The sequence below is a fragment of the Silene latifolia genome, chromosome Y (assembly GCF_048544455.1).
Source record: "Silene latifolia isolate original U9 population chromosome Y, ASM4854445v1, whole genome shotgun sequence".
In the NCBI taxonomy this organism is placed as follows: Eukaryota; Viridiplantae; Streptophyta; class Magnoliopsida; order Caryophyllales; family Caryophyllaceae; genus Silene; species Silene latifolia.
Window position 1 is genome coordinate 466,412,747 of NC_133538.1, and position 72,089 is coordinate 466,484,835.

General features: G+C 39.2%; 2 non-coding genes across 2 annotated transcripts; both read right to left on the bottom strand.

Moving 5' to 3' along the window:
* Window positions 1-43,743: 43,743 nt before the first annotated feature.
* On the bottom strand, window positions 43,744-43,850 carry LOC141636287 (small nucleolar RNA R71). Its single transcript, XR_012540908.1, has one exon. It is a non-coding gene; the product is annotated as a small nucleolar RNA R71 (small nucleolar RNA).
* A 5,335-nt stretch (window positions 43,851-49,185) lies between these two features.
* On the bottom strand, window positions 49,186-49,292 carry LOC141634734 (small nucleolar RNA R71). The gene has a single exon (XR_012539459.1). It is a non-coding gene; the product is annotated as a small nucleolar RNA R71 (small nucleolar RNA).
* Between the last annotated feature and the right edge of the window lie 22,797 nt (window positions 49,293-72,089).

A 72,089-nucleotide genomic window follows, 5' to 3' on the forward strand; every position in this document is an offset into this window, starting at 1 on the left:
ATCTGCAAAGTCAAGGAGATCATGAAAATTGGCTACTCAGATGGAAAATGGACCCCTGATTCTAGGGGCTATTCAATTAGTAGGGGATACGATTAGATGAGATCACACCAAGCCAAAGCTTCTATGTATGGGATTGTGTCATGCAGTTGTAATGTCCACAAACATTCGTTAATCTCGTGGCTAATAATGAATACGGGAGTGAAGACGAGAGATAAACTTGTCATACTTGGGTGCTGCAGTTTCTTATAACTGCTGCCTCTGTGAATCTGAATTAGAAACTCTAGAGCATTTGTTTTTTGAGTGTACCTACATCAAGAGTTCTATATCTCAGATAGAGGACTTGTGTGAGCTACAAATAACAACTGCATGGAATACAACTAATGCAGGGTCAATGTAAAGAAGAATGTAAGGGCTCTTGTGTTGAATGCGTGTTACTATTATGTTTGGATGCAAAGAAATAGTGCTAGAATGAATGTACTCCAACCAAGGCTACTCATTTGATCAAGAAAGATGTGAAGTCTAGAATAAGACACAAAAAAGATGATAATCTGTCGAGTGAAGAGGGAAATTGGCACGAAAGTTTAGAAAATAGCTTGTAAGGGTTGGCTCTCGATGAGATTCGAACACAAAATATGGTCCTTGTTAGGTTTGTAATTATGATTTTTTTGAGTTATAATATATATACATCCCACATTTTACCAAAAAATAAAAAAATAAAAGAGAACACGCCAAACCCTCCTACAAGAAGGCCACCACCCAATAGAGGCAAAGGCAAGGGTATAGGCGTAATTGGAGCAGGAAGAGGCTAACCACTTCATGAAGAGGAGGCCAAGTACTCTGAGTTAGATGAGTCAATGGAGGAAGGCTTCAACATGGAAAGAGACAAATATATAAAGGTAAAAATTTCTGATTTTTATGGTAACTTAAACCCTGAGGACTTATTAGATTGGCTTAGATCTGTTGAGAGAGTATTTGTATTTAAAGGATACACTAATAGAAAGGCTTTCAAGGTGTCTATCATGAAATTTAAAGGTTTTTCTTCTCTTTGGTATGAAAACATGAAAAATCAGAGGATTAGGGATGGTAAGGAACCAATTAAATCTTTGCTTAAGTTAAAAAAGGAACTAAAGTAGAAGTTTATAGCCAAAGGTTACACCCACGATATGTTCATTAAGCTAACCCAGCTGAAAGAGCCATAACAAACTATAAAAGCCTACCTTAGAGAGTTTGAGAATCTTACTTTACAATGTGAAATTACTGAGAAACCTGAGCAAAATATTGCTAGGTTCATTGAGGGTTTAACTGAAAAATTTTCTGGTAAGGTTAGAATGCAGCAAATGCGGTCCTTTGATGAAGCTGTCAACCTAGCCATAAGAGTTGAAAAGCTGGGTAAGGGGAAAGCTATTTTGACCAAGACCCCTAGCAGGATTTCATTCTATAGACCACCAACAAGAATTAAAATTGGGGAACCAGTCACAACAACCAAACCACTCGTTGTTGACAAAGGGAAGGCCACAGATTTTGGTCAAAGAAAAATCATTCCCATGAAGAAATGTTTCCAATGCCAGGGATATGGTCAGTTTGCCAATGAGTGTCCCACTAAAAGAAGCATGAGTACTCTTGAAGTGGTACAATGGGGTGATGATGAAATATTGGTCTGTGACAATGAAGAGGAGCCTGAAACTGAGGCAGTTGATGAGGTTGAAGAGACTGAGATGGTAGTGATGCCTGACTTAGGCTTAAATCTGGTTACTTGGAAATTTATGAATGCACAACCACAACCACTTTAGTTGGATCAAATGCAGCAGATTTTCAGAACCAGGTGAATCTCAACGAAAGGGTTTGGAATTTGATAATTGATGGGGGAATTTGCATAAATGTCACCTCAAAAACATTGATTGAGAAGCTAAGCTTGCCTACATCGGACCACCCTCAACCTTATAAACTGAGGTGGTTAAACAAGGGAGCTGAAGTTAGGGTTGATAAGCAATACTTGGTTCCTTTCTCCATTGGAAAAGAGTATTCAGATGAGGTTATGTGTGATGTGCTGCCAATGGATACATGTCATCTCTTGCTGGGAAGACAATGGGAATTTGATAGGGATTATTTTCACTGGGGAAGGGAGAATACTTATTCATTTAAGCTGGGGAAGAAGAAAATTCCCTGACACCACTTCCGTCAGCTTTGAAGTATACTTGACCACCTAGCCTTGTTGAATAATCCAAGGAAGTGCTAATGATTGGGGAATCAGAAATAATTCAGGAACTCAACAACAAGGAGATAATTTTGATTCTCCTTGCTAAGGGAATTTCAGAAGAAGCAGGGCTTCCTTTGCCTGCTGAGATTGAACAACTACTGAAGAGTTATAAAGATGTGCTCCCTGATGAGCTGCCTAGTGGGTTGCCACCACTGAGGGGGATAGAGAATCACATTGATCACATCCTTGGAGTCGTGCTACCAAACAAGGCAGCCTATGGAAACGATCCAAGGGTAACACAAGAATTACAGACGCAAGTTGGGGAGCTGATGAACAATGGATTTGGTAGGGAATTATTGTGTCCATTTGTTGTCCCTGAACTTCTTGTTTCTAAAAATGATGGGACATGGAGGATGTATACAGATAGTAGAGCAATCAACAAAATCATTGTCAAGTATAGATTCCCTATTCCAAGGCTTGATGACATCTTGGATGAGCTTAGTGAAGCCAAGGTCTTTTTTGAAATAGGTCTGAGGCCGGGTATCCACCAGGTGAGAATCAGAGAAGGAGATGAGTGGAAGACAACATTCAAGACCAAGCCTGACATGTGTGAGTGGTTAGTCATGCCATTTGGTCTGTCAAATGCTCCCAGTACCTTAATAAGGATGATGATAGAAGTTCTGAGAGCCCACTTGGGCAAATTTATTGTGGTCTACTTTGATGACATCTTGGTTTACAGTTCAACCAAGGATGAACATCTGTAACACCTGAAACAGCTTCCTGAAACACACAGGGCAACCAAGCTCTATGAAAAATTGGAGAAATGCACATTCTTGCAATATGAGTTTCGATTCTTAGGCTTTGTGATATCTGATGACGGGATATCTGTTGATCCCTAAAAAAATGAAGTCATAAAAACTTAGCTAACTCCAAAGAATACCACATAAGTCAGAAGTTTTCATGGCTTGGCCTCTTTTTATAGGTGGTTCATTCAAGGGTTAAGCTTAATCATGGCACCAGTCATTGAGTGCATGAAGAAAGGTGAATTTAAGTGGAATGAAAGGGCTGAAAACTCCTTTGAAGAAATTAACTAGTCCTTATTTGACCAGATTTTAATAAATTGTTTGAGGTGAACTGTGATGCAAGTGTAGTGGGAATTGGTGCTATACTGATGCAAGGGCACAAGCCTATAGCATTTTTCTGTGACAAATTAAATGGACCAAAGCTGAATTTTTGAACTTATGATAAAGAATCTTATGCAATTGTACGGGTTTTGAATCATTGGAGTCACTATCTGAAACCAAGGCCATTTGTATTGCATTCTGATTATGGGACTTTGAAGTACATTAATGGCCAGCATAATTTGAATTCAAGGCATGCTAAATGGGTGGAATTTCTGCAATCATTTTCTTTTTCCAGCAAATTTATTCAAGGAAAAGAAAATGTAGCGGTTGAGGATTTGTCCAGAAGATATACGAGCATGAGTGCATGAATCCTAGACTCAACTAAGTCTCGGTCGGTCTTCTAAATTGGGTCAATGCCACTGATCCCCACTTTATCAAAGAAGCTAAGCCCCCCATAAACTCGTAGCAATATGGTAGAACAAGTACTTGAAGACTCAGTAAAGACCACCTTGGTACTTAAACCAGGCATAGTGGACGTCATCTCTTTACCTTGAAATCGACCCCAGGGGGGAGATGGTCCGATCCTAAAGTCTTAATTGTATTTATGCATGAAAATGTAGACAAATACTAATTTAATCGACTGGCCATTATTTAATTTTCAAGTTTCACTAGTCCCCAGCGAAGTCGCCAAAATGTGGATGTGGGAATTTGATAATCCACAGGGGTTTTTCAAACACATGGAGTCGCCACCGAATTTAAGGAAATTTGGAAACCATTTTAGAGAAAATGGATTCGCGTGGAAGTACGTGTTAGGAGGATCATTCAAACACCCAACCCCGTATGTCGTAAACAACGGCCTCTACTAAGTCAAACAATGGCCAATTTAACTGAATTAGTATTTGTCGAATGCATCCAATCATAGTAAACCCTAGCATGTGAAAGCAATTGTAGATGGTTTAAATGCGCATAACTTCGTCAAGTTATTTAAACATACGAGTTCATTAAGCTATTCTAGCATAAATAAACAAACAACGAGGAGAGAAGGAAAATTCTTACTCAAGCGGTGCTGCAAATAACATGGGTTAGATTACAACAACAAATGCAATAAAAACCAATAACAAACAAGGCATTAACAAACACCAATCAACGAAACAAGGGCCATCAAGGCCGAACACCATACACGGCCAAAGGTGGCCACCATGGGTGCATACAAGGCCTATGCTAGGTCAAGTCGGGTTTCAAACAAGTGACATACAACGATGTAATCATATGCAAATGAAAAGAAGCGAACATGCATCCAAATCAAACAATTGTTTCACAAACAAAGACATACAATCAAAGCAAATAAAAGGACTAAAATTAGACCTTAAAACCACTAGGGAAACGTGCCATAAGACACCAAACACGACTCAAATCAACCAAACAGACAAACATGACGTTAATTGAATAAACATGCTAAGGCCCTGTTCTTTCTGGCTTTTTAGAGCTGAACTGAATCGAAGCCGAATGAATGGAGTGAATCGAATGAATCGAGCTGAATCGAACTGAATGGAGTGAATGAATCGAATCGAATCGAATGGAGCCGAGCTGGATCGAATCGAATCAATAGAGTCGAGTGAATCGAATCGAATCAATAAAGTCAATTGATTCAATCGAATGAAATAATCATATTAATATTATTAATAATAATAATATTTAATATTATTGTTATTGTTATTATCAACTATAATAATAATAATATTCATAGTATAATACTATTTATACTAAAATTAATATTTTTAAAAAAAAAATTATAATATTATACTCCCTCTGTCCCGGTAATTTGCTGTCCTATTCCATTTTGTGGTGTCTCATTCAATTATTGTCCTTTCTATTTTAAGAATGAACTTGATGAACAATTTGATCATTCACACTCAATTTGGTCCGCTTGTCATTTTATAATTGGCCCCTCCTCTTTTCCCGGTCTTCGTGCCAAAACCAAAGGACAACAATTGACCGGGATAGAGGGAGGAGTATATGAATAATCATAAATTATAATAATGAAAAAATAGTAATTTTTTATTACAATTTTTTACTAATAATATTCTTAATAACAATAATAAATAATAATGTCAATATTAATAATGATATTAGTAAAAATAATTGTTTCGAATAAAAACACTCAAGTAAGCGTTGCTCGAATCCGGGTCGGGTCAACGCGCTCCTCTCAGACGATGACACCTCGAACCTATGCTTGCTCTCTCCGGATAGATCTTTCACGCGTAACAAATAAGGCCTCAGAGGGTTCGCAATAGGTCCTTCTCTGATGCCTTACGGTACTGGTGGATAGTTGGGACCTTGCTTGAAGCTAAGGTTTCCGTGCCATCTCATAGTAGCTCGAGTAGTCTTACTTCTAGAGAGAGGAAGTTGTTGGTGAGAAGTATTTTACCATTGATGGGTGAATAATGAGGTATTTATAGATTTCTATGTGTACCTCAAATGATGGCTGGCAAGCATAGTTACCATATTCGCTATGAATACGCTTTATCGATTCGCGATTCGCTTATAGAAAATGTGTTATATGTATTTTCAGTAATCAGTTGATAGAATTCGCTTTTAACAATTCGTGATTCGTAGAGTATCAAGCGAATCCGTAACCATGTTGGCAAGCGTGTTGACTTGTATGACCCCATATTGGCTACTGGGTCAAGTCGGTTGGGCGTGCCCCATCAAAAATATTAATAATAAATGTTATTAATTTTAATAATAATAATACCAATAATTATAACAACAACAACAATACTAATAATAATAATAATAATAATAATAATAACAATAATAATTAATAATAAATAATATTATTATTAACATTAATAACATTATTATTCATTTTAACAACAACAACAACAACAATATTATTCATTTTAATAATAATATTCATAATAATAATAATAATAATAAATAAATTATTAATAACATTATTATTAACACTATTATTAAATATAATAATAATAATAATAATAATAATAAAGAATAATATTAAAAAAATAGTATTATTGATAACAAAATTAATAATAACTATTAAATTTAAGATGAGTAAAATTTGAAATGAGTGAACTTAATGGAGTGAATTGAATCGAATCGAATCAATGGAGTGAAATGAGTGAATGAATCGAATCGAATGGAGCTGAACTGAATCGAATCGAATGAATGGAGCTGAATGAATCGAATCGAGCTGAATCGAATCGAATCGAGCTGAATCGAATCAAGTAGGTGAAAATAAGCCAGAAAGAACAGGGCCTAAGTCTTTCAATTAAAACATAAATAAAACAATTAAATCCAAACATGCTTATCTAATCATGTGAATCAATCCAATCAGACATAAATTTTACTAATTCTTAGCCTAGAAAACCGAGTCATATGAGACAAACACACCACATACATGTGAGACAAACAAATTGACACAAACGATTATAATTCATGCGATTTCATACAATTCTAATAAATTAAACTTAATTAATTAAACTAACATGTGAATAATAACCAAATTAAATCATTAAAACATGCATAATATAATTTAAGCAAACAAATCTCATGTTCATGCATACATCTCATAAATCATGTTAAAATACGAATTAAAATTAAACAATTTCATTATTTAATCCAATTAATCATAAATTAACGATAACAGTATCAAAGATGCAAATTTTAATTATAAACATACTAATTAAACATAAAAAAGCATGTTATAATTTCAGATTTAAAATATTGACATCAAATTAAACATAGATCTAAACGTACGAGAATAAATCTAGCATGCTTAACGATAAACATGAAAACAACTCATATGACAATACAAATCATCTAATTCCTAACAGAAATTAATCCACACAAGCAATAAGCCATCCGTCGGCATTCAACAATAATAACAATTTTGTTCTCCTTCATAATTACCAACAATAACATTATTATCGCATAAATAGCATAATTAATACGATAAAACGATAAAAGCGATAATTAATTAAATAAATCGCATTAAGGGAAAAAAGGAGTGATTTTTGGCACCCTCAACTTACATGTATCTCGGATGCAAGCTTCATGGTACATCTACGTCGGTTTTTAAATCAATCAAATGAAATTGAATTCAAATAAGAAGCACGTTCCACGTGTTCAACCCAACTTTGCGCATCGAATTTCAAACAATCACCACGACTTCAATACTCAACGATTTGTCAAATCGAAAGATGTTTTGGAATCCTTAAACTCCATGGTTTTGATATTTAACAAAACACCAGTCTTTAAACGCTAAAAAAATGATTAAAAATGAAGCACATCAGTGATAGCCAGAAACTTCTGAAAATCGCGCAAGGTAAAGTATTGAGCAATTTAACGCCCAAAACGCTACCAAGTGCATTTATTTAAGGCACAAATCAATCAAGGGCACTAACTATATTCTGTATGGCAAATTTGGTGAATTGTGGTGGTGTTTTGTGGGGGTTTCGTGGCTGTTTTTAGAGGAGGGAACAAGTACTCTGTTTTCTGGGTTTCGGGTTGTGTCGATAGGTTGAAGATGAATATGGATAATGTGTGTGTAAGATGAAGGTGAGCACTATTTATCCATGTTATGAGGTAATGGAGGCTTATATAGCTAGAAGAAGCTAGGATTTCGATGGTTTAGAGAATATGAAAGTTCTACATTCGGTTTTTGGAAACTCTGATTTCTCTATCTTTTTTGGACGATTTCTCTATATTGTCTTGCAGGCTATGGAATGATAGAATATAGGTAAGAAAAATTAATTCATGGGAAATGTGAGGGAATGTGTTGGAGGAGCTTGGAGTTCAAGAAACGAGCTCCAAAAAGCTTGCAAAAATAGGGTATGGGGAAGGGCTACGGGGTTGCTTAGTTTGGGTTCGTTGGGGCTTTGTTTGTGGTTAGATAGGTTGGGTTATGGACGTTGCTTAAGGCTAGACATGTGTTCTAGTCTAGGTGAGTGATCTACATGATAATGGAGACGTTAATGGAGGTGCTTGGTGCGGGTTTGGGTGCTGCCAAAACAGGGGACGCGGGTGGTGTTGTGGGCTGCATTAGACGTGGTAAAGGGAAGGAATTAGGCTACTCATGGTGGGGTTCGAACATGGGATCATGGGGTAAGGTATTGGGATTTTACTTTCCTTGAGACTCGTGCCAAAACTCGGCCCAAATCATGCTCAAAATCGCTCCTCAACGCGCATAAAAACGGGTTTCAAACATGGCTTAAAATACTCGAAACTTCGAAATAAATAAAACGATAAATAAAAACCGTCAAGAAAACTCATCTTTTGATTTTTTAAACCAAAAATCAAAATCCCAAAAATACCTTGATTTTTTAAACAAAAAATCAAAAACCAAATTAAAACTTTAAAAAAAAAATTATAATGTTAAATCGTAAATAAAAGATCACAACTCGAATTAAATTCAAATGGAATGAAATAAATTACATTTATTTCAAAAATCAAAAAAATATTAAAGAAATAAAATAAAAAGTTTCATTTCATAAATTTTAAAACCAAAATGTAAAGAAACAAATAACTATTAATTTCAAAATATTCAAAATGTCATTTTAAATAATCTTTTAAATTAACAGAAACCGGCGACGTAAACTTGCTCGACATCCATATGACGTATCCGTGTCATGTTCACATCACTTGAGGATACATGTGTCCTATCATCATCGGGTGGCTGGCGGAATTTCTGTAAATTCCAATATCGAGAGACAAGGGTATCTACAGAGCCCCCACTTTGAATGAGGCTTGGACAGGGCGAACGTCAAAGAATATCCCAAGTGTATTGACCTGAGGATTCCATGGGTTAGTCATAGTCCATTAGACTTGCATACATAAGCTCACCGGCCATAAGAAGAGATCATACCTAAAACCCGGTTCTGGACGCCTCAGCATTTACAAAACTCTTTTCATTTCCAATCAAAGTTGGGTTGAGCTTTATCTGTAGGCGTCTACGTATTCGTTTGTGACGGAATCAAACCCGCATCATAGTTCGACAAACATGGCCTCGGCGTTCCGCAACTCTCCGCCCAAAACGGAGCTTTCTAAGTGGAGGTTGTCGTTATACATTGGAGATACATATTTTACACTGTCACTTAATGGAGTCACTGTTAAAATGTCTATGCCAAAACTTGAGCAACTTTACCTTTTCCAAATCGAATATCAATATCAACTGTATCACTGTCGGGGTACATTTCCATTTGTGCTCCGCTGTGGAGCGATTCATCTTTATCTTTTGTAATCCGCTATGGATCACCTTTCTTGGTAGAGGACTAACCTGTTCAAAATGGTCTCTAAAGCAACGACTTCAGAGCTCGCAGTTGCAATTGGTTCTAAAGTCTCCCACTGTAGAGCCCCTAGTGGGAGCATACATGCATACATAATAACAAATCAATAACATGTAAATTCCCGTGACATTTGAAAACTTTGACATTATGGACGGGCATTCGGCCCGAACATAAACATTTGAAAAAAAAAGGGATTAACCACCCGATCTTTGCGTATCCTTTAAAATGGGTTAAATAACCCACAAACACGGAGCTTCTTCGAAGTTCAACATTTCGAAAACAATTTTGAAAAAAGTTTTGAATTTTTGAACTTCGACATTTTCACATTTTTGGATTGGACGGGTAGACACGACTCGAGTTTCTGACCCGTAGACAAACCAAGGGTAGGGCATAGCCCGCTACCTACAAACAAAAAAGGATTAAAATCCGTAATGTGTACGGGTTTTAATTCAGGCGTCGACTCGCTGGGGGTAGAAATGTAAACTAACCACCCGTTCCGAAAAACATAGCCAACTGCGGAAACATTCGGATTCAAAAGCGGGAAGCAAAGCTGCCAAAAATCGCCCAACACGGCCGCCCTTGAGACGTGTAAAGCTTTTCTTTCACTGATCCATGAGCTTTCCTAACTCTGATATGGAAAACTTTCATAATTTCAATTGGACCACGTCCCATGTTTTTCTATATAAGGGAATTAATGTTAAGAGAAAATCATATCTCTCAATTCTCTTTCTTTCTTAAAGCTTATCCTCAGAATTCCCTCAAGTCATTAGTCCTCTATACGGAGCCATGAAGGCATGGGCCGAGCAATTCAAAAAGCTAGAATCGCAAGCCCTAATTGATGCTGGCATCCAACAAATTCTTCCACTTAAGCAAGTCGTGCCCGAAATTTCGTTTCCAGATGAGTACCTTAAAATGTGGGATCCTACCCACCATCTCTTCGCATTTCTGAAAGGAGAAATCTATCCACTTCCCGAAGAGTTTACCATCCTAGGAGGATGGAGAATCACACAAGAGCCCGCAGTTCCTGACTTTCAGCAGAATTGGGCTATAAAATACCGTGAATACTTGGACTTATCACGTGACGAGGCCCATAACATCGTTGGTGGAAAACGAGTAAACTTACTTATACTAGCGCATACATTTGGAAAAGCCTATGACCCGGCTATCCGAACCGTGTATCGCCGGCGTGCCTTCAGGCTCATTTTGCCTCATCTGTACTGTATCGAAGTTAGAATGGAGGTCCCGCCCTGTTGGGGTGATGCAAGAATTCTTCAAATCGTAGAACAAATGGAGGCCCATTCAAATCCCGCATGGATTATCTTGGCCGAGACTATCAGAGGATTAGATACTTGGAGACCTGACCCTATTGCTGCTTATACTTGCTCGACTCGTCTTCTGCAGGCATTCATTTCTTTTCTTTTTCGATTTTTCTTCTTTTTCTTTATTTCTTTTTTTCGTTTTTTTCATTTTTTTCATTTTTTTTCCTTTTTTTTCCACCGCCTTCTTTCTTTTCAGTGGACTCTCATTCATTTTACTGCACTAACCTATCTTTCGTTGCTAGATTTGGCTTTTCGAAGGACTCAGAATAATTAGACGACCAACAAATCTCGAGAAATATCATGTACGGGGGTTCACATCTCGTCCACTACAATGCACATTGGGCCTAAGCGCGGATCAATTACGTGAAGAGATGACTACAGGCGTCGAAGCTCGTTTTCGTTGGGCTATTCCTTGGCTCCAGCTATCTCCACTTACGGGCCTACCCAATATTGATAGGTTGCAGCATATCAATGTACTGGGCCTAGAGAGTTCTGCCTACATTTACCCAGGTCGTGTACTTCGACAATTTGGCCGTCAGCAGATAGTACCCACCATCGAGTCCACCCGAGGCCAAAACTTCTCTGTTTCTCGCGCCATATGTTAGTCTTGGCTACATGATTGGCGTCGTTAGACCAGTTGCCACATTCTCGAACCATTTCCTACAAATTAGATTTTCCGTTCTTACTTGAAGTGGACTACTGAGCCCTTAATCGCAGCTAGAGTGAAACTACCCAAAGGTTCTAAGACACGCATTCTTCGTAGGCTCGACCCCGATTTCATCTAAGCCTGAGTCTCCGAGCGATAAGGGTTCTAAGACTTAACCTATGTTTTCAAATGTTTGGAAATGGCTAGGTCCAAAGGTAGACACTGGTTTGACACTGGCAGACACGCTTGGTCCTCGACCGAGCGTGAAAGACAGACTCGGCCCATGGGAAGAATCACCCGTTCCTCCCAAGAAAAGGTCCAAAGTGACGATGGATGTGGCTTCATCTCTTCGAGATGCGATGTGCCAACGTGGTGACAAGAGCATAGGCAGACTTTTTTTTTTAACTCGTATTACTTGCCATTACTATTATCATTATGCATGCTTTCCTATCTTAGGATATGTGTAATGGGCTTCACCCAGAATTAGAATAAATGAATAAAGCTTTATTATTTGTTAAAATCCCCAGTTTCTGCATTCAACAATTTCATTTTTGTGTTACAATGGTCCGGTTGCATTCTTAACAAAGAGTTACCTACGTATCTGCTTTCATAGAATCAAACCGGGTTCGTAGTTCTCCCCTTTTTTAAAACGATTTTGCAGCGTCGGCAACGGCTCAAAAATTATTCTAAATACATATGCAGTTCAAACAATAGTTCCTAACATTTGAGAATAAGGCCTCAAGGATAGTATTTCTCCATTTGGTCCAAGTTCGTCAGATTTGTAAGGTAATTTCCGTCCAATATTTCAACCTAGCAGCACCTCCTTTCAATATCTTATTTACCAAATATGGGCTTGCCCAATTTGGCTTGAACTTACCCCTTGGGTCAATTGGTAACAAAGTTATGACTTACTTGAGAACTAAGTCTCCTTCGTTGATCCCTGTGGCAAACTGATTTTCTTTTCTCAGGAGGTGAACATATTGAATATCCTCAAAGTATTTCTCCAATTCTTCGATTTTGGTTTGATATAGGGCCAAACTTTGACTCTTAATTTTCCATGATCCACCCACTTGATTGATCACCAGGGACTAGTCTCCGTACACTAACAACTTCTTCAAACCTAAGTCAAGAGCACTATGTAAACCTAACAAACATGCTTCATATTCAGCGGCATTGTTCGTGACGTTGAAATCCAGCTTGATAGACACGGGCACGTGTTCAACTCTTTGTGCGATAAGAAGAATTCCTACTCCATATCCCATGTAGTTCGATGCTCCATCGAAATACAAATCCCATACATCATTCTCGACATAGACAATGTCTTCGTCGGGAAATGACCAAGTGTCAACAACTTCTATTTCTTTGATTTGATTGTCAGCGAGAAAATCGGCAAATGCCGTTCCTTTGATCACTTTCAAAAACACATAATTAAGATTGAAATCCGATAACATGAGAGTCCACCTCGACATTATTCCATTTAGAACTAGTTTTTCAAACAAGTACTTGATCAGATCCATTTTGGACTAGATACTCACACTGTAAATAAGCATGTAATGTCTTAATTTCTTCATTGCCCAGACTAGGGCTCAACACGTATTTTCAATAGGTGTATGCTTCACTTCATATTCTAGGAACTTTAGACTGATGTAGGAAATAACTATTTTTTCTTTGTCAAATGTTCGGGCAAATATATCCCCCATCACAGTATCTGTAACAGTTAGATATAGTGATAATGGTAACCCGGTAACAGGTGGCCTTAAAACTGGTGGAGAAGACAACACTTCCTTTATCTTATCGAACGCGGCTTGACACTGGTAATCCCACATAACATACTCTCCGACCTTGAGTTTCTTAAAGATCGGGTCATAGATCATTGTTAACTTCACAACGAAACGGCTTATGTATTAAACTCTACCCAAGAAACCTCGAATTTCTTTCTCGGTCTCGGGATGCGGCATTTCCATAATGTCTTTTATCATTGATGGGTTGACTTTGATGCCACGGTGGCTAATGGTGTGGCCCAAAAGCTTGTGAGAGGTGACCCCGAAGGCACATTTCTGCGGATTCAATCTCATATTATACTTTCGCCACCTTTCGAAGAATTTTCGTAGCGCCCCTAGATGGACACTACGTTCCTCTGACTTGACTATCATTTCATCGCCATAAACATAAACTTCCTTGTACATCATATAATGTAGCAACATCGTTGCTGTTCTTTGGTATGTTGCCCCGACATTTATTAAACCGAAAGACATTACTCTGTAGTAATAGGTTCCCCATTGCGATGTAAACGCTATCTTCTGCATATCTTCCTCAGCCATTTTTATCTGATTGTAACCGGCATATCCATCCATGAAGGACATTATTGCATGATTCGCGGTATTGTCAACCAAGATATAACTGTGAGGTAACGGAAAGTCGTCCTTCAGACTAGCTTTATTCAAATAGTGAAAGTCCACGCACACGTTAACCTTACCATCCTTCATCGGCGCTGATACTACATTGGCAACCTAATCTGGATACTCCGACACTTTGATGAAACTGACTAAGTACTGTTTATTAATCTCTTCCTTGACCATCAAGGACCATTCCGTACGCCTTCTGCGTAGCTTCTGTTTTACTGTCTTAAACCCTAGCTTGATCATGATTCTGTGCTCTGAGATTTCCCTCTCAATTCCTGGCATGTCTCTCTAAGACCATCCAAACACATCTTTAATTTCACCCAGAAGATCGACAAACCCCTACTTTTCTGCGGGATCTAAGGTAGTTCATATCTTAAGTTCCCGTGGTTCTTCTAAGGTTCCAACATTAATGGTTTCAGTATCTTTGATTACCAAGCTTTTGTGGTCATATTCCTCTAACCCTTTAACCAACTGCGGAGGTGGTTCCACCTTCTCCTCTTCTTTAACTTGTTCTTTTTCGGCCTCATTCTCAATGTTATTACTAAAATAATAATTTTCAAAAATTGAATTGCAATGTAAATAAAACAAGTCGTAAGCAAACTGGTTCATCTTATTATTGATTTGAACTGCGCAAAATGCGCCAATATTTGGGCCAACTGAGAAGAGGTTAGTGGCAGAACAATAGAAGTACCCGAGACAACCTCGAGATACCAGAACTAAGAGAGGGTACAACGAAGGAAAGACTGGGGAGGGGTTGACACGTGACTAATTAGAATCAATCCTAGGAATCTCATTAGACTTGGACTCAGACTCAGACTCGGAATCATCATCTGGAAAGAACATTTCTCCTTCTCCAGTTGTCAACTTGAAGAGCAACCCTCGGTTGTCGGTCCATTGGTCGATTTTCTTCCACCCTGAGGCAGTCCTCTGAGGATCTACATCGGTGATGAGGGTAGATGGATTGAATCGGTCATTTCTCGTCTTCAGGATTTCATCCTGAACGTGTGGGATATCTACCCCTCTAACCAGATATACATCGTCTTCATTATCATCCCAAATGCCATTAATCTCTATGGCACTCCAAAGGATATGGCGGGTACGGTCGGTAGCAAAGTCCCCGACTCGAATCTCATTACTTAAACTTGTAAGGTACTTCGAACAATCGATGAATTCCTCCCCCACAAAGAACCCATTAAGACGGCATACTTGCCGAATCAAGTAGGTCAAATCAACACTGTCTTCGACAAATATCCCATTTGCGTGATCACCAAATCGGTTCCTTAAATTGTTAGGCTTAACGGTGGGAATCGGGAGAGCTCCACTCTTGATCAAATCTTGAATTTTATGTTTGAGACGGTGACAATTTTCCGTATCATGACCCTTGCCTCAGTGGAAGGCACAGTAAGCTTCAAAATTATAGGACCTTTTCTATTGTTCCAACGGTAGTTATGGAGTAGGACCAATAGTACTCAGTTTCCTTCGGGCCGTAAGTCATTCTAGGGAATATGTATAAGAACACCCTATATCAGTGAATGCTCTTGGGCGAAAGCCCTGCGGTTTCCTAGGAGTTCCTTCCAAGAAACTAAATGCTTGGATATGATTGGTGGAAGTCGAAGTCCTTGCCTTAGATGATGAGGCACCTTGGTACCCTTTAGGATTTTCTGTCTCAATTTTCGGAAATCATCCTTAATTCTTATCCCGACTCGAATAAGTTCCATAAACGAGCCATAGTTTTGATACTTAATTTTATTTCGATAGGCGGGTTGAAGATTCTTCAAGAACTTATCAACCATTCAAGAACTTATCAACCATTTTAGTTTCATCTGGCTTCTTAGCCAGTTTCATGCTTTTAGCGCGCCACCTTGCGAGGAAAATAGTGAATCCCTTCTTTTCTTTATGCACCATAACTTCTAGCATTCTTAGGTTAGTTTCAATTTCAAAATTATCAGCATAGTTCTTACAGAACTCCTTTGTGATATCTTCGAATGTAGGGAAGTTCTAAGGTTCAAGATTATAGAACCACGCCTTCGGGTGTTCTTCTAGAGATTGGGCAAAATTTGAGTGAGCATATTGGCTGGTACCCCCTTCCGTGCCAAGTACTCCTTGTAGGACTTAACACGATGAACTGGGTCTTATGTTCCTTCGAACTTAGGAATGTCCAAGAGCAGAAAACTAGTAGGTAGCTTGTCCAGGACTGGAGCATAGGTCCTTCTATTCTCAAAGTGGATGCTCTCACCTTGAGAAAGCTTCATCTGGTCTTCAACTAGCTTAAGCCTCTTCTCGAATTCAATAGGTGGAGGAGACACTGGTTCTTCCACGACGAGTTTAGTTTCAATAATAGTCAAACAAGCCATCACTTGTTCAAAAGTATCATTCATCTTAGCCACTAGAGCTTCCATTGCTTTCTTTTAGGTTTGAGGTGGCCTTTCTACAAGAAAACCACGAACTAATCAATACATGAACCAAAACCACCTGCAAAGTTAAGGACTCGACTCAGACACTTAACCACTGACTCAAACTTGACTCAACGACAGACTTAGACCCAGGAAATAAGCTAAGTGGCTCATCTGTGAAGGGTCTCACGTGAAAAGGGTATCTTAGACCTAACAAGGACTATGACTTAACTCAAACCAACTCATAGACTTAAACCTGACACCTATCCGGTGTGTCAACCCATTAATGAACCAACATGGTCAATAGGTTCGTGAAAAATGCATAGTGCAACCTAGCTAGACGTTTTCGTGCTCTGACCCTGACCAACTAGTGGACATGCATAACTCAAACCCCAGAGTGAGCGTGGGTGACACAACTGGGCCGTGTTCTAGACAAGACATGGTTCACATGAACTTTAGATAAGGCTAGACATGATTAACATAGACAACCACAAGCCTAACTAGGCTAGACCTCACCTGACTGAATCAAACTCTATTCATGTTTGGTTTAGGTTCGGGAATGGTTCATTTTAATTTTAATATTTAAGAGGATTGATTTAAAAATGAGCTTTTAACTGGGCAACATGCCGGCTATAAAATGGTTATTTTGGTTAAAATTCAAATCCAAATTCGGCAACATTCCGACTTGAAAACATAGTTTTTCCAAAAGAGGTAATGTAACACCCGTTATTTAAATATTATAATTTGGAAATATAATTTTCATTAAAATATATAGTTTTAGTTTTATAATTATAATAATGATAATAATTTCTGACTCAAGTTATAGTCGACTTGAGACAAGTTTTCTAGCGAAAATCGACTCAATTTAGGTGTTTTGTGCCTAAATTGACTAATGTATGTCCCTCTTATCTCTATCTTTCCACAAATAATTGGAGATGAACCCTTTACTCTCACTTTTGCACAAAATTTCAGCAACACTCATCAATGGTGCCACCTCCATTGAAACAATTTTCCTTCCTTCACAAAAATCACATAACTCACTCATTTCTTAACCAAATCGACTCATTTTGGCGCCAAATTCTTCCTTATTCCGTCCACACCTTTCTATGTATGAAAAACTCCGTCTTGATAAAAGCTACGTTCCACCCGTCCCATTTTTGTACTCGAAAATGGTTACTAATGGTTGGTTCTCGATGTCTAGGTATAAACTTGGACAACCCGCAGGAAGATAGCTTTGTTGTTGAAGATTCTCTTGAAGAGTGAAGAACTAAGAAGGTAACAGTGATCGGTTACTCGACATTATGCTAGAATTATGTGTGTTTATGTGGTAGCTTACTCCTTTATTAATTAAAGTTTACATTTATACATGTTTTGAGCCATTGTTGAGTAAGACGATTTTTCTACAAGATTTACATGGTTAATTTGAGTAAAGTTTTTGTCTTTAGCTATCTTAGCCATGTTTGGGTATTTTATACAAGATTTACCATGAAAATCGAGGCTATTTTAGCCGAGTTTTTGGCTACTGTTTTGGGATTGTTTTCTAGTCGATTTGAACCAAATTTTTAGTTTCTGTCTCAAATGTATATCCATGTATGTATTGGTTCATTGGTATGGTAGAATTATCGTCCTTTTCATGTTTAAAAAGTTGTGTTAAGACGGTCTCACAATAGCTTGAAACCGTGTGTTGAGTCATGTTTATGGGCTGTTTTGAGTCGTCTTTTGTTGTTAAATTGGACCAAATTGTTGGCCTCCATCTCATGTGTATATACATGTATGAATTGACTTGCTTGTATGGGAAAAATATTGTCTTACTCATGCTTTAAAATCCGTCTTAAAGTCACCATACCATGGCCTGTTTTCGAGCTGCTTTCAGCATAATATATGGTTGTCCCGTCTCTGTTTTGGCACGAATTACAGGGCAAATTCGCGGGTTGGTTGGCACGGGTCCTTAGGCCGGGCGATAGGCTGCCATGACACGGATTTTGGGTGGTTGAAAGGGTTATTTTGGTGGTCATGTGGATGCCGAGTGATTTTTGTTTCTGATACTTCTACTAGTCTAGTATTGTACTCGAATGATGTGAGAATGTAGTCGACTTGCAGCATGGCTTTGTTGCGAATTTAGAACTTATGTTTGAATCTTGTTACATATATACCACCAAAAATAATACGATTCCATAAAAGACTACTAATTGACTCGGTCTGCAGCCCTTTGGATAGTTGCAAATGCAACCTAATGAGACATAGAAAATTTACTTAAGAAGAACCATTAAAGAGATCAAGGATAAAATAAGTGCGTTAATGATTGGAGACTTGTGGGCTCTAGCCGTGAAACGAGTTTCAATGTTCCTATTGTTATTCTTTATTATCTGTTTTGGTTGAAAACCATGCACACTTGTTAAGAAATTGCTTAAGCCATAGGCTGAGGTTGTGGCCTTCGCCACGGGTGAGGCCGTGGGTCTTAGTCGTGTATGGTTTTGTCCGTATTTAATTTTACTAAATTCTGTCTCATGTTTTATATATAACGTAATTCATTAATTTTTTCCAAGTGTAATTTTATTAAATTCCAGCTTGTGCTTTATATTACGTAATTCATTAATTATCGCTCATTTACCTTTTTCTCACATGAATCTTAAATATGGAATCTATATTTTATTTACATCTTAATTATATGAAATATCAAATCCTACTTATAATACGAGCTTTGTTTCATACTTTCTCACTTATTTATCGTATTTCAAATACATGTGGTCTACTCTACATGTTTATTTGGAATGTGTCATATAAATGTGAATTTGCCACTTTGCTACACTTTTTGCTTGCCTTACATTTACGCCATACTTGTGATGTTCTGTGTAACACCCCCATTTATTCAGGAGTATTTAGCTAGACATTCCCAAATAAATAAGACTTTTACCATCTCGGTTTCCGGAGGTGGTGAATAACACAGTAAAACAATACCAAAGTACTTTAATTTATAACTTAGCGATTACATGTTTACTACAAATTTAACTAACTAAAACTTAATATAAAATAATTACAACTTGCAGCGGAAATAGATAATGTGATATAATTGTTCTATGTGATCTAGACTTCAACTATGGTCCAAGTCGAGCTCTCATCCCGATGCTCTCGAGTCAGCTACTCTTTAGTACCTGTCAAATCTGCTCCCCATAAAACGGTTCACCACAGGTGTTCACGAATATACTGTCAACCACGAGGTTGAGTAGGATAATCACACAACATTAAAATACAAACTTAACAGATGTAACACGTGGAATAAATACCACCACCAATTCCAATCATAACCACACTAGTCGTCCCGGTCCGTGACAGAGGCTCCACCACACCGTCGTCCCGCCAACTCCTGGCCCGGGGATAAGCACAAATGTCGTCCCAGTCTGAGACTGAGGATAATCTCATAACTCATTGTCGTCCCAGTCTGAGATAGAGGATAATCTCATAACAATCTCATGGCCCGCAATATAAACACAAATGTCGTCTCAGTCCGCGACTGAGGATAACCGATAAAATAGTATGCCAATACGAATAATCCAATCCAATAATAAACAACCACAATAATCCAACAATAATAATTTACGCATCCAGTCAATCCCACAAAAGAAAACGAGTTGAGTAGTTATCCTACCTCGAAAGCAAGAACTCAAATTACGCAATCTAATTAGTATAAATCCAATATAAGCTTCTCAACAATACCATCACCTAATCATAAATAATTATAATTCAATTCAATTATTTATTTATTTAATTATTCAAACTAATTATTTATTATAATTATTAAAGGCTTACGATAATTAAAAACCCGCTTACAAAACAAACCCGAGTCACCCGAATAACCAATTAAAACCGTCACCAAAACACTCAACAACACTCAATACACGGTTTAGAAACCGTGACCAACACCCATGTATTTAACCCACGAACCACCCATAAAAACCCGTCCTAAACTCCCATTCCCGACAACCACCAAGCTTACTACCAGACCCCACTGTGACTACCCACTGCCCCCAACCCAGAAAAACCCCAAACACCAGCCCCAGCTACCACACACGGCCACACGATCTCGCCCTAACCATCCACTCACTAAATATAAAGACACAACAACACCCTACACCACCTCGCAACTCGCCTTACCATGGCCGCTACGCTGCCCCATACCACCCACGACCACCACCACTATCACCTATGACACACGATGGTCCTATAGGTGCCATCCACTTATCCTAATCGCAACCACAGAAGTCACAGCAGCAGCCTTAAAACTGTCACGACAATTCTGCCTGTTTTCCCCAGTTTCGCGTTTTCCCGGCCACCACAAGCAAAAACCACCACCTGACGCCACGCCAACACCACCAACATGGTCGACTAACTACCCTCGTCACAATCCCACCTTACCCAGGTCAAGTCTCGGCCATTAGAGGGTTCAATTACTCCTTTATACCACCCACGACCTAAACCGCAACCCCTATGACCAGCCACTTTCAGCCGCCTGTCACCGCCACCCTAGGCCTTCCCTGACACCACCACCACACCCATTCGAACCCTTGCAATCCCACGTACCACTTCCCAAAGTTTGGTCTGATTCCGTCAAGGTTTGTGTCAGTTTCTAAGCGTCTTAAGATCGTCTCACATTCAGCTTTATAAGAAAATAAAACGAGATTAGAACTTGTTACCTATTAATTACCGCTTGCTAATTCCGTCTCCAAAAGCTCATCCTCTTAATTTGTGATTTATTTCACAGATTTAATAGGGTATTTATAGTGTAGGATTATAGAGAATGCGATGACAATTAGGGAACTATATAAATTACCTTATTCTAATTAGTATAGGAATTGCCATTATTATATTCTTACAATTATATTATTATTATTATTATTATTATTATTATTATTATTATTATTATTATTATTATTATTATTATTATTATTATTATTATTATTATTATTGTTATTATTATTATTATTATTATTATTATTATTATTATTATTTATTATTATTATTATTATTATTATTATTATTATTATTATTATTATTATTATTATTATTATTATTATTATTAGTAATCTTACCATAAATAGGATTTACGCATACAATATTTACTAATTTATTATTGCCATAACTTTTTTTTTATTATTGATATAATTATTACTACCTTTATATATTATTATTCCCATACTAATTCCCGATACAAATCCCGATTATACTCATACCAACTTAATAAGTTTCGGTCCAATAAACAATAGCACACGGCTTATATTATATTAGCTAAACCCAATTGTCGACTTGTACACTTAATTTATTATTTAATTAACGTCTTACTTGTATTTATTATCAGAAATGTCTTTTAATCAATTATTAAATTACATAGATTATTCTTATAAATTATTATTAAAATACGGAGTCTCTTAAAATAAAATAAAACTTTTACAAAGCTTTAAATAAAATCTTCACTTGAATCTTACAAAATGTACAAAATTTTTCTTACAAAATGTCTCTTAAAATAAAATATACAAGACGAACTAAAACTTTTACAAAGCTTTAAATAAAATCTTCACTTGAATTAAAATCCTTTTGAACTGCAGCGGAAGTGACCTGAAAATAAACCAGAAGACAAAAAAGAACTACCCCCATGACAAGTAGCCCCGAAGGGATAAAACACGTCAGCCGGAAAGCTGAGTAACATATAATACCTCAATAAAAGCAGCTTAGTTTTTGGTCATGGCGTGGAAACACTTCTTTGGAATGATGCTTCTGAGAGGCTACTTCTTTGGAGTAGTCTCAATCAAATTTGCACAGTAAAGCCTTGGATTGTCTTGGGTGATTTCAATGTTATTAGAAGTCCTGAGGAGAAATTGAGTTCTAATCCTCCTATTTTGCAAGATATGTTGGCTTTCAACTCCTGTTTGGCATCCTGCTCTCTTGATGATATTTCTAGTTCAGTGCGATCGACTGGACTAACAAACAGGATCAGCAGACAAGAGTCTGGTCTAAATTGGACAGGGTCCTTATTAATTCTAGCTGGGCAACTTCTTTTTCTTCTTCAAGTGCTCATTTTCATGAATCGGGCTCTCTCGATCACTCCCGGTGGTGGTTCTTGTGTTTTTGAAAGGAAAGCTCCTAAGAGATTTAGTTTTCTTAATAGTTGGATTGAACACCCTGACTATGAGGCCACTGTCAAGAGTGCTTGGTAGACTTCTAAAGCAGGTAGCCCCATATTTTGTTTTTTTGAGAAGCTTAAGAATGTTAAAGCTGCTCTTAAGAAATTGCACCAGTCTCATTTCGGTGGTATCTCATAAAAAGTTAAAACTGCTAGACAAAAGCTCAAGGAAGTTCAGGCAAACTTGCTTACTGATCCTTTCTCTTCTTCTCTCATTCTTGAGGAGAAACTTGCTGTCAAAGAATTTACTCGTCTCAAATCAATTGAGCTCTCTATCCTTCAACAAAGAGCAAAGATTGCTCACTTACAACAGACTGATACTAATTCCAAGTATTTCTTTGCAAAAATTGCTGAAAGAAGACATCAACAAATTATTGGGTCCATCAAGGACAAAAATGGGGTTATCTATTCTGGTCAGGAAGGAGTCACTCATGCTTTTCAAGACTATTACTCTGATCTCCTTGGTTCTAACCAACCACTCTCTGTTCTAGATGCAGAATTGTTAAGACAAGATGGATGTGTTATGCCCACTGACCACATCAATCTTCTCAGGGACATTACTGTGGGGTAATATCCGTATAAAACCCTTAAATTATAGGACTATAACGCAAATTTAATACGTGATTTATTGTCATAAACGAAAAACAATGAAAAACGATAAAGCACAAGAATTAACCTTCGGTCCTAGTGCAATTCGGCAATGAGAGATCAAAGTAGATCTCCTCCTAATTGTTGCACCCAAGATCGTCTGAGAATATGCCCTTGTGCTAGAAATGTGTTCTCTAATTGCCTTGCAATATTGAGAGAACTTGATGTGAGTTTTCTTTAGATGTGAGATCTGAATTTTGAGAGGAAAAATGTCTCTCAAAACCCTAATTCTTTTTGCAAATGACAATTAGGTTAACAAAGAGGAGAGGCTCTCCTTTTTGTTCTTCTAATTCGGCCAAACCGAAACCACATGGGGAAGTGGGCTTCCACTTCCTCTTAATTTTAACTTGTGGTCCGGTTCGTAAATTGCTAAAATGTATATGACGCGGTTTTGTTATAAATCGTCATCGGTTATCGGTTATTAAAGCATCAACTAATAACACGGATTAGTTGAATTATTAATACATGTCCGACAAAGACAATATCGTATAATTCATTTATCCAATATACATTAATCAAATATAAATCGCTTATATTTAATTTACGAATTAACCGCTTAATTCGTCTTAGCCATTTTTATATAATCCGTATTAAATAATTATCTCAACATCGCGTTTGACTAATTACTAGTCAATAACTCCGACTAACTGGTTAGTCAAATTTGGCATCAACATGACTGTATTTTCCTACCGTCACATCTCTCAAACGTATCCTATAGGTGTGACTTTTAGGGACCAGTTGATCACCGCCATCTGTATGACAATAACGTCAAACTTATCTAGCAAGCCAACCGTTATTGATAAACGTGGACCAACTGATAATAATACAAAAGTATACCCTTTGATCCTTTTAGAGATTTAAATGTTATTGCACTACTTGTAGAGGACACCAGCCCCAACAATTACTCAGCTGGAAATTAAGGAAGCAGTATTCAGTATTGATTCAAACAGCAGCCCAGGTGTCGATGGGTTTTCTTCAGGCTTTTTTAAGTCTGCCTGGTCTATTATTGCAAAGGATTTTTGTGCTGCAGTCCTTAGTTTTTTCAGAACTGGCCATATGGCCAAGCATGCAAATGCTACTCTTCTTTCTCTAATTCCAAAGAAGCAAGTCCCTGAATCAGTTTTGGACTACATGCCAATTTCTTGTTGCACAGTTTTCTACAAAACTGTTAGTAAAATCTTGGCAAATAGAATCTAACATGTCTTACCCTTTATTGTTGGCAATGAGCAGGCTGCTTTTGTGAAAGGGAGAAGTATTTTTGAAAACATCATGCTTTCTCAGGCTCTTGTTCAAGGCTACAATAGGAGGAATATTTCTCCCAGATGCTTAATAGAGGTGGATATTGGAAAAGCTTTTGACACTCTCCAATGGGATTTTATCTCTCAAATGCTGCAGGTTTTAGGTTTCCCTCCTTTATTTTCTAAGTGGAGTATGGGTTGCATATCTAATACCTGGTAGTCTTTTAAGATAAATGGCAATATCTCAGGGTTTTTCCCTGGTAAAAGTGGTATAAGGCAGGGAGATCCTCTTTCTCCTTACCTTTTTGTCCTGAGCATGGAAATTCTCTCAAGGTCTCTCAGAAGGATTTGCACTAAACCTCAGGTCTCCTACCATACAAAATGTAGCAGAATCAATCTCACTCATTTGATCTTTGCAGATGATTTGATGATTTTTGTAAGGGGAGATGTGCCTTCTGTTAATGCTGCTAAAACAGCTCTATCTGAGTTTGCTCTTTTCTCAGGTTTGCATGCTAATATTGATAAAACTAATATCTACTTTGGTGGAGTTGCTCCTTCTATAATGAATGAGATTATGGAAGCTACTGGTTTTTCCCTAGGAAAATTTCCATTCAGATATCTTGGGCTTCCTCTAGCTACCTCAAAGCTTAAACTGTCTATGTATGACTCTTTAATTACTAAAATTCAGAAATGCATTCACCACTGGTCTTCTCATGCTCTTTCCTATGCTGGTAGGGTTCAACTCCTGAATTCTGTGCTTTTTGGGTTGGACAATTACTGGTGTTCCAGTCTCCTTCTTCCAAAGGAGGTCATTCATCATATTAATAAAATCAGTAAGGATTTCTTTTGGAATATTCCTGCCGGTACTAGAAGACTAGTGTTCAAAAGTTGGTCTGCTATTTGTACTCCTTGGACCTATGGTGGCTTCAATATTAAGGATCTTCTCTCCTGGAATCAAGCCTTGTTACTGAAATGGGTTTGGAAGCTTTCCCTTCCTGATACTGGCTTGTGGGCTCTCTGGATCAAGACCATTGTCCTGAAACAGGATTCTATTTGGACAGTCATCAGTAAAGCTCAATTCCCTTCTTGTTTCAGAGATGTTCTCAAAATTAGGGACCTCTTCCCTTGCAAATAGATGTTGTCTGTGTGAGTGCCAGGAGGAGGACCATGCTCATCTCTTCTTCTCTTGTCCTTTTTCTAATCATCTTTGGTCTTCTGTCCTTCAGTGGATGCACATTATCAGACCTGCTTTATCCTTGCATCAAGAACTTTCTCTTCAGGTTTCTATGCCAACTTGGAGGAAGCATTGGTATCTTATCTCCATTGCTGCTGTGGTACATTCTATATGGACTGAACGGAATCGTAGGATTTTTGCTCAGGAGAGGCTCTCTCACTCTGCTCTGCTCAGCAAGCTTAAGTTCCAGATAGCTGTTCGTATGCATATGCGCCATACTGAGCTTTTTATAGCTAGTGTTCAGGCTGATTAAAGGATTTTTTCCTTTAGTTTTGTAATTCTTTAGTGGATAGTTTTGCAAATTATAATTTCTTTTCTTCTTAAGAAATGAAATGATAACTTTTTTGCAAAAAAAAAAAATGTAATTTAAACAAACAAATCCCATGTTCTTGCATATATACATCTCATAAATCATGTTAACATACTAATTATAACTAAACAATTTCATTATTTAATCCAATTAATCATAAATTAACGATAACAATATCAAAGTTGAAAATTTTAACTATAAACATACTAATTAAACATAAAAAGCATGTTATAATTCAGATTTAAAACATTGACATCAAATTTAACATAGATCTAAACATACGAGAATAAATCGAGCATACTTAACGATAAACATGAAAACAATTCACATGGCAATACAAATCGTCTAATTCGTAATAGAAATTACTCTACACAAGCAACAAGCAATAAGCCATCCTTCAACATTTAACAATAGTAATAATCCCGTTCTCCCTCATAATTACCAACAATAATAATATTATCGCATAAATAGCATAATTAATACGATAAAACGATAAAAGCGATAATTTATGAAATAAATTGCATTAAGAGAAGAAAGGAGTGATTTTTGGCACCCTCAACTTACATATATCTCATATGCAAGTTTCTTGGTATGTCTACGACGGTTTTCAAATCAATAAAATGAAATCGAATTCAAATAACAAACACAGTTCACGTGTTCAACCCAACTTTGTACAGCGAAGTTCAAACTATCACCACGACTTCCATACTCAACGATATTTCAAACCGAAAGATATATTGGAAACCTCAAACTCCAAAGCTTTTATCTTTAGCAAAAACCCAGACTTAAAATGCTTTTAAAATGATTAAAAATAAGCACAACAATGCAGGTCAGAAACTTCTGAAAAGCACACAAGGTAAAGCATTGAGCAATTTAAAGCTCAAAAATTTACGAAGTGCGTTTCTTTAAGGCATGCGTCAAACGAGGGCACTACGTATATTGTGTATGTCAAATTTGGTGAATTATGGTGGTGATTTGTTTGGCTTTTGTGGATGTTTTTCAAGGAGGCAGCTGGTGCTCTGTTTTCTGGGTTTCAGGTTGTGTCGATAGGTTGAAGATGAACATGGTTGTGTTATGGGTGTGTAAGATGGAGGTGAGAAATATGTATCCATGGTAGGAGGTAATGGAGACTTATATAGCTAGAGGAAGCTAGGTTTTCGATGGTTTAGAGAATATGAAAGTTCCACATTCGGTTTTTTGAAACTCTTATTTCTCTATCTTTTTTGGACGACTTCTCTGTATTTTCAGGCTTGCTGACACGTCTGTCGCGTACCTGTCAAAAATAAAACCTAACGGTCTCAACTAAAAATGTAGTAGAGGCAGTCGAGTATCGAATCCTCAGGGAGGTAATGCAACTACAGCTATCAATTTCTAATCCTATGGTAACAATTGGGTTTGATTGAATTTTTGATTCTAAACTACGGAGTTGAAAGGAAGAGAAATAAACAAAGAGCAGTAAAGCAGGAAGTGAATTAAAACTATCAATAAGAGGGGGACATGTCGGGAATTCGGTTCACTACGGTAGTTCAACAACTTAGCAGTAAATGACTCAAACGAACTAAAGTGAGACGGATATTAGAAGGTCCTTTCGGTCCACTTCCCACCCTAAAATACCACTAACTTAACTTTCGTCCTCATTAGGGTAGTCTACTGTTTATAGCAGGCCTATTTAGTCCAATCTTTCGATCCAGGATTAATTGTAGCAGATTAATGGGTGACATAGAAGCGTGCACTCAACTAGGTCGAGAATTACGGTTATATTGCTATAGTGATGTGGTCTCTTAGGCAATTCGTCGAATTCATTCACTACGTCGTCATTATTCTACCGCAGATCCCCTAATCCCAACATGAAGGGAGATTAGCTACTCATGTTGATTGTTAAACTAATGAGAATATAAATTTCAATGAGAAGACATAACGAAATAATAAATAAATGCAATAGTGGAAATTAGGGCAAGGAAGAATGATAACATAAACAAGAATTAAAACACCAAGAAGGTTAATTAATATTAAGAGAAGAGAGGAGATTACAATCTAAGCGATTCCGGCGTAAAGAACAACCGATTCCGAGTGAAATAATCCCAAAATGCAAGCAACAAAGAGAAGGAGAAGAGTAACGTAGGAAAAGTAGCGATAGTTCTAATGTGAATGATAGTAAAAAGATAGTAAAAGGAATGACTAATAACCTAGTAAAAACATAGGTTAAATAGCCAAAACCCCTAAGTGTTTATGCGGAAATAAAACATGGACCGATTAAGCCCACAATGTCGAAAACCTCTCGATCGAGTAGGCAAAACCACTCGATCGACCAATGTCTCAAGAGAAGTCCTCGATCGACCAAACAGGTCACTCGATCGAGGACTTGGTCAGTGCGGCTTACTCGATCGAGGAAAGAACCTCTCGATCGAGCTTGGGAGCCTTGGAACCATTCGATCGACCACCAAACAGCTCGATAGACCACTTGGGTCTTCAATTCAGCTCACGTCTTCACCCAAATACCTCGTAATGCGTGCAACGACACTTCCAAATGCAAGACATCTCACTCGGGGACAATCCCGTCTCCTCTAAATGCATGCAAAAAGGACGAAAAGGAGTATGGTTCCGCTACTTCCGCGATCATTCCTACAAAAAGGACAAAATACACCAAAGTAGCCAATTCGGGGCAAAATACTATAAAAACAGTATAGAAATGCATAGAAATACGTCTTTGAAATAGGCCAAAAAGACTATACATTAGGCACGTATCAAATCTCCCAAACCAAACCTTTACTCGCCCTCGAGTAAACTCAAAACTAAACTAATGGAACGGAAATGATAACTCGTAGCTAGCTTAACTTGTCTACTTGAGCCAAATTAATGCAACAAAAATCAACAGATTAAGCCAAATCGTCAATACGCAAACGAATTATAAGTCGTTCATAAATAAAGTCGACCTATCGACCTTGCAAGACCAACAAAATCGGACTCTCACGGGGTCACTCTTCTCTCATGAAGCAAAGGGCAAATGTTATATGTAAAAGAGAGAAGAAAAGACAGTCACTCACCTAACTGCGACCTACATAGCATGCATGCGACAAAAATGAAAGACAATTCAAGTACTAATGCACATACTCCAACCAATAATGTCCGTCACAGCCGAGGATTTGCAAATAATATGGGAATAGTGAGGTTCAGGTGAGAAAAGGCAAAACAAGTTATGGAAATGTGGAGGTAGAAGCGTCAAGCTAGTTCCTAACAGGACCATAATAAACCATCCGGATCTCAAACTGACTGAAAGACTAAACACGGGTGCCCTTCACTTGGCACAAAACTCACTAGACTCATAGCACAATCTCCTCAAAAAATTATAGAATAAGAGTGGAGGAGTCAGACGGTCACAAAGTTCCCTTTTTTAAACACATAAATCAAACAACTAATGAAATAACCAACCCTCTTGTCGATTGTACATCTTCGAACATCTTCTCAACTCTGACAAGAGGGGACAACTTTTTACACAATCTCTATTTCTTTCTTTTGCTTATCAGCTCTTTTTCTGTTTTTCATTTTTTTTTTTTTTTCTTTACTTTCACGTTTTCCTTCTTTTTTTTTCTTTTTTTTTTCTCCTTCCTTGATACAGAAACCAACTCCAACAAGAATGACAGACCAAACTGCAATGGAAACATACCACAAGAGGACAAACTAACTAGCTTGACTAGGCAGGCTTAGTTTGGAATGTAGCTAATGGGTCAAAAAGGCAAGTTTGGCTAAAGTGGAGCTAAATGGGTGAAAGATGTAAGAAAGGGGAAATTGCAAGATCCTCCCTGCATGTGACACCAACCACAAACCCGAATATGTGCATTTGACGAGAAATTGAATGTCATAAATGTGCAAATGAGACAAACATGCTATGCAAGGAGTACTACTCTCAAAATTCCTAATGAACTGGTCATGAATGTTACCAGTTATAGCTCTAAAACTCAGAATTTTTAAGTAGTTTGCCAGTTTATTAGGTCAAGTCTAAACAGTCAGCTATTATTTGAACAGAAATTCGTAGACTATGCGTATGACAAGGCTAAAAACTATCAATACAAGTGCAAGGCTCAAGTAAATTGACAAGTTATAGTGCATTGTCATCATGGGAATCTACCGTTCCGACTCAACCTAGATGCAAAAATAAACGTGAATTTTTTTTTGAATTTTTGAAATTTCTAATTTTTGTTTGATTTTTTTTTTTTTGAAAATAAACAACAAATGCAAACTGAAACAGTAAACGTGAATGCAAAACAAATGCAGATGCAGACTCAAAAGGATGCAATACCCTCCCCAAACCAAAACGGACAACGCCCTCGTTGTCCTCCAAAGATACACCAAAGAAAAATGGGGGACGGGAGTATACAACCAATAAAAGAAAAATAAAGGAGACGAAATAAAAAGAGTAAGAGAACATACAAAACACGAACTTCCCCAAACCAAGCCGGCGGGAAGTGAGTAGACAAGATAGCTACTCGTCGTCGGCACCGCCGTCTCCTAGGTACTCCGACTCAACAAAACGGTCTCCCACCAGCAACAAACAAGGGGAGACTCGGTCGTCATCTCCCAGTGATCCTCCGGACCGGACGAACGGAGGATCCCTCTCCTCCTCTCTGGTAGCTCGCTGTGCCGCCTGCTCTGCCCGTAACCGCACCGCTCGTGCTACCGCTGTCTCCTCCGGTACCTCCTCTGAGTCAGAAGGAAGTGGAAGTTACCCGTCCGCTGGGTATCGGTAGAAGGAAGGATGCGGCCACCCCTCTAGAATCGGTCGCCGGGCTCGGATATGGAACTCGTAGAGCGGGAATACAGCCAAAGCCATATCCCGTCTCATCTCGAATGTACCGCACATATCCGAAAGCACGGCATCACGACGCCTTGGTCCTTGACCTCGGGCGCCTCTAAAACAGGAGGGCAGACAAAGTTGGCCGGAAAGGCCGGGTCAGAGGGAGGTGGAGTGAGTGTAGGGCCGAGGCGCGGGGGTAGGTCCGGACTGGGCTCGAGTCCGAGCCCGAGAGCTAGAAGATGCTCGGCCTCCCGCTTCCTCTTCCTAGAAGAAGAAGGAGAGGTGAAGGTAAGGTGGTAGGTAGGTGGAGGTGGCCGCGCTCCCTCGGCGACGATGAGGGAGCGCGAAGTGGCGGAAGGGTAGAGCACGGCAAGGTAACAGGACGTGGAACCACGGATCTTCCACGTCCTTGCACTCCCCTTCGCCTTTGGGAACCAGGCGAAGTCGGTCATGGCTCCTGTGTCAAGGTAAGCCATCTCATCGGATGCGTGAGCCGGGGTCGTGGGGTAAAGGTGGCGGGCAATCCGAGTAACTAGCCCGCCATGAGACAATAGCGGTCTTGACCCGAGTCCCAATTCCGTTCCAATGCCGAGCTACCGGATAAGCAATGTTTAGAACAAACGAGTGGGTACCGTAGTCAATGTTGAGGTACCCGCGAGAATCGCTAGCTCGGTGTTGGTCACGTTATTGGACTCAGGGCGCCCAAAAATGGTCTCTCCTAACAGACGCAAGTAGTAACGGGCGCAGGTAAGTGAACATGAGCTCCCTTCCGTGAGGGGAAGGGAGTGTGAGTAAGCGCAGACCCAAAGTGGTGAAGGAGGTCTCGAGGTGGGGCGGTGGGACCGTCACTAACTAGGCCTAAAACTTGCCCAAACTTGGGCAAAGTCCAGCGGTGTGACTCGTTGCGGAGTCGAAAGTGAATGCAAGAGCTGGAGTGGTCGGCATCATAAGACTCGGTGTCAAAGGAATAGGAGCTAAAGAACTCGTACGTAAGGGTACGAATGGTAGCCTCTGCATGGTAATCGGACCCGACATACCCGTCCCGTTCAACAAACTACGGAGACCTCCTCATAAATGCCTAAGGTCTCTAGGTCGGTCCCGCGCAAGGAAAAAGGTGGGGGAGAGAGGGCAACGAAGTAAAGCAACTAACCGTTTCCGGTGAGCCTCGAAGTGAAACGTCGTGGGCGCTTCGGTAAAGGTGCGAGAGCGCCCTCTCCCGTAACAACAGCCTCGAAGGGGCTGGAAGTGATGGCTAGCGGCTAGCCTTTGGTGTGGTCTCGGTGGCGGCATACCAGTTGCTGGAACGGGGCTGAATCCATGATCCGGCGAGAGAAAGGCCTGGTAGGAGTAACGGCTGGTGAAGCTCGAATCGAGCTCCTCCATTTGGGGTGCGGCGTACACTTTGTCCCCTGGTGAGACAAGTAGAACTGGTCTTTGCAGTGGTGACCAAGGCGGAGCTAGTGGCAACAGCGGGGACCACCGACTCGCTCACGGACGAGCCGGAGGACGTACTAGTAGAAGGTAAAGAACTCGCGTCCATCCTGCAAATTATCAAAGGGCACGAATAAGAGAAGATGCTGCTAACCGTGGTTAAAACAACCGCTAACCAACATGTGACAGCAAGAAGAATGGCCCTATTGGTCGAGAAAACCGACTTCCAGCATACAAAATCCAACAATCCTCAATAAGTTCGAAAGGTAGCATGTGAGTGATGGTAAAATGACAAAGTAGTGACTGCTAAAGGAGACAACACAGCATGCAAACCACATAGGGGAGCACGTAAGACTCCTAGCAGTCGAGCATAACCACTCACTGCACGAGATTCCCAATAATTCACATCAAGTAATGGCGATAGGGGGCGGTAACGGTAGTTAACAACAGTGATAAGTAAGCGAGAAGTGAAGTTAAGCGAGCAAGGAAACAGAAAAACCGTCAGACAGTCGATAAATTTCGACTCACAGAAACCCTAATCGCGGAATCTAGCGCAAAATTCGAATTTAACATGCAAAAACAGTGAGGAATTGCGAAAATATCATCAACAAGCTAATCAAGGGCAAATAAACACAATTTAATCGAAACAAATCGACTAGACATGGAATTTTCGAACCCTAATTCAATCACCTCAAAGAAATTCGAATTAATTGAAGAGAAAATGCAAGGAGTGTGAAAGAAAACACTTACTTGATGATGATTAACCTACAATATGCAATTAAACTTCAAAAAACAATCAACCAAGGCGGATTTTCGATTGAAAAACCGCAAACCCTAATCCCCTTTAAAAACCGAGAAAACGAGCATAAAAGAGGGGGAAAATAAGGGGTTATTGAAGATTAATTAGCTATGAAGGGATTGTAGGTGGCGGATTTGATAATATTGGGCAAAAAATGGGGATTTGGGGGAAAATCAAAATCGCAATTAGGGGGGGTGTTAGAAGAAATTAGGGGCAAAATTAGAAATGAAACGGAAATAAGGAGTTAAGTATAGAAAACTCCCGTCCACTGTTCATTTCACTCGATCGAGTGAATTTAATCACTCGATCGAGGGCTTTTGCTGTTCCCCTTGTTCGATCGAGTAAGAACCCTCTCGATCGACCATTTCCTCTATGGCCTTCCTCGATCGAGTAGCCAACAAGCTCGATCGAACCAACTTCCACTCGATCGAGTACAAAAAGTACTCGATCGAGGACTTCCTCGTGTAGACTTCTTTGAATTTCCGTCTTTTCTTCCTTGAATTGCGTGCATCTTCCCCAAACCTGCGTAAAACATATCCAAACACATCCCAAAATACCAAAAACGCAGAAAGCACAGTCTATGGTCTCAGTCTAAGCTAAAGAAATGTCTAAACTAATTGTCCTAATTAAAAACGTAATAAAGAAATTCAAAAGAAATTCAACCAAATATCTATTACAATTTGTTACACGGGGCATTTCCCCGTTTAATTCCCGTTGGCTTTCAGTAGCCCCTTCGTGGGCTTCTGACTGGAGGACGTCACTTCGCCGATCGACCGGCCGTCCTCTTTGATTTCCATGAGCTTGAGTTACTGTTTGTGACAGTAGGAGGAATGTAGTTCCCATCTATGTAGGTTCGAACTGTCTTCGTTCTCGCCCATCTGTCATCTTCTTTGGCATCCTTGGCTCCAGTTTGATTGATAATGGTCGCACCCTGTCCCTTGACGACTCCTTTCTTGCCTTCATCTGTACCTGCAGTAAGGGGAACAGACAAATTCTCCTCCTTTTTGCTCTCAGTATGAGGCGGAGGGTTAACAATAATAGCAATATTCTCTAGATTTTCATCTGGAGTGTCAACAATAGGGTCAACAGAAGAGAGGGCATTGCAAGGCTGAGCTTGCATGGGAGCCCTCCGGAACTTGGACCGATGGAAAGTCGGCTCCTCGTCCCCCTACCCGAAAGGTCAAAGTCTTCCCCGACGTCTATTCTGCGGGCGGTGGACAGAAATGGTCTCCCTAAAATGATAGGGGTGTGCACATCTTCGGGGATATCTAAGACGACAAAATCAACGGGAATAAAGAACTTCCCGACCTGAACAGGTACGTCTTCTGCTACACCTAGTGGCCGTGATAAACTACGCTCGGCCATTTGGACAGTCATGTTGGTGCAACTCAGCTTTGTCACACCAAGTCTCTTAGCTAGGGATAAAGGTAGAACACTTACGCTAGCGCCTAAATCGCATAGCGCATTATCAATCAATCGCATACCGATGTGACAAGGAATCGAAAAACTACCCGGTCCGATTGCTTAGGAGGTAGCTTATTTTGAGATAGGGTGACCCACCTCGGTCAAAGCTACGGTCTCATTATCATTTATAGTCCTCTTACGTGCTAAAATTTCTTTCATAAATTTTAAATAAGAGGGTACCTTAGTCAGCAATTCAGTGAACGGCACGGAAACTTCCAAACTCTTCAAAAGCTCAACAAATTTGCTAAACTGTTGATTAATCTTGGTATTCTGCAGCCGCCTCGGGAAGGGAACAGTAATTGGAATCTCGAGTCCCTTGTTTCTCGCTTCCAAAGTGTCTTAGGAGCAAGTTCGGTATCCTTCTGACGCTTCTTACCTCTTGAACGAGGCCTTTCGGTAATTCCTCGCTTAAACGAGCACTAGCAGGCTCTCGAATAAGCTTCCCGTCATCAATATCACTCGATCGAGCAATGTGGTCAATCGATCGAGCACCTTCTTCATAACTTGATCGATCGAGCAACATTCCCACTCGATCGACCATCTTCGACTTCGATTCACTCGATCGAGCAGAAAGACTACTCGATCGAGGGCCTTCTCCTCACCAATTCCACTCGATCGAGCACCGTCTTGATCGATCGAGTAACTCTTGTGTCGTGAGTCCTTTTCTCTTAACAGAACACTGTTCATCATCGCGATGTGACTTCCTCGGGTCCGATTTTGTATACGGTCCTTCATAAGAGAGACCGCTTCTCAACTCTATCGGATGCACCGTCTCATTTGGGTTCTTGTCATTTTGAGTTGGCAAATGACCGGGCTTCTTTGAGGATTGATTTTCGGCCAGTTGGGCAACTTGAGTCTCAAGTGCCTTGAATGCCGTGTCCTTTTGTTGTAATTGCTTTGCAATGGACTGCATCATGGACTTTAACTCACCTATCTCACTCACCCCACTAGATGACGAAGCACCTTGGTTAGGAGGATTGAAAGACGGAGGCTTCTGATAGCCTTGTTGCTTCTGGTGTGGAGGAATATAGGGCTGCTGCTGATTTGGAGGGGCAGTGGGGTTGAGTACGTTCTGGTTACTCCACCTCAAATTGGGGTGGATATTCGGCTCGTAATGAGTGTTGTTTTGCCTGTAATGTTGAAAGGCAGCACATTGCTCATAAGGACTAGGACAATAATCAGAGACATGTCCCTCTACCCCACACCTCGTACAGACGAAGGGACCGTCTGTCATAGCATTAACATGGTACATTCCTCCCTTGAGAGCTCCCCCTAGTTCGTACTTGTCAAACCTCGCGGTAAGGGCTTCTAATGCGACCCTTTGAAGAGGATTCAACGGCTCTCCTTTGGTTTCCTCTTGAATTCCCATATTCAGCCCTGTGAGTGGCTAAATCATCTATAATCTTCCATCCCTTGGTCGCTCCCAAGTTGTCGGCAAATCGACCGTTGGTCGAGATCTAATATAGCCCTACGATCATCATATAAACCATTATAAAAATGGTTGCATAAACTCCATTTTTCGAAACCGTGATGTGGTATGGTACGCACTAGTTTCTTAAAACGAAGCCATGCCTCGTGGAAGTTTCTCGGGCCCTTGTTTGAAACTTGTTATCCGAGCTCTAATGGCGATGGTTCTCGAAGCAGAGAAATACTTTTTATAGAACGCTAATGCTAGCGTATTCCAATCTGTTATGCCGTGAGCAGCTCGGTCTAAATCCTTGTACCACTCCCTTGCAGCATCGCAGAGTGAGAAGATGAACATAGTTTCTTTGATCTGATCAGCTGTCACGCCAGTGGGAGGAGGTATGGAGCAGCGAGTAATCAATGAAGGTCTCCATATCTTTGAGCTGCGTCTTGATTGCGGCTCCTCCGAACCGATTTTTCTCGACCCTATTGATGTATGCAGGTTTAGGCTCGAACTTCCTAGCATCTCCCGGCAGTTCGAACCCTTTATAGAGATTGTCAGCCGTGGGCTCGGAGTGACTAGCGATGGTTGCTTCCTCACCATTTCGGGAAAATCGGGGAAAGTTATAGATTCGAGCGATGAATTGGAAACTGGAGAAGACGGTGGATTGTCTTCGAAAAGCTCGTTCTCGTAAAAGTTACCACGAGAACTAGGCTCTTCCTCACTGTTTCTCTTGAAATAGTCTCCTTTTTACGTGCGAGAGATCTCTCAATCTCGGGATCAAAAGGTAGTAGTGGCCCACCTTGCGACTGCGCATAAGAAGAAACTAAAGACAAGATATGAGAATAGTTTAAGGAACGATGTTCCTTAAACTAAAAGAAGAATTAAAAAAAAAAAATGACTAATAAATTGAGCAATTGCCTCCCAAAGAACGGCGCCAAAATTTGACACGTCCGTCGCGCACATCAAAAATAAAACCTAACGGTCTCAACTAAAAATGTAGTAGAGGCAGTCGAGTATCGAATCCTCAGGGAGGTAATGCAACTACAGCTATCAATTTCTAATCCTATGGTAACAATTGGGTTTGATTGAATTTTTGATTCTAAACTACGGAGTTGAAAGGAAGAGAAATAAACAAAGAGCAGTAAAGCAGGAAGTGAATTAAAACTATCAATAAGAGGGGGACATGTCGGGAATTCGGTTCACTACGGTAGTTCAACAACTTAGCAGTAAATGACTCAAACGAACTAAAGTGAGACGGATATTAGAAGGTCCTTTCGGTCCACTTCCCACCCTAAAATACCACTAACTTAACTTTCGTCCTCATTAGGGTAGTCTACTGTTTATAGCAGGCCTATTTAGTCCAATCTTTCGATCCAGGATTAATTGTAGCCAGATTAATGGGTGACATAGAAGCGTGCACTCAACTAGGTCGAGAATTACAGTTATATTGCTATAGTGACAGGGTCTCTTAGTCAATTCGTCTAATTCATTCACTACGTCGTCATTATTCTACCGCAGATCCCCTAATCCCAACATGAAGGGAGATTAGCTACTCATGTTGATTGTTAAACTAACAGAATATAAATTTCCAGCAGAAGACATAACGAAATAATAAATAAATGCAATAGTGGAAATTAGGGCAAGGAAGAATGATAACATAAACAAGAATTAAAACACCAAGAAGGTTAATTATTATTAAGAGAAGAGAGGAGATTACAATCTAAGCGATTCCGGCGTAAAGAACAACCGATTCCGAGTGAAATAATCCCAAAATGCAAGCAACAGTAGAAGGAGAAGAGTAACGTAGGAAAAGTAGCAGTAGTTCTAATGTGAATGATAGTAAAAAGATAGTAAAAAGGAATGACTAATAACCTAGTAAAAACATAGGTTAAATAGCCAAAACCCCTAAGTGTTTATGAGGAAATAAAACATGGACTGATTAAGCCCACAATGTCGAAAACCTCTCGATCGAGTAGGCAAAACCACTCGATCGACCAATGTCTCAGCAGAAGTCCCTCGATCGACCAGCAGGTCACTCGATCGAGGACTTGGTCAGGTGCAGCTTAATCGATCGAGGAAAGAACCTCTCGATCGAGCTTCAGGGAGCCTTGGAACCATTCGATCGACCACCAAACTGCTCGATAGACCACTTGGGTCTTCAATTCAGCTCACGTCTTCACCCAAATACCTCGTAATGCGTGCAACGACACTTCCAAATGCAGCATCTCACTCTGGGACAATCCCGTCTCCTCTAAATGCATGCAAAAAGGACGAAAAGGAGTATGGTTCCGCTACTTCCGCGATCATTCCTTCAAAAAGGACAAAATACACCAAAGAAGCCAATTCGGGGCAAAATACTATAAAAACAGTATAGAAATGCATAGAAATACGTGCTGAAATAGGCCAAAAAGACTATACATTAGGCACGTATCACTTGCTATGAAGGATAAAATATAGGGAATATAGGTTACTTCATGGGAAAGGTGAAAGAAGGCGGTGGTGGAGTTTGGAGCTCAAGAAACAAGCTCCAAAAAGCTCGGAAAAACAGAGTATGGGGAAGGGCTACGGGTTTGCATAGTTAGGGTTCGTTGGGGCTTGGTATGTGGTTAGAAAGGTTGGCATATGGACCATGGTTAAGGCTTGACATGTGGGCTAGTCTAGGTGAGTAAGCTAGGTGAGAATGGAGACGGGTTTGAAGGTGTTTGGTGCGGGTTTGGGTGCTGCCAAAACAGGGGACGCGAGTGGTGTTCTGGGTTGCATTGGACGTGGTAAAGGGAATGAATTGGGCTGCTTATGGTGGGGTTGGAACATGGGATCATTGGGTAAGGTATGGGGCTCTATCTTACCTCGAGACTCGCGCCAAAACTCAGCCCAAATCGTGGTTCAATATTGCTCCTCAAGGCGCTTAGAAACGGGTTTAAAACAATGCTTTAAAAATTCGAAACTTCGAATTAAATAAAATGATAAACAAAATCGTCACAAAAAATTATCCTTTAATTTTTTAAATCAAATATTAAAATCCTAAAAATACTTTTTTTTTTAAAACCAAAAATCTAAAAAACCGAATTAATACTTTTAAAAATAATTTATAACAATAAATCGTAAATAAAAGCTCGCAACTCGAGTTTAATTCAAATCGAATGAAATAAATTACATTTATTTTAAAAATCATCAAAATATTAAATAAATGAAATAAAAATTTTTATTTCATAAATTTTATAACCAAAATGTAAAGAAACAAATAACTATTTATTTCAAAACATTCAAAATGTCAATTTAAATAACCTTTTAAATTAACAGAAACCGTCGATGTAAACTTGCTCGACATCCATGTGATGTATCCGTGTCATGAGCATGTCACTTGAGAATACATGTGTCCAATCATCATCGGGTATCTAAAATAATGCTCAGTTTCGGTAAATTCCAATATCGACAGATATAGGTATCTAAAATAATGCTCAGTTTCATGGAGCAAAGTGTGTTGGGATTTGAATACATGAAAGAATTCTATGCTGATGATCCGATTTTAAGGAAGAATGGAATTTACAGTAATCAGGTCAAATTAAAGAGGGAGCAACTTTCTGTGTAATACCTCATATATTTGAATTGTTGGGTACTCTATCGAGTAGACGATCACTCGACCGTGTAGTTTGGAGGGGTATTTCTCGGCGAGTAGTTTTTGTTGGGGAAGTTCTTGTAGGGGTAGTTTTTGTGGGGATGATTATTGTGGGGTTTATTATTGTGGGGTGCATGCCAGAATGGTCGCGGGAGCAATCCTTTCTGGAATTGGAAGTTGTGGGTGTGTAAGATGGAGGTGAGCACTAGGTATCCATGGTAGGAGGTAATAGAGGTTTATATAGCTAGAGGAAGATAAGTTTTGATGGTTTAAAGAATATCAAAGTTCCATATTCGGTTTTTTGAAACTCTTATTTCTTTATCTTTTTTGGACGGCTTCTCTGTATTTTCAGGCTGGCTATGGAAGGAGAGAATATAGGGAATATAGCTTAATTCATGGGAAAAGTGAAGGAAGGCAGTGGAGGAGCTTGGAGCTCAAGAAACAAGCTCCAAAAAACTCGCAAAAACAGAGTATGGGGAAGGGTTACGGGTTTGCATAGTTTAGGTTCGTTGGGGCTTGGTATGTAGTTAGAAAGGTTGGGTTATGGACCATGGTTAAGGCTTGACATGTGGGCTAGTCTAGGTGAGTGAGGAAGGTGAGAATGGAGACGGGTTTGGAGGTGTTTGGTGCGGGTTTGGGTGCTGCCAAAACAGGGGGCGCGAGTGGTGTTGTGGATTGCATTAGACGTGGTAAAGGGAATGAATTTGGCTGCTTATGGTGGGGTTGGAACATGGGATCATGGGGTAAGGTAATGGGCTCTAACTTGCCTCGAGACTCGTGCCAAAACTCAGCCCAAATCGTGCTTCAAAATCGCTCCTCAAAGCGCTTAAACACGGGTTGAAAACATCGCTTTAAAAACTCAATACTTCGAATTAAATAAAACGATAAATAAAAACGTCACAAAAAACCAAATATTAAAATCCTAAAAATACTTTGTTTTTTTAAACCAAAAATCAAAAATCCAAACTAATACTTTTAAAAACAATTTATAGCAATAAATCGTAAATAAAAGCTCGCAACTCGAGTTAAATTCAAATCGAATGAAATAAATTACATTGATTTTAAAAATCATCAAAATATTAAATAAATGAAATAAAAACTTTTATTTCATAAATTTTAAAACCAAAATTTAAAGAAACAAATAACTATTTATTTCAAAACATTCAAAATGTCAATTTAAATAACCTTTTAAATTAACAGAAACCGTCGACGTAAATTTGCTCGACATCCATTTGATGTATCCGTGTCACGAGCATGTCGCTTGATAATACACATGTGTCCAATCATCATCGGGTATCTAAAATAATGCCAAGTTTCGGTAAATTCCAATATCGACAGATACAAGTATCTAAAATAATGCTCAGTTTTGTGGAGCAAAGGGTGTTGGGATTTGAATACATGAAAGAATTCTATACTGATGACCTTGATTTTAAGGAAGAATGGAATTTACAGCAATCAGGTTAAATTAAAGAGGGAGCAACTATCTGTGTAATACCTCAGATATTTGAGTTGTTGGGTACTTTATCGAGTAGGACATACTATGTCGAGTAAGTCGTTTACAGATTCTGGAGTACATTATGCTTTGAATGTACTCGATCGGGTGGAGACAACTCGATCGAGTAAGCGGTACTCGATCGAGTACGTTAGTTACTCGATCGAGTAACTCGGGTTTTACGGACTTTTCGGTCAGGTTTGATAGTCAATGTGGAGAGGTATTTAAAGTTTTGATCAACAGTCTTTCTCACTTTTACCTTTATTTTCTAAAAGTTTCACAAGAAGACTCTACGACTGATGTGACTCATATTTGAGCACATTTAGTCCCAGAATTAACTTCGTTCTCATGCTTTCTAGCACATATTTGGGTAATTTATTATCTTTTATTTCCCATTTTGCATATTCTTTGAGGTTTTATGACCTTCGTAGGAGAGGATTGCTAACCTTGCATTTATGAGGCGAAATGGAGCTAAATGGATCGCATCTAATGACCAAGCATAAAAGAGAAGACCGACACTAGAGGCCTAACTAGATAAATAAAGTGAAAGGGCAATGATGAAAAGATCCTTGCATCCCCAACATGATCCTTGCGGATTGTTAAAGAGCCAAACAAGGGAACAACTCTATCCAAGGATCCGAGCGGCCCGAGCATGATCTGAGCGTACCAAAGTGCCAGGATCCGAGCGGCTTTATCCTAGGACGAGCGGATTGAAGAGCTATGATCCGAGCGTCTTCTCCTTGATATGAGGGGATCTTCTTAAAGAACAGCCCATGCCTCAACACAGGACGAATGGATCGTGGTGGGACTAGCAAAGACGATTCGCGTATGTCCCTCGGGAGTTGAATTTCCTCAAGTTTTCTTAGGATCTTAATAGTCATTTAAGCCCTTAGTAACCCTAATCCTTGTACTTAATTTTAGTATAAATACCCCTTTGTACTACCTAGATTATCATCAAGTTATAGTCAACTTTTAATAGTAGCTTAATCAATTATTAATGCTATCTTAAATTAGTTTTAATTTAGTTGTAATACATTTTTCAACATTAATCATATCATAATCTTTCCTTAATTTCTCAATTGTTCTTCCGTTTACTTGGGTAATTAGAAGATTATTTGGGTTTATTTGGAGGATTGACAACCTTTCATCAACCATCAAGTACTTCTATTATTCTTTGCTTTATTATTTGGATAATCTCCATAGGTATAATTCCTTTTTACTCTTGTTTAACTATTGTTAATCACTTTCATTTATTCATCATGTTTTGCTTTTTTAGTATGAATGACAACCTTATTAGCATGCTCAACTTGATCATGAGTGAGTAGTTTCTCTAGCTAGGGTTAATGGGGAATTAGGGGAACCAAACATGGGGATTTATCTATGCTTAATCTAATATGTTTCCATAATTAATTTGCTTGCTTGTTGTGGTTTCAACCTATGCACATGTTATGTTTGATGAAATGCGAGCCTAGGAATCCTTGCATTTTTTTATTATCCCTTATCTTTTCAATGAGGCTTGTAAGATATAAACCAAATCGAGCCACATTAGACCATGCATAGAGTTGAATAGGAAGAATTAAGTCGACTTGTAGGTGTTTTACAGTCTAGACGACTCGGCTCCGGGACCCAAATCTTCCTAGGGTTTGTAAGACATACACTAACTCGATCCCATCACAACAATAAGTGCTTGCATCTAATTGAGAACATGTTTGTATAATCTACTCCCATGAATCCCCTATGAACCCATGACACCATAGTGCCTTTATTCAGTTGCTTACAAACCCCTTTTATTTGCTTTACTTTGTTTTCATTAATTTACATTCATCTAGTTGATTAGTTTAGACTACAACTCATCTCAACCGAATTTGTGACACCCTTAGATATAGCTACTTACGATTGAAAATCCTACATTAATACCCATCCCTTGGGATCCGACCTTTACTTACCTCTTTGCTAAAAGTTGTTTATGAAGTTATAAATATCGTTTTAGTTGGTAGCTTTTGACAACAAGTTTTAACCGGACAAAAAATGGCGCCATTGCCGGGCACGGTGTTCAATTGATTTGATTTTCATTAATTGTTTTTCGTTGTGTCTTTCTTTATCTTGGGGAAGTTAATCTCCTCAAGGTTGTTCTAATTGTTTTCGAGTTGTTTAATATTTTGCATGACTAGGAGATCACAAGGTAATTTGTTACCTATTGATTTCGAGATTGAAAGGACCTTAACCAACAATAGAAGAGTTGCTAGAGGTAATTCAAGAGTTGTAGGTATTGGAGAGATTTTGGACATTCAACCAAATAACATTGAGTTTACCAACCCTTTTGCAAGAGAAGGAGAGGATAACCCAATTCAAAACCCACCACAAAATCAACCTATAATGCCTAAATTTTCATCACATTCCGTACCAACCGAGGAGAACCTACCAAATGGTACTCCTCACCACCACATTTAACCGGTAATTTTATTGCCAAATCCGCATTCATACAATTAGTTTAGAGAATTTAATTTTGAGGGATGCCTAGTGAAGGCCCTCATTCATATATGGAGACTTTTTGTGACCATTGTGATGCAATTTATAAAACTGGAGTTACTCAAGACCAAATCCGATAGGTATTGTTCCCTTTTTCCTTGATCGGTACCGCAAAGCAATGGTTGAAAAGCCTAGACAAGGCTACCCTTGGTATTGATTCATGGAAGAAGTTAGAAATTGCCTTCTACAAGAAATTCTACCCTCCGGAGAAGACTAATATGTTGAGAGCCCAAATCACCGGGTTCAAGCAAAGGGATGAGGAATCGTTATATGAAGCATGGGAGAGATTTAAGGACACTTGTCATTCTTGTCAACACCATGGACTTAGTGAGTGGTTCCTTGTGCAACAATTTTGGAATGGCCTATATGAAGACTCACGCAATATTCTTAATATTTGATCCAATGGGATGTTTATCGAAGTTGATGACAATCAAACATGGTCCAAAATCGAAGAGATGGCGGTTCATAATTCCCAATATAGTAGGCCTCGAAAGGTCACTAGAGGAGGAAAGCATGAGGTAGATTCCATCACACAATAAGGTGCTCAACTAAGTGCTCATATCGACACCATCAATTTGAAGTTTGAGAAGGCCATGGCTAAGCTTGATGAAGCCTCCAAATCACCCAAACAACATGTTAATGCTATGGTGGCATCATCCTCAATCCCAAGTGGAGTATGTGAAAGTTGTGGAACCTTGGGACATGATCAAAGCGAATGTAGGGGAACAAATGAACAAGTATACAAGAGCGGCACCCCTTATTCCCGCTACTATAAAGAGAACACCAAATTCCATCCAAATCTTTCATGCAAGAGCCAAAATGTCCAAAACCCCCAACAAACATACGCCCCACCTCCAATGAGAAACCAAGCTCAAAGACCAATTTTCAACCAAAGCCAAGGTTACCAAAATCAACCTTCTTACAACCAATCAAATGACCAAAGCTTTGATGTTTAAAAAGCGGCCTCCAAATGCAAAAGAACTAACAAGAATTTTTCACCCAAATGCAAAAAGATAGCCAAGCTAAAGAGATCACAGTCAACAACATTCTTGCCCACACCAAAATGTTAGAAACTCAAATGACTCAATTAGCATCTTCTAGCCCTCAAAGACAAAAGGGGCAATTACCGCCTCAAGGTAATCCCCCAAGACGTGAGACAGTTAGTGCCATCCATTTGAGGAGTGGTACAAGATATGAAGGACCAAAGAGGCCAATAGAGGAAGATATTGTGGATGTTAGTGACAAGCAAGGAGTTGTGGAGAACTCTATGGAGGTAGATCCTACTTCCAATGAAGTTTCAAAGAAGAAGAATGAAGAGAAGGCCAAGGAAAAATAGCTGTAATACTACGATTTTCTATGTCTATGGGTACTCTATCGAGTGGGGTTTGCTCTGTCGAGTAAGTATGTTTTCATAAGAATCAGTAGTCTGTCTGATGGGTACTCGATCGAGTATGTGTGACACTCGATCGAGTAAGGGGCATTCGATCGAGTAGGTTACTTACTCAATCGAGTAAGTGAGTTTTACGGGTTATTTTGTCGGGTTTTGATAGTAACGCGAGAAGGATATAAAATCATCTTTCATCAGTTTCTGTTCATTTTACCCTTTTCTAAGTTTCTTAAAGAGTGAAAACATGTTACGTTACTCTCCTCTTTCGCATTGCTATCAAATCCCGAGGGATAGAGTTGTCGGATCATTGAGTTCTTTACGCCGTTGAGACCGTCACTTTGTGGGTAAGATCCTAGTATAGTTTTTATATCGTTTTTTTGATTTTAGTTAAAACCCTAATTAGGTAATTTGGGGGTTTTGGGGAGTATGGTTGATGTTAGATTGTGATTGTATGATTGTGTGATTATAGGAGATGATTTCGTTGAAGAACGTTTGTGATTAGCTGATTGTGACGATCTTGGTGATTGCTATCCAGGTAGGGTTTCCCTACTCAGTATTAATTACATAATGTGTTGTGATTGTGCTGTAATTAGTGATTTTTGATTGATTCTGACGGTTGTGATTTCGTATTATTGATTGATTCTGACGGTTGTTGGTTTGTGTTATGATTATTGTTTATCTGTCTGTGATCTTCGGGGTGCGTCCCTGGCTGAGTGGAGTCACTTGTGGGAGTGACTTCACGCCCTTGATTCGCCTTCTGTGGAACCCGCCACAGAAGGAATGTGCACATTAATGAACAAGGGTTTATCGCTCGATGGAGATGAGCGGGGCTTAGGTGGGAACGGCTGCGGTCCCCCACTGGCGATGTGGATTATCTGTTGCGATGGGTACTCTAGCAGGGCTACACACTTTGGTGTATAGTCAGTTTTGTGGAGATTGATTATGGAGACTGGGGTTTGTTGTGTGTTGAGCTGTTTTGGCATTTGATTTGTTGTGGCTTGTTTTTATGTAAATAGTACTGACCCCGTTTAAATGTTTTAAAAACTGTGGTGATCCATTCGGGGTGGTGAGCAGTTATTGAGCAGGTATGAGACGATGCGTATGGGATAGCTGGGATGAGTGACCACGTTGCAGTTTAGAAGTCTTCCGCTGTGTCTGACCCTTGATAGTATTTTGACAGTAGACAGTTTTGAGAACTTGTATTTCTTTTTAACAGTTTTGGTATTGGCATGTAATCACGTTAAACATTATTTACTTTTAAGTATGGTTCGTTATTGTCATATGATTATCATTGCCTCGGGAAACCGAGATGGTGACGTCCTTATACCTAAGTGGTCTTAGTAAAGCACTTGGAGTATGGGGATGTCACAAAGTGGTATCAGAGCGACGATCTTGAAACCTATAACCAATGAACCTAATGAACATAGGGAGTCAAAATAAAATGAACCCGGTTAGAAGTTGTAGGAGCTAATGCAAAGACTTGAGAGACGTCCTAATGTCGCGAACTCGCCCTACAATTTTGAATCGGTCACCATGGGATATGAGTCGGGATCGCTATGTGTTTATTTTATGAATTGTGTACCTATATAGTGATGTGTGGCATGAATTGGTGTGATTTTGTATGTTGTTGGTTGAAAGCATGTTGAATGATAGTTGGTTCACAATGTTGGTTGGAGTAGTTGGAAAAGTATGTGAGAATGATGAATGATGTGGTGGAAAAAGGAAGTAGTTCATATGTGATAATATGTGATGAATAATGATGTTGCAGGATGAATGATTTATAATGTGTCTATACTAGTAACATGTGATTAGAGGATGTGACATGATTTTACATAATTTTGTTTGCGTAAACTTAAATAATAAGTTTATATACTTGCCTACCATTGTATCATATGTACTTGTTAGATGAAGAATGTCTTTGGAATGGGAAGAATTGATTGGAAAAGATGGAGTGTCAATTTCATGAGAATATGAATTTTGCGATGATGAATATGTTTAGGTGACGAAGTGGATTTGTAATATTGTTGCATTAGTAACATGGAAATAGGATTTGTAATGTATGAGTATGTTTTGCGTTACGAAAAGTTATAAAATTAATGCATGCGGGTAGTACATGATTGATAAGTTGGATGTTATATGAGCATGATAGATGTTATTGTTTGGTTTTTTGTAAGTAGTAACATGTGGTTAGGGATAGTGGTATTACAAGCATCAAGTCGCTTTTGTTCACCTTATTGATGTTTAAGTTGTTTGGAAGTAAAAATCAAATGGTTATGTCGTTTGATTACAGCAAAGTTGTCTTTAAACTGTTATAACTTGAGATGCATAAATGATTTTGATGTGATTCCAATTGAAGGTGATAGCGTGTTATTTTACGATTCTAATGAAAGGTTACACGTCCAAATCGACCAAGAAACGAGTTAGTTATGACCGTTTTACGAAAATTGGACAGTGTTGAGAAATGTGTTGGTTACTCGATAGAGTGGCCCTCACTCGATCAAGTGCACCTCTTGTTACTCGATCGAGTAACCCTTACTCGATCGAGTAGCCTTGGTAATTTGTTTTACGTGCTTCTGACTTTCACCTACTCGATCGAGTAAGTCACTCACTCGATCGAGTGACCTGTACTCGATCTAGTGATCCCTGTTTTGGGTCATATGCTTATCTTTTGACTTGGTTGCCTATTATGTTTAATTCAAAGGTGTTCTTTTGCTTTCTTATGCATTGCTTTACATGTGTGTTGGTCTTGATGCGTAAGTTACTGATGTGACCATAATTAGCGCATATTTAGCCCCCGAATTAGCCTTGTTCCCATGCTTTTTAGTGCATATTTGGGTCATTTATTGTCTTTAGTTCATTATTTTGCATATACTTTGAGATTTTGATCCCTTGGTAGGAAAGGAGTGCAAATCTTGCATTTTCATGGCAAAACGAGACTAAATTGATTAAATTCAATGACCAAGCATCAAGGAGAGACAAGATTAGAAGGCCTTCATACATGTGATAGTAGATGAGCAATGTTGAGAAAGGATCCTTGCATCCCCGAGTAAATCCCCAAGGATTTTATGAAGAAAAGGGAAGAAAAGAAGAAGAAACCATGCTGAGCTACAATCCGATCGGATTGCCTTGAATCTGTCCGTCCCAAGCACGAGAATCCTTGTGTCTTCCTTCAAAGACGCCCGGGTAAGCAGCCACTAGAATCCGCCCGGATTCCCTCGAAGACGCCCGTCTTCCCCTGCTACAATCCGCCTGTCCCGACACCAATACGCCCGGATTCCAGCCCAGCATGAATTCGTCTCTTCATGCATCAAAGAAAGAAGCCCTTCCTTCGAAAAATACCGGCTTCTCCCTGCTCAATCTAAAAAGTGTAATTACTAGTTTAGCCCTTAGTTAACCCTAATGAATCCACCTAATTTCCACTATAAATACCCCATTAGTCTAATTAAAAGAGAATGTTCTTCTTATCAATTATTAGAGAAGTTAATATCAAATCTCTCTTTAGTATTGTAATCAACAATTAATCAAGTTTTAATACAAGTTTTATTTCCTTAATCTCTCTTTTGTTCATCCTTTATTTTGGGTAATTGAAGATTATTTGGGTTATTATTGGGAGATTAACAACCTCTCAATCAAGCATCAAGTACTTCTTTTATTCTTTGCTTTATTATTGGAATCATTAGTAGGTATAATTCTCTTCATGTCTAGAAGGTCACAAGGTGATTTGTTACCTTTTGATCGTGAAATTGAAAGAACCTTGACAAACAATAGGAGATTTGTTAGAAGGAATTTGAGAGGTATTAGTGAGGTAGTGGATATTCAACCAACTATTGAGTTCATCAACCCTTTTGCAAGAGAAGGTGAGGAGAACCCAACACAAAATACCCCACAAAATCAACCTACAATGCCTAAATTTTCATCACATTCCGTACCCACCGAGGAGAACCTACCAAATGGTACTCCCACACCACAGCATTTGACCGGAAATTTTATTGCCAAATCCGCCTTTATCCAATTAGTCGAAATGAGCCAATTTGGGGGGATGCCTAGTGAAGACCCTCATTCTCATATGGAAACCTTTTGTGACTATTGTGATGCGATTTCTCAAACCGGTGTGACTCAAGACCAAATTCGATGGGTCTTATTTCCTTTTTCTCTAATCGGCACCGCGAAACAATGGTTAAAGGGCCTTGATAAGGCCACTCTCGGAATTGATTCTTGGAAGAAGTTAGCTCTAGCTTTCTACAAAAAGTTCTACCCACCGGAAAAGACTAACATGCTAAGAGCTCAAATTACGGGTTTTAAGCAAAGGGATGAAGAATCTTTGTATGAAACTTGGGAGCGGTTCAAGGGAATTTGTCGCTCATGTCCTCACCATGGACTTAGCGAGTGGTTCTTGGTACAACAATTTTGGAACGGTCTATATGAAGATTCAAGGAACATTCTCAACATGGGATCAAATGGAATGTTCACCGAAGTTGATGACAATCAAACATGGAACAAGATTGAGGAAATGGCGGTCCATAACTCACAATATAGTAGACCTCGCAAGGCTACTAGAGGAGGAAGGCATGAAGTGGACTCCATTACTCAATTGGGTGCTCAACTTAGTGCTCACATTGACACAATCAATTTGAAGTTTGAACAAGCTATGGCTAGACTTGAAGAAGCCTCAAAATCACCAAAGCATCATGTTAATGCCATGACGGCATCCTCATCAATCCCCAAGTGGGATATGTGAGAATTGTGGAACTTTGGGACATGACCAAAGTGAATGTAGGGGAACAAATGAACAAGTGAATATTTTCCAAGCATACAAGAGTGGTACCCCTTATTCCAATTATTACAATGAAAACACCAAGTTTCATCCAAATCTCTCATACAAAAGCGAAAATGTTCAAAACCCTCAAACAACATACACCCCACCTCCCATGAGAAACCAAAATCAAAGACCCTTTTACAACCAAAACCAAGGTTACCAAAACCAAAATCCATACAATCACCAAAATGACCAAGGTTTTGATGTTCAAAAAGCGGTCCTCCAAATGCAAAAGAATCAACAAGAGTTTTTCACTCAAATGCAAAAAGATAGTCAAGCAAAGGAAACCACCATCAACAACATTCTAGCTCACACCAAGATGTTGGAAACCCAATTGACTCAACTAGCATCTTCAAGCTCACAAAGACAAAAAGGGCAATTACCACCTCAAAGTAATCCCCCAAGACATGAAACGGTTAGTGCCAGTCACTTGAGAAGTGGTACAAGGTATGAAGCACCGAAGAAGCAAGTTGAGGATGAAGTTGTGGAAGCAAGTGATAAGGAAGAAATTGTGCAAAACTCCAAAAATGGAGAATCATCAAAAGAAAAAATTTCAAAGAAAAATGAAGACAAGGTCAAGGAGAAGGAGCCCATTGTGATTAGACTTCCTTTTCCAAGTCGTCAAGCCAAGCCCAAATTTGATGACCAACTTGGAAAGTTTATGGAAATTGTGAAGAATTTGGAAGTCTCAATTCCTTTCACGGAATTAATCAATCACGTGCCGGCCTATGCGAAATACATGAAAGACATCCTCATAAAGAAGAAGTCGATCCAGAAACTTGAGACTATCGCCTTCACTAAGGTGAGTAGTGCAATACTTCAAGGGAGTTCACCTCCAAAACTAAAGGATCTGGGAAGCTTCTCAATACCGTGTACCATTGGCGACACCACGATCAACAAAGCCTTATGTGATCTAGGGGCTAGTGTGAGTGTTATGCCGTACTCGGTGAGTAAAAGGTTGGGGATGGGAGAGCTTAAATGCACCAATATCACACTCCAAATGGCCGATAGATCGACGAAGACACCATTAGGGATATGGGAAGATGTCCCCTTACGAATTGGGAAGTTTTTCATCCCGGTGGACTTTGTCATTGTTGATATGGAGGAAGATTCCAACATTCCAATCATTCTAGGAAGACCCTTCTTACACACCGTGGGTGCGGTGATTGATGTAAAACATGGTGAGCTCACTCTAGATGTGGGAGATGAGAGTATTACTTTTAATCTTGACAAGACTATGAGAGCTCCCCGTTTACATGAACCGTGTTTTATGATCGATCATTATAGCCGGAAGGATGAAAGGAAGAAGTCGGAACTCCAATGGAAGAAGAAAATTGAAGATGCTCCATTCAAAGAGCAAGTGAATTGTGACAAAGAGAGCTTGCAAAGCTCATCAAAGACAAGCAATGAATAAGATGGCCTCATTGGCCAAGAAAAGGAAATGGGAAAGTTGTCTCCATCAAATCAAGAGATTTTCAATGATCAACATAATGAAGTATGTGGTCTTTGGGACGACGAATTTGAAGGGATTTTTAATCCCTACATTGGTAATGCCATCGATCAAGACCGACAACAAGGGCCAAGGTCTATTGAAGACCTCTATCATGATAATGAACAAGCATTTGATTACTTGTTCAAGGTGTTGAGCAACATCAACAACACCTTGAACATGCCCCCTTGACATCTGATCAAGAATGAGAGTTTGATGGAGTCCTCCCTAAACCACCATTTGTAAATATTTCTAAATCCCTAACTTGCATTTAAATTCTTATATTGCATGTTTGTTATTTTTGGATTTTTATACTTTGATCAAGATAATTATCATGTTTGAGAGAAGTGAGGGAGGGACTAATAATTTCAATTAATGTGTAGTGCTTTAGCTTAGTGTGGGGATGACAATTGCCTAGGCTATCCATGCCTTAGTAGTGCCCCCACAATGAAGAACACGAGATATGAAGAAGAATGGAAAAATGACAAGGGATATGAAAAAGTACACGGATGGAACTGAATCTGGGTACAAAGGGGTCGAATCCGAGCGGATTCAGGAGAATCCGCCCGTCTTCAGGCAATCCGGGCATATTGGTTAGAAGACGCCCGTCCTATTATGAGCTGAATTTTTGAAATTTTTGACTGTCAACGAATCAAGGCCCCGCATCCAAATCCGCCCGTCTTTAAAAATCAGCCCGTCCTGAAAGGAAGACTCACGTCTTCTTGGCTGAAGAAAACAAGAAAAATCCCTGTGAAGGAATCCGCCCGTCTTCTGTAGAAGACGCCCGTCCCGTGTTTGCAAATCCGAGCGTCTTCACTGAAAGACGCCTGTCTTTAGTCGAGGATTTCCTAACCCACAACAGACCAAATCCGGGCGTCCCGAGCAGAATCCCCCCGTCTTACCCATGCAGTTCAAATTTTTCGGGTTTTATAAACCCCCTCCCACATTCATTTCTTCATCATAACACTACTCATAAACCTCAAAACCCTCATCCTCTCCATTACAAAAACAAGATTCCTCAACAACATTCACCAAAATCAAATCAAAACATCCTTTTAACAACAAATCAATCACTCCTCTTTCAACAAAAATCAAAGCCAAGCACAAAATCTTCAACCTTTGAGTCGATTCTTGAATTCATAAAGGCAAAGCCTTTCATCTTTAAATCGATTTTGGTGCACTAGAAATTGAAGATTTTTCACTCTTTTCTTGGTTAATTCATCAATGGCAAGGACTAAGGGAGCAACAAAGGCAAAGGCACCAAAGGCAAAGGCACTCTCATCAAGGCAAAAGACTCTTCAAGCAAAGAAAGCATTGGCTATGGTGGTAGCTAACCCAAACTTGGAAGTGCAACAACAACAACCTCCCATGGAAGCAACAACATCCTCTACTCCTTAAATTGCTCAACTTTCGAACTATCCGGAGGTAATTTTCATTTCTAAATCCCATAGGGACACTTTTGCCAAGTTTGCTAGGAAATCATTTCTATCCACCAAGTTTATTTGTGAAGATACCTTAGAAAAATTGGGTGTCCTTGAGCAAACTAGAGCCTTTTTCAAAGCCATGGGGTTAGAGAAATTGTTTGAATCAAAAGAATTGACATACCTCTCCCTTACCTTAGAATTTTTGAGTTCTTTGAAAGTTAACAAGGTTGAGACCATGGAGACCATCGAGTTTCGTCTAGCTAATGTTAGTAGGCGCATCTCCTTTGAGGAAATGGGTAATGCTTTGGGTCTTAGTGATTCTCCGAGTTATTTTAAGAATGTTGGCAAATATGACCCCGACCCTCTTTGGGAGGCGATTTCCGGAAGGAAATTTGAAGACTTTCATGCTAGTCGCGCTCTATTAGTCCACTATCCGGGCATTAGAGTGTGGCACAAGGCCGTAGGGAACACCATCAATGCAAGAAAAGACACCAACCATTTCACTAAACTCGATTTTGTTCTTCTTGAGTCGGCTTTGAACGTTGGTAGGGAATTCACCAAGCCTTTTAACTCTCTAAGGCTCTTGGTGGATAGATGGTTAAATATTAATTGTGGGAAGAAAGGCACCACCGTTATTGTGAATGGAGGCCTAGTCACTATCCTAGCCAAATACTTTGATCCAAACTTCAACAAAGATAACAAGTATGAGGCGAAAGAAGGTGGTCATCTCATTGATATTAATACTATGATATACAAGTACAAGTGGGTTACCCATAACCCTCTTGACACCAAGTATGGATGACTCACTAGTGAGGCTAGATCTTTCACTTTACCTTCAAAGATTTGTCGATTGAGTGTCCACCGCACCAACTATCTACTTCCCCTTTCAAAAGAGGCTGAGTATATTATCCAACAACAAAAGGGTGAAATTGAAATGCCCTCCTCTTCCATTGTCACACCACCCTACCCTTTCGAGTACCAAGAGTTCAAGCCAGAAGGTGTTGAAGCAAGAAATGATTATTTGACTCTTCTCATGCAAGAGATGCACAAGCAAGCTTTCGAGGATCGGAAAAATGCTTACTTAGCCCAATATCCACCCCTCTTACATTTAGCTAGGCAAGGACTACTTGACCCATCATGTCCTTTGCCTAGTTGGGCGGATAGGAAAGTCCTATTTCTGAGTGCATCTAGGGTTGTTCCGGGTGATAATGAGGTTGTTGGTAATGAAGAGGTTGATGATGACATTGATGAAGAAGCTAGTGAAGAAGGAGAAGAGGATGATGAGAAAGGTGAAGAAGAAAGTGAAGGAGAAAGTGGTGATAAGACCACTTCTAGTGAGGAAGGTGATGATAATGATGATATGATGGAAGATTAGCAAGCTTTAGAGGCTCCTACCCTCTTGAGGTTTGTCTATTTTTCTCTTTGTTCTATTTATTTATTTTTCTTGATCATTGTTGGAGTAGTCCTAGCACCATTGAGGACTAACACCTCGGCCCCATTGAGGTGTTCTCATTTTATTTTTCCCACCTTTCAAAATCCAAAATGACAAAATTAGTTTCATGCATTGCATAGTGTGTGCATGAACTACACCCATCCTTGGACATTAGCAATAATGTCTAGATCGGTTTGGGGAAGTTAATGCATACACAATGGGAGGTAATCTAAATTATCCTCTCCGTCATAAACAAAAACCATGCATCATGTAGTGTAGATTAGTGTAGCTTGCATTTAGTGTAGAAATCATGCATCATATTTGCATAATTTCCCATCATTTTGGCCATTGAGGACAATGCCCATATTAGTGTGGGGATGGGGAATTCTAACTTAACTTTTATTCAAAAATCCAAAAAAATTGAAAAATTTCGAAAAACCATAAAAATGTGAAAATTGAAAAACCCAAAAACTTGTTTATTTCTTTTGTAGTGTAGTTATGTATATATAATGTATATATTGTATATTATTTGTTCTATCCTTGTTCACATTGATTGACTACGCCACATCCGAGACATGAGGATCATGGAGACCGCATGGTATGATCTTTCCAATCTCCTTTTTCCTCTTTATGTTAATGACTATGTGGCTTTATTTTGATTGATGCGGTATAACAATGTGAATTTAGGACTTGCATTTAGTTTATATGTCATATTAGTTGATAGAATCACTTGCATTAGAATGTATATAATAATTGCATCATGGCATGTAGTTGCATTTAGATAAAACATTTTGAAAAGTGCCTAATTGAGAACTTTGACAAGAGCAACTAAGCCATTACAAATACTTTTTCAACTTAAGACTTTGCCTACTAGAATGGTTGTAAAACACCCTAGGTTGTGTTATACTAGTGTCTTTTGACCCATGACCCAAAGCCTAGTCAAGGGTTTGCATGTGAATCACCTATCCAACCCCGTGATGCGATGTGGACTTGGTTAACTTGTCTAGGTGACCTTGATTGACCTTATGGTAAGGCAACCCAAAAATGCTTTCTATCAATAAGTTTGAAGTGCTCATTTCGAAAATTTTGTCATGTGGAAGTAATTTATTGCTAAGGAAACCTCAAATGTTATGAAATGTTGAAATGTTGAGAAATTTAGTTGTTTTGATGGAGGCGTACCACTTCGATGTGCTTTGGAGAGGGATCCATTGAATTGGGCCCCCACACGGTTGTGAATTCGACCGCCCAGAGACAGAGTCACTATCACCCCGAAAAGCTATTGTCTAGAGGTTAACCGGTTGCCTAATAAGCGATTGGCGAAAGCAAAGGACACTAGCCCGGAAGGGACAAACCCCATCTTAAATTTTTGAAATGTGAAAGTTGAATGAGGACAATTTTGAATATTAGTCATATCCACGCTTTGTTTATAAAGATTTGAGCATTTCATTCCCAAAAAGCCTTTTGTCAAACCACTTTGTCGAGCTTGGGACGATCCATGACCTTTAATTTTGTACAGAATTTGAGACTTGTCATGTCATATGCTACTAGCATCATAGGGATCATCATTCCACCACCATCCGATCGCTCTTGACGAAAGCATTTGGAAATTGAGGACGAAAGTAGTCTAGTTTAACACCATTTGGAGGTGATTTAGTGCCATCCTCTTAGCCTTAGTAATTTGTTGAACTAGTATTTGTGAAGGATTATATGCTCTTAAATTTGTTCTCTCTTAGTGCCTCCGCCACTTGATGAGGAAGTGGCTATTCCTTTTGTAGATGCATCCATTATTTGATTTTATGTGCTTAATGTTTGGATGTGTCGCCATTTTGGCAAGACCCACCTTGCCTTGCAAGAAGGCATCCTACCTCATGGTTGTCTTGTTGTGAGTTGAAGGGGCGGAGTGAGACCCGCTAATTGTCTCATATCGGCTATGTTATTAGGTTAGTTTAAATAATGGTCCTAGTCTTTGTCACCTCTTTACTCGGGACGAGAAAAGGTTCGGTTTGGGGATATTTGATGTGAACATAATTAGCGCATATTTAGCCCCCGAATTAGCCTTGTTCCCATGCTTTTTAGTGCATATTTGGGTCATTTATGGTCTTTAGTTCTTTGTTTTGCATATACTTTGAGATTTTGATCCCTTGGTAGGAAAGGAGTGCAAATCTTGCATTTTCATGGCAAAACGAGACTAAATTGATTAAATTCAATGACCAAGCATCAAGGAGAGACAAGATTAGAAGGCCTTTGTACATATGATAGTAGATGAGCAAAGTTGAGAAAGGATCCTTGCATCCCCGAGGAAATCCCCAAGGATTTTATGAAGAAAAGGGAAGAAAATAAGAAGAAACCATGCTGAGCTACAATCCGAGCGGATTGCCTTGAATTCGTCCGTCCCCAGCACGAGAATCCGTGCGTCTTCCTTCAAAGACGCCAGGGTAAGCAGCCACCAGAATCCGCCCGGATTCCCTCGAAGACGCCCGTCTTCCCCTGCTACAATCCGCCCGTCCCAACACCAATACGCCCGGATTCCAGCCCAGCACGAATTCGTCTCTTCATGCATCAAAGAAAGAAGCCCTTCCTTCGAAAAATACCGGCTTCTCCCTGCTCAATCTAAAAAGTGTATACTAGTTTAGCCCTTAGTTAACCCTAATGCATCCACCTAATTTCCACTATAAATACCCCATTAGTCTAATTAGAAGAGAACGTTCTTCTTATCAATTATTAGAGAAGTTAATATCAAATCTCTCTTTAGTATTGTAATCAACTATTAATCAAGTTTTAATACAAGTTTTATTTCCTTAATCTCTCTTTTGTTCATCCTTTATTTTGGGTAATTGAAGATTATTTGGGTTATTATTGGGAGATTGACAACCTCTCAATCAAGCATCAAGTACTTCTTTTATTCTTTGCTTTATTATTGGAATCATTGGTAGGTATAATTCTCTAAATCCCTTTTTATTTATTTTTAATTACTTTCATTTATTCATCATGTTTCCTTTTGTTGGTATGATTGACAACCTTGCTAGCATGATCAATATGATAATGAGTGAGTAGTGACCTAGCTAGGGTTAATGGGTAATTAGGGGAAACCAACATGGGGAATGATTCATGCTTAAATTAATATGCTTTCATTGTTTATTTGCTTGCTTGTTTTCATCTCAACTCATGCACATGTTATGTTTGATGAAATGTGAGCCTATGAATCCTTGCATTTTTTACCCATCACCTATCTTTTCAATGCGACTTGTAAGACATAAACCAACTCGAGTCTCATTAGATCATGCATGTTGTTGAGTAGGGAAGACTAAGTCGACTTGTAGGTGTTGTACAATCTAATCGATTCGGCTTCGGGACCCAAACTTTCCTAGGATTGTAAGATATAACCCAACTCAATCCATCACAACAATAATTGCTTGCTTATAATTTGAGAACATGTTTGTATGATCAATTCCCATGATTCCCTTATGACCCCATGACACCCTAGTGCTTTTTATCAATTGTTTACAACCCTTTTATTTCATCTTGATTATTTACTTTCATTGCTATTTAGTTAGTGACCTTCTACATCAACCCAAATTGTGACACCCCTAAAACACCACTAGTTTCAATAGAAATCTCATCTCAATTCCCGTCCCTTGGGATCCGACCTTTACTTGCCTCTTTACTAATTGTAGAGTTGTTTGTGAAGCTATAAATTGTGTTTTGATTCGGACGTGACCCAACGACAACATCTATTAAATTGTGAACACGAAACGGACCGATCAGTTACCCAATCTTATGATGTAAGGAGTGGCACCTGTGGTGAGTATGAATTCGGTGGGGAGGACATGAGTTATATGCGGTTGTGATAAGTAGTGGAAAAGAAAAGGAAGATTGGTAAGGCTTATTAAGGCATGGAGCATGTTTTGTGAGATGACATGAGTGATGTGATTGTGTGTTGAGTAATGTAAAAGTAAGTGAATGTGGGCAAGGAATGGTATGAGTCTAAGGAACGTGAGAATGAAAAGATTGAAAGGAAGGATGTGGATAGTAGCAACTTGAGATGTGTAAGGAATTATGGAGAGAGATGGTTAGGAATCGTGTGAGTTAAGAATATATGTAGTGAAAGATCGTTGTAGAGGGATGGAGAAGAGTGGTATATAGTGAACTTAGTGGAGACATGTCGCGACCTGAATTTGCAGATAGTGAGTGAGTTTGGGAATTTATAGTGTCAAGAGGTGAAACTAATGTGTGATTTCCTTGGGCAAGTAACGGTATGAAATGAGTTTTGGGATTATAACAAAAAAGGGGGGGGGGAGAGATTGGAGATCAGTGTGAGTAATAGCATGAGATGGTCTGGACTGATTTGTAATATGTGTGAGTAATAGCAGGATAAGAAAAGATCGATGGTAAGAAAGATTGAGATGGTACTAATATGAAATAATGGAAATTGAGTTTTGGAGCAACGAAATGGTAATTGGATTACTAAAGAGTTAGGTAGAAGGAATAAGGAGTTGAACTATTAATTGGTATTGTTGAGTGTAAAGAGAAAAGAAGGATAAAAGTAAGCTGGGAAAAATGTTGACCGGAGTTATGTGATATAGAAGTAAGGAATCGTCGAGATTTATGACACTATCATGAGGATGTTAGTAAGGGTTATATAGGAGTTTCAGGACAATATGATTAGTCATGAGTTTCCGGGAAATAAGGAAAGTAAGAAGCCGGGTAAAGAATTTACACGATATGAGACCTTGGTGGTGAGTTGGGTGACGATGCAAATAAGGATGGAATTGGGAATAGTGTTGAGGTAATTTTGTTGATGGATTTGATGTCCGTTATTTGGGATGTTAACAAAAGGTAGGAAAGAAACCGTGATGTTTAGAGATGAATGTAAAATGTTTGTCATACGAGCAGTGGGGGTATTGTGGTGTTGTCACTAGTGGTTAAGGGTGATGGTCAATTAGAAAGATAGCAATTCTAAAAAGGTTGATTTGGTAGAGGTCGGATTGATATGTATGTTTGTAGGGAAGTATAAGATGTGGTCTTAGAAGGCGGTTGCTAGTGGTTGAGTATTAGCTGTATGGTTATATTTGGCAGGGGATGATGGTTATGCGAATGGAGGTATGTGTTATGGGCGAGAGGCAACCTTTATCAGGTGGTAACTTACGTGATCAAGATTAACTAGTTGGATGTGATTACGGGTCTATGATGTGTATAAATGTTTGTGTGAAAGTTGTAAGGGCCTCAATGCGAATTCGGGACGTCTCCCAAGTCTTTGCGGTAGCTCCAAACAACTCTCCCCGGGTTCATTTTATTTAGACTCCCTATGTTCATTAGGTTCATTGGTTTTAGGTTCCATAATCGTCGCTCTGATACCACTTTGTAACACCCCCACATACCAAGACACCGTACCAAGGCCCACCCTAGTATGAGAGACTGTTACAATCTCGGTTGCCTGAGGATAGTATATCAAAAGAAACCAGTCCATAACATTTATTAAAGTGTATAAGTTAAAGTTTACATAGTTCCAAAACCCAAGCCAAAGAAATGTTTACTACTACTCAAAACAACTAAAAGCTAAACAACTTAACTCGTAACAGCGGAAGCTAGACTCGAAGTGATGACTCCCCATCTCGTCCCTATAGCTAAGACCATCATCACCTGTCACAATCTTCTCACCATCCCCGAATGGATCACCACAGATTTTACAAAACACCAACGGGGTCATTTCACTGCATAATCAAAATAAGACAAAGTACGATAAAGATAAACAGCTGTTCCACAATCCATTTCCAAGTCCCAATAACATCTCGTAAATGACTACACAATAAAGTGGGTAGTCGTGCCAGTAGGGGACCATAGCCTTGTCCACCTAAGCCCCGCTCATCAACGAGGGATAACCTTATTCATTAATGTGCACATCGCCTCCTGTTGCGGGTTCCACAGAGGGCGAATCAATAGCGTGAATCCACTCCCGCAAGTGACTCCACTCAGCCGAGGACACACCTCGCGAACATCACCAGTCATATCCACTCCGACACTCATACTACAATCCACCAACAACAATCAATCAACAGTATCAATCGTATCAATTAATCACAATACGCATCCTACATCAATTAAACAACAAACTGAGTAGGGAAACCTTACCTTAGCACAAATCTGATACGATTCAATCAAGCAAGCTAAAACTGCTCCTCTACGAAATATCCACCTAACAATAATCATACAATTGAATCACAAACATGCACGACAACCCCTTTCCTCCAAATCATAAAACTAGGGCAAAACCCTAAAAGACAAACTGACAAAACTTTTAGAAATAGAGGCTTACCGACATAATCGACGTAAGAGAAGAATGAACAAGACTCACGAGCAATCCATGAACTAGGGAGAGATTAGATATGATTAGAGTTACGTTTGAAGGTTTAGGTTTTGTAAAAAGTAATTATGAAACTGTAAATCTCGTTTTATAACTCTAATCCTCTCTAAATAAAACCGCGGAAATAATCTCCATCAGATCGGATACTCGGTCGAGTATAGAGTATACTCGGTCGAGTATCTCGGTCAAGTATAGATTATACTCGACCGAGTATCTCGGTCGAGTATAGAGTATACTCAGACGAGTATCCCTTACTCGGTCGAGTATTACCATACTCGACTGAGTATTCCTGGACAGTAGCCTGACCAGAAACACACGACACATTACTCGGCCGAGTAAGCCATATTCGGCCGAGTAACAGACTTAGAAAACCGTAGTATTACAAAAGCACCGTACTGCATGGCATCTAAAGAGTTGGAAGAATTGAAGAAGCAGCTGAATGATTAGTTAGACAAGGGGTATATCGGGCCTAGTGTGAAACTGTGGGGAGAACCAGTGTTGTTTGTGAAAAAACAAATATAGGAGCATGAGGCTATGCATCGACTATTGGGAGCTGAATCATGTCACGGTGAAGAACAGGTATCCTTTGCCAAGGATTGATGATCTTTTTAACCATCTGAGTGTCGCATGAGTGTTTTCTAAGATCGATTTGAGGTAGGGCTACCATCAATTGAGAATAGCAGAGGAGGACATTCATAAGATAGCTTTTCGGTCACGTTATGGTCACTATAAGTATGTAGTGATGCCTTTTGGGTTGACGAATGCACCAGCAGTTTTCATGGATCTCATGAACCGAATTTTAGCCCGTTCTTGGATAGGTTTGTGGTCGTCTTTATTGATGACATCTTAGTCTACTCTAAGACTAAGGAGGAGCATGAGGAGCATCTGAGGTTAGTTTTATAGACTTTGCGAGATAATAAGCTATATGCCAAGTTATCCAAGTGCGAGTTTTGGTTAGAGAAAGTGGCTTTTCTAGGTCACGTGATATCAAAAGAGGGTGTGTCGGTGGATCCTAGCAAGATTGAGGCAGTGACTAAGTGGGAATCACAGAAGAATCTTGCTGAGATTCGGAGTTTCTTGGGTTTAGCTGGCTTCTATAGGAGGTTCGTGAATGATTTTACTACGATCGCGAGCCCAATGACAGCTTTGATGAGAAAAGAGACCAGATTTCGTTGGGATGAGAGTTGTGATACGGCGGTCCAAACCTTAAAGGAGTGTTTGACCACAGATCCTATCTTAGCTCTACCTGAGGGAAGTGAGAACTCTGAAGTATACTGATGGTAGAAGCGAGTCGTTGTTCACTCCATTAAACACATTTATATTCTCAACAAACAACTAGTTAGTGGTTAAGTCGAGGTCGATCCATGGGACGGTGTGCTTTGGGTTCTAAGTCTATCCATCTCAATTTATGCTAGTGTCACGATTGATTTAGGTTTGTAATTTTGTTCTAGACTAATGCAAGCAATAAAGTAAAACAAGCAATAAAAGGAAGGATGTAAACAAATGATTAAAAGTGCTAGGATATCATGGGTTCGTAGGGGATTCATGGGAGTTGATCAAACAAACATGTTCTCAATTATATGCAAGCATTTATTGTTGTGATGGGATCGAGCTAGTGTATATCTTACAATCCCTAGGAAGATTTAGGTCCCGGAGCCGAATCATCTAGATTGTACAACATCTACAAGTCGACTTAGTCTCCTCCTATTCAACATTATACATGGTCTAATGAGGCTCGAGTTGGTTTATGTCTTACAAGCCTCATTGAAAAGATAAGTAATGGGTAAAAAAATGTAAGGATTCACAGGCTCGCATTTCATCAAATATAACATGTGCATAAGTTGAAATCACAACAAACAAGCAATTTAATTATGAAAATATATTAGATTAAACATGAATCATTCCCCATGTTTGTTTCCTCTAATTGCCCATTAATCCTAGCTAAATGACTACTCACTCATTGTCAAGTTCAACATGCTAATAAGGTTGTCAATCATATTAACAAAGCAAAACATGATTGAACAAGGGTAAAGAGAATTATACCTATGAAGATGATTCCAAATAATAAAGTAAGAATAATATGAGAAAACTTTATTGATTGATGAAGAGTTGTCAATTCTCCAATAATAACCCAATAATCTTCAATTACCCAACAATGGACTTTGAACAATAATTAAGGAAAGATTAATGTTTGATTTGTGGAAATATTAAAGAGTAATCTATTCTAATCTACTCCTAATAAAGGCTTAATCTAATCTATGGAAACTTAATCTAAGCTAAGAATCCCCCCTTTTATTATTACAAAATAGGGTATAAATAGTGGTACATCATTAGGTTAACTAAGGATAGATTAGTAAATAACAATGCTATGTTTTAAATAGGGAAATGCAAGTCTTGCGAGGGGATGATCATATCACGCCGCTAGTGCTTCCACGATCTGCTCGAACCGGGAGAGGAGACGCTTGGATCATGAGGGGAGAAGACGCTCGTCCTCTGCAAGGGACGCTGGGATCACGAGAGGAGGACCCGCCCGTCTTGTGCCTAAGACGCTCGGGTTGTTGCACAGTGTGATCGTGAAGCCTTTGCATACTCCTTACTCTTGCTTTGTCGGTCGTCGTTCTTGCCTCTTCTTCATACTAGTCCATCTAAGGTCGTCATCAACCTTCCAATTATGCACGGGAGACGGAAATTCCGCCTCATTGTCCTCTTTCCTACAAGTCATACAAAATGCACTAGGAAAGCAAAGTAGAAAGGATTTGACGGACATAATGGCCATGAAATGTTATAATATTACGTAAAATGGGTTCAATTAGGGGACTAAAAGTGCGCAATTAAGAGTCACATCAAACATCCCCAAACCGAACCTTTACTTGTCCCGAGTAAAGAGGTGACTAGAACTATACCTTTATTTAAACTATCCTAATAATATAACCGATGTGAGATAATTAGCGGGTCTCACTCCGCCCCTTCAACTCAGAACAAGACAACCATAAGGTAGGATGCGTTCTTGCAAGGCAAGGTGGGTCTTGCCAAAATGGCGATACATCCAAGCATTAAAGCACATAAAAGCAAGTAATAGATGCATCTACAAAAATGAATAGCCACTTTCCTCATCTAAGTGGCGGAAATTATCTATGAGGGAAGCAATCTAAGGGTACACACTCCATTATAGATATTGTTTCTTCAAGCTACTAAGCCTAAGAGGATACCAATAAATCACCTCCAAGTTGTGTCAAGCTAGGGTACTTTTGTCCTCAATCGTTAAATGTTTTCATCAAGAGTAGACTCCCTATGGTGTTAGAAACACTGGAGGATCGCGGAATTCCCCTTCTTGCCTAGACAAGAAGAAGGGTCGTCCACTCTCTACCATGCACAAAAGTGGATTCAAAGAAAAAAAAAGGGATCAATATGTTTTGAGTTTCATATGGGAGTTTGCTTTTGTTGTTGTTATTCCCCCCTATTTCTTGTGGCATTTGACATTTGAGAACATTTCTTTTTGCCATTTCTTGATGTTTGACATTTTTGATACTTGGCAATTTCTTTCAATCTTTGCATTTTTTGAACATTTTTCAAAGTAACCCCATTTGTAACAAGGGTACTTTTATTGAAGCATAGGAGTCTATTTTACTCCTCTTTTCATTTGATGCATTTTGCAAACTTTTATTGACAAAATTTGATGATAGAAGTGTAAGAACAGTTGCATGGCTTCAAAGTTCACCTTGGAATAAACGGTAGCCAAAGATTTATCACAGCACAAGGTACTCTTGTATAGGCCTTAGTCCATGGATCAAAAGATACTAGTATGACACATCCTAGGGCGTCTTGAGGGTATTCTAGCAAACAAAGTCTCAAGGAGAAAAATTATCTACAAGGGCCTTATGTACACTTGTCAAGCTTCCCAAATAGGCATTTTCACAAAATTTTTTAACCATGCAACTACATGCCATGATGCAACTAGCATATATACAACTTTAATGCATATGCTTCTATCAACTATTATGCCATACAGACTAAATGCAAACTCCTAACAACACATTGATTCATACCCATCAATAAAAAAGAAGGCACATTGTCATTAACATATAAAAAGGAGGAAGGAGATTTGGAAAAATCATACCATGCGGTCTTCTATTTCCTTCATGCCTCGAATGTGGCGTAGTCGACCCAATGTGATTAGAGTGAATACAAACAAACGAACATGTACAATATATACATTTCTACACTACAAAAGGAAAGAACATGTTTTTGGAATTTGCAATTTTCAAATTTTTATGGATTTTTGTTTTTATGAAATTAAAGAACAATTTTTTTTGGGGATTTTTCTAATTTTTTTCAATTTATTTGTATTTTTGGAATATAAATTCCCATCCTCCACTTTATTTTGGACATTGTCCTCAATGTACATGTAGGAGTAGGAATGAAAAAGAAATACATATTTTTTGGATTTTTGAATTTATGGAAATTAAGTACAAATGCAATGATATGATATGAATGAATGCATGATCTAATTAAATGCAATTCTATATGACATATATATAACAAATGAATGCAATCTAAACTACACTAGAGGATGCATGTTCTCACCTATGATCAAACCTTCCCAAACCGATTTAAACACTATTTCTAGTGTAGAAACGAATAGGTTTGGTCATTAGTGAATATGAATTCTAGTCATACATGCAACTAACTATATGAATCATGTGAGATATATTACAATGCAAATTATACTATATGAACTAGCTAATATGAACTATACTATATGAACTATCTAAGGTGAATGATATAATACAAATGCAAGATAATTGAAAATGCAATACAACTATACATGAGAGAAAGGAAGGGAAAAAGAATATCTTACAATTAGAGGCGGTGTGGTAGACACCTCTTGCCATCTCACTCGTCATCATTATCATCATCATCGCGGTATCTATACCCGCTAGAACCTCCTTGGTCATACCCTGCTCCTTGGCCGTAGAACCCTCCACCTTGGCCACCAAAAGTTCCGTCTTGACTCCCTTGATTAGGGAACAAAAGGTGCGGTTGAGCCCAAGATGGGCGAGGGCCTCTAGGGTCGATATACCCTTGTTGAGCCATTTGGTAGTATTGAGGATAAAGGGCCAAATAGTTGTCAACCCTCCCATCGTGCACTCCAAGATCGACCCGTTGCATAAGCTTCATTAAGTTATTCACGTCCGGAGCATTGGGAACTTGAGGAGTGTACGGTAAATGTTAAGTGGGGTAGGGTGGAATCGGTACATATGTTGGTGGTGCATTATCTTGTACCGGCATCCCACGAGGTTGATGAGGTGCTTCCTCTCGTTGTGGCGGGTTGAGATGAATCTCAATATCAAGGAGGTAGCTCGGTGTAGGTGAGTACCAACTAAACCGAGGCTCGGTAGGTGGTACGTTCCACCCCCTGAGGACAATCGAAGAGCACCCCTTTGTAAATCACTCCACACGCCCGGTTTGAGTGTAGGTACACCACCGGTGGTGGTTGAAGATGGTCGAGCCTTCTTGAGAGGTATAGTTTTCGGTACTTGTCATTAGGAGCACCTAGACAAAAACAATATTTATAACTCCACAAACAACTCTACTATTAGTAAAGAGGCAAGTAAAGGTCGGATCCCAAGGGACGGGTATTGAAGTGAGATTTCTAATTGCAAGTAGCGGTGTCTAGGGGTGTCACAGTTTGGGGTTGGAATAGAAGATCACTAAACCAAATAGCAATGAAAGTAAACAAGCAAGATGATTAAAAAGGGATGTAAACAATTGATGAAAGGCACTAGGGTGTCATGGGGTCATAGGGGATTCATGGGAATTGATCATACAAACATATTCTTAAATTATAAGCAAGCAATTATTGTTGTGATGGATCGAATTGGTTTATATCTTACAATCCCAGGAAAGTTTGGGTCCCGAAGCCGAATCGATTAGATTGTACAACACCTACAAGTCGACTTAATCTTCCCTACTCAACTATATGCATTGCCTAATGAGACTCGAGTTGGTTTATGTCTTACAAGTCTCATTGAAAAGATAAGTGATGGGTAAAAAATGCAAGGATTCATAGGCTCACATTTCATCAAACATAACATGTACATAAGTTGAGATCACAACAAGTAAGCAAATGAACTATGAAAACATATTAAATTAAGCATGAATCATCCCCCATGTTGGTTTCCCCTAATTACCCATTAACCCTAGTTAAGGAAACTACTCACTCATTATCATGTTGAATATGCTAGCAAGGTTGTCAATCATACCAACAAAGTAAAACATGATGAATAAATGAAGATGATTAACAATAATTAAAAAGGGATTAAGAGAATTATACCTACAAATGATTCCAATAATAAAGCAAAGAATAATAGAAGTACTTGATGATTGATTGGAAGGTTGTCAATCTCCCAATAATAACCAAAATAATCTTCAATTACCCAAAATGAAAGATGAACAAAAGAGAGATTAGGAAATGAGATTTGTATTAAGACTTGATTAAAAGTTGATTAAAAGATTAAAGAGAGATTAGAATGATATAAACTACACTAACGATTGATAAGAAGAACATGATTATCTAATTAGACTAATGGAGTATTTATAGTGGGGATTAGGTACACAAATTAGGGTTTACTAAGGACTTAAATGACGATTAAGTCTTTGAGGAATCTCTCCACTCAGAAAAATATGCGATTCTCCTTTTTGCTAGTCTTTCCGAGATATGCGCATCATTCATAGAACAAGAAGAAAACGGAATAGCTGTAACACAATCCGTGCGTCCAAGGCACGGGACGAGCGGATTGTCTGGCTGTTGGACGAGCGGGTTCAATGGCTGGACGGGCAGATTGTGGGTCTTTTGGACGAGCGTCCCTCTGAAGAAGACGCTCGGATTCCTTGTCTTAGACGGGCGTCCAGAGGGCAATCCGCTCGGATTTTGAGTCAGCTTCTTCCTTTCTTCTTTTCTTCCTTCTTCTTCATACAATCCTTGGGGATTTCGTCGGAGATGCAAGGATCTTTTCTCATCATTGCCCAATCTACTATAATATGTACAAAGGCCTTGTAGTCTTGTCTTGTCTTTGATGCTTGGTCATTGAATGCAATCAATTTAGCTCTATTTTGCCATGAAAATGCAAGGTTTGCAATCCTTTCCTACCAAGGGATCAAAACCTCAAAGAATATGCAAAACAAAGGACTAAAGACAATAAATGACCTAAATATACACTAAAAAGCATGGGAACAAGGCTAATTCGGGGACTAAATACGCTCAAACAATGGTCACATCAAATATCCTCAAACTGAACCTTTGCTCGTCCCGAGTAAAGAGGTGACAAAAACTAGGACCGTTATTTAAACAAACCTAATAGCATAGCCGATATGAGACCAATAGCGGGTCTCACTCCACCCCTTCAACTCACAACAAGACAACCATGAGGTAGGATGCCTTCTTGCAAGGCAAGGTGGGTCTTGCCAAAATGGCGACACATCCAAGCATTAAAGCACATAAAATCAAGTAATGGATGCATCTACAAAAGAATAGCCACTTTCCTCATCTAAGTGGCGAAAATTATCTAAAAGGGAAGCAATTCAAGGGTACACACTCCTTTATAGATGCAATTTCTTCAAACTACTAAGCCTAGAAGGATACCAATAAATCACCTCCAAGTTGTGTCAAGCTAGGGTACCTTTGTCCTCAATCGTTAAATGCTTTTGTCAAGAATAGGCTCCCTATAGTGTTAGAAAAACTGGAGGATCGCGTAATCCCCCCTCTTGCCTAGACAAGAAGAAGGGTCGTCCCCTCTCTACCATGCACAAAAATGGATACGATGGATAAAGGGATCAATAGATATTTGAGTTTCATTTGGGAGTTTGCTTTTGTTGTTTTTCCCCCCAATTGCTTGTGGCATAAAACATTTGAGAACACTTTCTGTTGCCATTTCTTTTGATTTTTGGCATTTCAATACTTGACAACTTTCAACTTTTTGTATTTTTCTTTTGAACATTTTCAAAGTCACCCCATATGTAGTGAGGGTGCCTTATATTTGAAGCATAGGAGTTTTCATTTTTATTACTCCTCTTTTCTTTTGGTGCATTTTGCAAACTTTCTTTCACTTTTCATTTCTTGAACTCAAATTTTTGAACAATTTCTTTTTGTGCCCATTCCCTTTGATGACAAAAATATGGTAGAACATGGATGAATGATAGTTGCATGGTTTCAAGGGTCACCTTGGAATAAACGGTAGCCAAGGAGTTATCACACCACAAGGTACTCTTGACTAGGCCTTAATCCATGGGTCAAAGGATACTAGCATGACACATCCTAGGGTGTTATACAAGTATTCTAACAAGCAAAGTCTTCAGAAGAAAGAGCATCTACTAGGGCCTATATACACTTGTCCAGCTTCCCAAGTAGACGGTTTCACAAAATTTTTCTAACATGCAACTAACATATATACATCCTAATGCATATGATTCTACCAACTAATATGCCAAATAATCTAAATGCAAGTCCTAGATTCACATTGTTTATACCGCATCAATCAAAATAAAGCCACATAGTCATTAACATAAAGAGGAAAAAGGAGATTGGAAAGATCATACCATGCGGTCTTCAATATCCTCATGTCTCGGATGTGGCGTAGTCGATTAATGTGAACAAGGATAGACGAACATGATATATACAAACAATATATACACAAGACTACACTACAAAGGAAATGAACTTGTTTTTTTGAATTTTCAATTTTTCAATTTTTTTTTTTTGATTTTTTCGAAAAAAAAAATTTGATTTTTTTGGAGTTTTGAATAAAAGTTAAGTTAGAATTTCCCATCCCCACACTAATATGGGCATTGTCCTCAATGGCCAATATGATAGGAAATTATGCAAGTATGATGCATGATTTCTATACTAAATGCAAGCTATACTAAGCTACACTACATGATGCATGGGTTTTTGTTTATGACGGAGAGCGTAATTTAGATTACCTCCCGTTGCGCATGCATGTACTTACCCAATCCGAGATAGACATTATTTCTAATGTCTTAAATTTTAGGGTAGTTCATGCACACGAAATGCAATGCATGAAACTATATATTGTCATTTTGGATTTTTCATGTGGGAACAATAAAAAGAACACCTCAATGGGGCCAAGGTGTTAGTCCTCATGTTGCTAGGACTCTCCAAACTATGATCAAGATAAAATAAAGAAAACAAAGAAAGAAGTAGACAAACCTCAAGAGGGTAGGAGCCTCCAAAGTTTGCTAATCCTCCATCATATCATCATTGTCATCATTTTCCTCCATGGAAGTGGAATCATCTCCACTCCCATCTTCACTTCCTTGATCTTGCTCACTTTCCTCATCATCTTCGTTAGCCTCTTCTTCTTCATCTACCTCTTCATCAACACCCTCATCATCAGCAACCTCATCATCGACATTCTCATCTTCACCCGGTTTTTCACCCCTAGATGTGCTTGGAAAGAAAACTTCCCTATCCGCCCAACTAGGCAAACGACATGATGGATCAAGTAGTCCTTGCCTAGATAAATGAAGGAGGGGTGGATATTGGGCCAAGTATCCTTCTACTCGATCATTATAAGCTTGTTTGTGCATCTCTCGCATGAGTAGAGTCATGTAATCGTTTCCCACTTCAACATCTTTGATTTTGAACTCTTGATATTTGAATGGGTAGGGTGGTATGACAATGGAGGAGGAGGGCTCTTCAATCTCTCCCCTTTGTTGACGGATGATGTACTCGGCGCCCTTAGAGAGTGGAAGAAGGTAGTTTGTTCAGTGAGCACTCAACCGACATATCTTGGTAGGCAAAGTGAAGGATCTAGCATAATTGGTTAGCCACCCATAGTTGGTGTCAAGAGAATTATGTTTGACCCACTTATACTTGTTAATCATGGCATCCATGTCAATGAGATGACCCCCTTTGATTGCCACATAGGTGTTATCCTTGTTGAAATTTGCGTCAAAGTGCTTGGCCAAGAGAGTAACTAGACCTCCATTTACAATATGAGCGGTGCCTTCCTTACCACAATCGACATTAAGCCATCTTTCCATCAAAAGCCTTAGAGCATTGTAGGGCTTAGTGAATTCCCTTCCTACATTTAAGGCCGACTCAAGTAGAACACAATCGAGCTTGGTAAAGTGATTAGTGCCTTTTCTTGCTATTATAGTATTCCCGATGACCTTGTGCCACACTCTAATGCCCGGATGGTGGACTAATAGAGCGCGACAAGCATGAAAGCTCACAAATTTCTTCCCGGAAATTGCCTCCTAAAGAGGAGCGGGGTCATACTTTCCGGGCATCTTGTGATAATATGGTGTATCACTAAGGCCTAATATCTTACCCAAAACATCAAAGGTGATGTGCCTATTCACATTCGCAAGACGAAACTTGATGTATTCTCTAGTCTCTACCTTAGTCACTTTCAATGAACTTAAGAATTCCAAGGTAAGGGAGGGGTATGTCAATTCTCTTATGGTGAACAATTTACCCAAACCCATGGCTTCAAAAAAGTCTTTTGTTTGTTCAAGGACACCCAATTTGTTCAAGGCATCTTCACAAATGAATTTGGTGGGCAAAATGGCTTTCTTAGCATACTTGGTAAATGTATCCCTATGGGAGTTAGAAATGAAAATTACCTCCGGATAGTTGGATAATTGAGCGATTTCCGGAGTTGTTGTTGTTGCTTCCAAGGGAGGATCTTGTTGTTGTTGACCTTCCAAGTTTGCATTAGAAACCATCATAGCCATTGAAGCTTTCCTTGCTTGAAGGCTTTGTTGCCTTTTCGAAAGTGTCTTTGCTTTGAGTGCCTTTGTTGCTCCTTTTGTTCTTGCCATTATTGATTACACCAAGAAAAGATTGAGAATCTTCAATTTCTAATTATACCCAAATCGATTTAAGATAAAAGGATTTTACTTTGTATTTCAAAAATCGACTCAAAAGTTGAAGATTTTAGTGCTTGAATCAATTAATGTTGCAAAAGGAGTGATTAATTGTTGTTGTGAGGAAGTTTTGAATTTGATTTTGTTGAATTTGGTTGAGGAAATCTTGTTTTTGGTGATGGAGAGGATGAGGATTTTGGGGTTTTGGGGTTTATGGGTAGTGTTTGAATGAATGAATGAATGAAATGAATGTGGGAAGGGGTATTAAAACACCCGAAAAATTAAAAACAGCAGGGGAAAGACGACGGGATTCCCGTCGGGACGCTCGGATTCTGCTCAAATGGGCTTCAGGAAAACTCGCCTTCAGACGAGCGTCTTTCAGAGAAGACGAGTGGATTCTGCAATTTAGGACGAGCGGCTTTCCTCAAAGACGAGCGGATTCTCTTATAGGAACTTTGCTTAATGTGCACTGGCAGAAAGACGAGCGTCTTTCTACAAAGACGAGCGGCCAGTTTCAGACGAGCGTCTTCTCAGCTTGGACGCTCAGATTCTCTTACATACCAAATTTTTTGAATTTTGCTGCTCATTTAGATGGAAGGATTCCTCCACAGATGCTCGGATTCCTGTAAGACGAGCGGATTACCCTTAAGCCGCTCGGATTCCTCCTGGTCTACCCAGATTCAGGTCCATCCGTGCACTTGCATAACCCGTGTCATTTTTATTCTTCAAATCCCGTGTTCTTCATTGTAGGGGCACTACAAAGGC